Consider the following 54,235-nt stretch of genomic DNA (forward strand, 5'->3'; position numbering starts at 1 on the left):
CCCGCTCCGCCCGCTCTTCCCTCGCCGACCCCGGGCCGCCTTCCGCCCCCTCGAGGGTGGAGCGCCAGAGCCCTCGGCGCGCTCTGGACGCCACTGCAGCGCTGCCGCCTCCGCGCCCTACTCCGCCGACTTGGCGCTTCCCCGACGGGGTTTCTCCAGCGCAGCCCTCCGTCGCCCCCTCACGCCCTCTCTCTCTCTCTCTCTCTCTCTCCGGAGGCGGACGGACGGACAGCAGCTGTGGGAAGCCCGGCGGCTGCCCCGTCTACCTGGCAAGGTCATAGCGGGCTCGCCATGGAGGAGGCCGGGCGCCTTTGGCTGCGGGGAAGCGGCTGGCCGGCAGGTGGGCTCGCCCTGGGCGCGCGGTGCGCGGCGCTGCCGGTGGGCTGGACCTGCGCGTCTTCGCGGGGCGAGTAGACGGACGGACGGCCGAGTTGCGCCGAGTTGCGCGTCGTCGCTGCTGCTGCTGCTCGGAAGCGGCGGGGAAGTTTCCTTGCGGGCGCTGCTGCGCACTCCGGAGCGCGCTGCGTCTTCTTCTTCTTCTCCGTGAGAAATTCTGGTCCTGCAGGCGCGCGGGGGACGGAGCAAGGGTGAGAGTGTGTCGCTTTCTTTGGGGGGGGGGTCTCTGCTTTTACCTGGGGGTGTCTTGTGAGGGGGGCATTTGGGGGGCTTCTTCTTACCACACACACACACCGACCGACGGGCAAGTTTGCGCCCGGTTTTGAGGCAGCTGTGCGCTGCGCTCGTGAAGGAGCCTTTCGGGTTTGTGTGCTTTTTTATTTAACAAAAAACCTCGTTGTCGGAACACGTCTCAGTTTAGAAGTGGATTTGGAAGTGCGCTCCAGAGTGGGAACTTGGGTTGCGAGCCTATAGCGCATTTCCTTCAGAGCAAACGCCGTCGAAACGAAGCGGGTCTCGCTGCCGAGCCAACAAGCTTAGGATTTCGTTGCGCAGCCCCTTCCAGGGGTGCCAAATTGAATAAAATATTGGGGGGGGGGCGAGTAAGCCCCGCCCCGCATAATTGATCACATGACACTGTTTGAATGGCAATGGATGGGCCCAGCCTCCCTCAAATATTTTATTGGGGGGGTCAAGGAGTTGGTTCCTATGGGCCCTTTATATTCATAGGAGAGCCCCACCCTGGGAAGCAAGGCCCTCTGGGTCCAGCAGTGGCAACCTCAGGTTCCTAAAAATCGATGGGTCACAGAATCATAGAATCGTAGGGTTGGAGAGGGACCCGCGAGGGTCATCTAGTCCAACCCACAGGAATCTCGGTAATACAGTGGTACCTCGGGTTAAGAACTTAATTCGTTCTGGAGGTCTGTTCTTAACCTGAAACTGTTCTTAACCTGAAGCACTACTTTAGCTAATGGGGCCTCCTGCTGCCGCTGCGCCGTCTGAGCACGATTTCTGTTCTCATCCTGAAACAAAGTTCTTAACCCAAGGTAATATTTCTGGGTTAGCAGAGTCCGTAACCTGAAGTATATGTAACCTGAAGCGTATGTAACCCGAGGTACCACTGTACATGACAGATGGCCACCCAACTCAGTTGGTAAAGCATGAGACTCGGGTTCGAGTCCCATGTTGGGCAAACGATTCCTGCATTGCAGCGGGTCAGACTAGATGACTCCCGTGCTCCCTTCCAGTTCTATGATTCAGCCTCTGCTTACAAAACCTGCAGGGAAGGAGAGTCCATCGCCTTCCAAGGAGGTCCGTTCCACTGTTGAGCAGCTCTTACTGCAAGCGTGTTGGGGATTGGGCTGCCGACCTAACAGCTGTGACGTGGGTCCTTGCAGTCCTCCCTGGCTGTGTTTTGTGTCCTGTAAATCACGTGTGGCTCAAAGTGAGAAAAGGTAACTGTGGATTAGAATGATTAACTCAGGGCCAGTTTCCAGCGAGGTTGCAGCAAGGATGAGATTGGCACAACTTGTGAAATCAAGTGTTCTGGCGAGGGAACTGTAAATGAGAGCGTGTGAAATACATTTCAGGCTCCGGGTTGCTGCCATTTTTTTGTTTTAAAACAAATTAGAGTGTTCGGTGGGCACAATGCAGCGGGAAGGTCTCCTGCAGGAGCTGCATTGAAATAAAAAGGATCTGCTCAGGACAGAGTTCGTTTCAAGGGAGCATGCTTGGGAGCAATTCTTTGCGAATTGGGCTCCGCAGCTACAATCACGTGCACATGCGGGGGAAAGTCCCATTGAACTTGGTTTCCTGTAGTGAGCAAGAATTGTTTTTCAGACACTCAGGCAGAGAAGTGGGTTCTTTGGGTTTTTTTGTTGTATAATGAACATAACATTAAAAAAACAACAGTCTTAACTTTTGCATTGATATTTGTCCAGCATCACTTCTACATAGTTCATGCCTGCAGAGCCCAGATGGGCAGTTACCTTTTTCAGTCTGACGGCCAAGATTGTCAATAATTTAGAGACACCCCCCCACACACACAATTGAAGAAACTTGGGCCCCCAGCTGCTGTTGAACTACAGCTCCCATCATCCCTAGCTGGCAGGACCAGTGGTCGGGGATGATGGGAGATGTAGTCCAACAACAGCTGGGAACCCAACTTTGAGAAACACTGACCCTACATAAAGGAAAAGCAGGACTATGAAGTGATGCTACACAGTAATCTAAATTACCCACCACAACTCCCCTTGGCTGAGCAAATGATGTGTGTCAATTTTTCAGCAGTTGCTCTTAAGTCACTATTAAACCTGTGTGGCTGAGGTAAGCCAGTAAATATTCTTTGGGGCTAGTGATTTTTATGGAGTTGTTGATTTAGCTAGCTTGTAAGGTAAAGGTAAAGGGACCCCTGACCATTAGGTCCAGTCATGGCCGACTCTGGGGTTGCGGCGCTCATCTCACTTTATTGGCCGAGGGAGCCGGCGTACAGCTTCCGGGTCATGTGGCCAGCATGACTAAGCCGCTTCTGGCGAACCAGAGCAGCGCACGGAAACGCCGTTTACCTTCCCGCCGGAGCGGTACCTATTTATCTACTTGCACTTTGACGTGCTTTTGAACTGCTAGGTTGGCAGGAGCAGGGACCGAGCAACAGGAGCTCACCCTGTCACGGGGATTCAAACCGCCGACCTTCTGATCGGCAAGTCCTAGGCTCTGTGGTTTAACCCACAGCGCCACCCACGTCCCTTAGCTAGCTTGTAAATATGTTTAAATAACTAAATGGGAGATAATAACATAGGTATCCAGCCCCCCCAAAGTATGTAGTGAGACAATGTTCCTTCTAAATTGCCTCAAGAAGTGCACCCAACAGAGGCATAAATCTCTCCTTAAACAAAATATTTTCTCGCAAATCAGATTCTTTCCCCCTCTCATTTTAAGCAAGGTGCTCTTACTGTCCATGTGTCCTTCTCTCCCCTTCCTGCCCTGCATAGAGGCATCCACATTATTGTTTTTTTCTCAAGTGCACACAAACATATGTGCCCCTCTTCACCATCCACACTTGCTTTGCAAAGCAATTTTGGGGAACAAGTGGTTTCACCGCCTGCAGGATTTTTTATTTAAAAAGGATTCTTCCTTTGAGACCTCACCCCTGACTAGCTTGGCCCATGGCCAGCAGAAGCCATTGTTGGGCCACAGTAGGGATAGACTCTGTGATGTCAGGTTCTACGTGTTAGGAAGTGGGCTGTCCATTCAAGCAGGTCAGAAATAAATATGTAATCCAAGGTACGTAGAGGTCACATTCCATCCAGAACATCAAATAAGGATCAGAGGGGTCAGAAGCCGGTGCAGAGTCAGAGCCAGGAAGCGGGCAAGAGAAGCAATGTCACCAGCACACTCTGCCACCTTGCGGCTCATCTTTAATTCTAGATCAGTTACAAAGAAATCAAAAAGCACAGGTCCCAAAACCCATCCTTGGGTGAACCCACTTCTTACATTCATCCACTGAGAGAACTTACCATCTATTCCTATTTGTTGCTTCCTGTTCTTTTACCAGTTACTAATCCATAAGAGGGTCTCTACCCATGATAACTAAGCTTACACAGGAGCCTTTGAGGAGGGACTTGGTCAAAAGCTTTATGAAAGCCAAAGGATAAAGTGTCTTCTGGATCATCCCATTCATATGTTCACTGACACTCTAAAAAAGCCCCACCCACCTCTAAAATATTTGCTAGACAAGACTTATTGTTGAGGAAGCCATGCTTCTGGTTCTTCAACAAGACTTGTTCTTCTTTATCTATATTGAAGATCATTTGGGGTTATTACTTGTTGTCATGTGAAGTGTTGTGTTTTTATACTGTAAACCACCTTGTGATCTTTGAAGGGTGGTATATTATTATTATTATTATTATTATTATTATTATTATTATTATCGAGATCAGAATGATTTAAACATTGTATTTAACAGGGAAATTAAATTTGGAACTAAAGTTATAATGGCACAATTGGTGAAATCAGGTGTTCTAGCACTGAAATTTTAACTTCACATATGCAAAATATAGTTTTGGTCATTTTAAAAACAATGAGAGGATTTAGTAAGCACAATCCACCTGGAAATGATTGTGCATGAGCTGCATTGAATAAAGGGGATCTGCTTAAGAACATCACATTCCTAATCATTTAAGTGGAGCAGATGAGTAATCCTTAGTGAATTGGGATCTGGGCATCACTGCAATTCATACACAGAATCTGTGTGCTGCCTGGTGTCCTGCTTTGTCAAAAGCCCAGAGGTACTTATTCCAGTTTAGTTGATGGATGAATTTGTGTAGGTCTGCTAAAGCAGTTAAAGAAATAATTTCATGGGAAGAATGAATGAGCAGTTAGAATGGATAAGTAGAAATAAGCCAACTATTTGTGTCAATATATGTTTTTCTCCAAATGGGCTAGGCAAGTGTGACTACGAATCATTCAAAGGATTTCTGCCATATAGACAAGAGATCTTCAGCAGCCCTTACAATAGTCTAAGCATGACATGAGGATGGCCAAAAGCTTATACTTACAATAGATTACCATCTGCTACATCCTGACAAAAGCCATTTTGGACTGTGGTAACACAGTGTGCTTGATGTGGGAAGAGATTCCAGAATACTGTGTGCACTGCTGGCTGTCATATTTAAAGAATATTCAGAAGCAGGTACCCATGAGGCAAGGTGATAATTTATCAAATAATTAAATAATTAAGGGGTCAGCTGACAGTGACAGGAAAGGAAGACAACTATTAATCTGTATTAAAAGCAATCTGGTTTAGAACAATCTGGTTTTGATACTTTCCAGATCCAAATAATGCTTCATTTCCTCTAAATTCAATATTTCACATACATGTGAGAGAGGGACAAGAAGTTATGTGTTTGTTGATAAAAAAAAATAATGCCTTTTAAGAGATGGTAAGAAGGCACACAGGGACACGGGTGGCGCTGTGGGTTAAACCACAGAGCCTAGGACTTGCCGATCAGAAGGTCGGTGGTTCAAATCCCCGTGATGGGGTGAGCTCCCGTTGCTCTGTCCCTGCTCCTGCCAACCTAGCAATTCAAAAGCATGTCAAAGTGCAAGTATCTGAATAGGTACCGCTCCGGCGGGAAGGTAAACGGCGTTTCCGTGCGCTGCTCTGGTTCGCCAGAAGCGGCTTAGTCATGCTGGCCACATGACCCAGAAGCTGTACGCCGGCTCCCTCGGCCAATAAAGCGAGATGAGCGCCGCAACCCCAGAGTTGGTCACGACTGGACCTAATGGTCAGGGGCCCCTTTACCTTTACCTTTAAGAAGGCACACAACAGCCAGAATTCTCCCCTGCTGGATTTCCTGTGGACGCATTTTGTAGCCAATACAGCCAGAGAGTTAGAAGGGAGCCTGGAGGTATTATGGCCCAGTCCTCTGCTCAGCGCAGTGCAGGATCCACAGCTGCATCATCCCTAACAGATGGTCATTGAGCCTCGGCTTAAATAACTCCAGTGAAGGAGAGCCCACCTACCTCCTAAGGCAGCTTGGTGAACAGATTTTCCTGTTAGGAAATGTCTCCTAATCTTTAGCCTCATCTATTCCTCCTACAACTCCTACACATTGTTCTCGTTCTAATCTCTGGGGCAAGAGAGAGCAGGTCTGCTCCATCTTCTGCATGATGGAGCCCTTCAGATATCTGAAGACTTCTATCATGCCTCCCCTTAAATCTCCAGCTTCCCAAATTAAACATACTAGGGCTTGCCGATCAGAAGGTTGGCAGTTCGAATCCCCTGGACGGAGTGAGCTCCCGCTGCTCTGTCCCTGCTCCTGCCAACCTAGCAGTTCAAAAGCACGTCAAAGTGCAAGTAGATAAATAGGTACCGCTCTGGCAGGAAGGTAAACGGCGTTTCCGTGCGCTGCTCTGGTTTGCCAGAAGTGACTTAGTCATGCTGGCCACATGACCCGGAAGCTGTACGCCGGCTCCCTCGGCCAGTACAATCATACCTCGGGTTGAATGTGCTTCGGGTTGAGCGTGTTCGAGTTGCGCTCCGTGGCAACCCGGAAGTAACAGAGTGCATTGCTTCCTGGTTTCGCTGCTCGCACATGCGCAGACGCTCAAAATGACATCACGCACATGCGCAGAATCGGCAAAACGCGACCTGCGCACACGCAGACGTGCCGTCGCTTGTTACGTACGCTTCAGGATGTGAACGGATCCCGTTCGCATCCTGAGGTGCCACTGTAAAGCGAGATGAGCTCCGCAACCCCAGAGTCGCCTGTAACTGGACCTAACGGTCAGGGGTCCCTTTACCTTTACCTTTCCTCTTCCAGCCATTCCTCATAAGACTTTGTTCCTAGACCCCTTGCTGTCCTGGCTTCCTTCTGCAGGGCAAGCTCAATGGGCAGATTCACACCTTACCTTTGAAACACAACAAATGCATAGTGAAAAACACATGACAAAGAATTTGGGAACTATAGCTTGTAAAGGATTCTGGGAATTGTAGGTCTGTGAGGTGGAAGTTACAGGCTTCTTTGTGGGAAGTCGTGTGCTTTAACTGTGCTTCAAATAAATTTTTTTTTCCTTCCAGTAGCACCTTAAAGACCAACTAAGTTAGTTCTTGGTATGAGCTTTCGTGTGCATGCACACTTCTTCAGATACACTAGAAACAGAAGTTGCCAGATCCCTCTATATAGTGAGAAGGTGGGGAGGGGTATTACTCAGAAGGGTGGTGGGAATGGGTGATTGGCAGATAGCTGTGATGAGCCTGTTGACGACTCTTAACGACTGCAATAGGTCTTACAGGAAAAAGCAAGGGGTGAGAAGGTGAAAAATGGCTTTGTCATGTATAATGAGATAAGAATCCAATGTCTTTGTTCAGACCAGGTCTCTCCATGGTTTTAAGTTTGGTAATGAGTTGCAATTCAGCAGCAACACGGCTACCTATCTGTAACTGTGCTTCAAATGTATAATACAGAATGTGGCACTAAGAACTGTTGAGAATCAAGCAACCACACTTGCAATAAGCTATCTGACTCAGAGGGGCAGCAGTGGGGGCAACAGACAGAAAAGGGAAACCTTTCCCTCCTCCTCACCAATTCCTTTTCCTCTAGTAACTATTTGTTGGTAATTTTCAAACCCTATGAAAAGCAGGCTCCTTTCTGTGCCCTAATTCAATTCCAATGCATTATGTCTTTATTTCACTTAGCTTTTGAGTCAAAACAGGATTTTCTGTTTGCTGACAGTGCAGCCTCAAGCCTATTATCCAAAAATCAACCTGGGCTTGTTCTGCTTCAGTGCAGCATCTCCCACAGGATAACAGTGTTAGCATTTGAGCTCATCTGGGCCTCATGGCACAAACGCAGGTGCAACTCTCATAGTGCTGACATAAGGGGAAAAACTTGCTTTAGTGAAATTAAGTTTAAAAAAACACACAGGGGAACAGATATGGGCAGGAATCTATATTTTAAAACAAATGCTCTATTGGAACTTACAGAAGAAGCCAAATGGAGAGCTAGTTACTAAGATGAACTGCGTGTTGATGGTGTGCAAAAATATTTTAACTTAATACCAGTCTTAATCAAAACTTACTAAGTAAAGCTTTATGAGTACAATAAAAAAATAATTAATTTTGACACAATTTAATTAATTTACAAATAAAAATATTTATACCCCCTTCTCATTAAATACCAGAGTGGTATACATCAGTTGCTCATTTTTATTACATTGAGCACCTGTTATCTACTTTACTCCTACTATTTTCAGTAATTTTAAAAAAACTTTTTACCTTTTGGGGTGGGGAAGGCATCTGTCATAGAATATTTTTAAAGTTCCTGTACATAGAAGTGTCTCCGGACAGCGCTGGCCCCTGGCCTCTTAAGTGAGATGGGCGTACAACCCCAGAGTCTGTCAAGACTGGCCCGTACGGGCAGGGGTACCTTTACCTTTTCTACATAGAATCATAGAATTGTAGAATTTGTATAGTAGGCCTGCAATTTACACAGTTGTCACGTTCTGGGGATCATCCCTAAAGCCAAAATTGTGTATAGTCGAAACACACTGGGTTCGATTCCTTATTCATTCTGTATTATTGATCTCTGTACTGAAATTACTATGTCTTATAAGTCACTTCCTCCCCTGCAAGCATTTTCATAGCTGGTAACAGTTTTGATAACCTTGCAAAAACCAGTTTGTTCACGCTTCCTTAAGCTTAGCTGTTTCCAAAATGTAACACTAATAAATTATGTAAATGCTTCCCTAGAATCCCAAATTAATAGTAGAATTAATATATGATGGTTCATTTAATTGAGAAATGCCAGCAGTGGTTTTGAAAATACTGATTGTGCAACATTAACCTTATCTATCTATCACCCTGGTTTTCAGCCCAAAAGTCTCTCAGTGCTGCAGCAGCAACAACAATAAAAGCAACAACTGCAACAAAAGGCAGCCCTTCCACACTTACAGTATGATGGATGGGAGTGAAAATCAAAAGAAGCAAATTTAGGCACCAGTTCTTAAAGTTACATAGTTCCTTAAATACCAGCTTGAATGGAAACAGCTCAGATTGGGGAGTCAAAAGGCAGCTGGTCTATCTGATGGAGTCGGTCTTCATTCCCATCTCTCCCGCTGCTGGAATATTTATGGTGCAATCCTATACCTGTATGAGTTGGGGGCTGAGGCTAAAGTGGCTTAAAATGTTGTCTAATGTAAGTTTAGAAATGTCACATACTAGAGCTTTATTGTTGGTCTAAAGTAGCAATTGCCAAACTAGGCATGGGAAGAAAGCATACACAACTCTTATTTGTTTTATTTTATTTTATTTTATTGCTACTTCCAAATAATCGGACCAAAGAGCACACTTGTGGATGCTTCCTCAGAAATAAACCCTAAAATGTTATGTTTTTAAGATGTCAACCCTCGTCTTTTGTAACACTTGCATTTTCCAATGTGTACGTTAGGATATCTGTTTGTGCTTTTTAAAAAACAAAAGCTTCCTTTTAGCAGTAATTTTAAAAGCCTCAGAGCATTGATAAAATGTGACGTTTTAAAACATGCTGTGGGTTAAACCACAGAGCCTAGGACTTGCCAATCAGAAGGTCAGCGGTTCGAATCCCCGCGACGGGGTGAGCTCCCGTTGCTCAGTCCCTGCTCCTGCCAACCTAGCAGTTCGAAAGCACATCAAAAGTGCAAGTAGATAAATAGGTACCACTGCGGCGGGAAGGTAAATGGGGTTTCCATGCGCTGCTCTGGTTCACCAGAAGCGGCTTAGTCATGCTGGCCACATGACCCGGAAGCTGTACATCGGCTCCCTTGGCCAATAAAGCGAGATGAGCGCCACAACCCCAGAGTCGGTCATGACTGGACCTAATGGTCAGGGGTTGCTTTACATTTTAAAATATGGGAGAAATTATAGCAGGAATAAGCACTATTTGGGCAGTTAACCAGCGAAATGTTATCAAGGATCACATATTATAATGGATTCGTGTAGAAAAAGCATAGTGGAACTGCCCGAACTGATGTGTTTTGAATGAATGGCGGGGTTCGTCGCTCGAATTTCCCTGTGTCACTTTCATTCCTGCCAAGTAAAATCATCTATTAACTCTACAATACTGTAACTACAGTCTACTCAGAGAGCTGAAGGCAAAGCCTTTGGGTTTGAAAGGGGGTGGAGTAGGTTTTTTGTGATTGTGTCGAGAGTGAATCACGCACAGACCTTTACAGAGAGGATGTGCGTGTTTTCTACTGACCCTCTTCATACTTTCAGGGATAATGCCCGGTCTTGCAGGTCGCATCGGCCTTCATTAAAAGCAAAGATCTACTATTAAGCGCTGAGAGTAGAAAGCCTTTTGTCGAAGCTTGTTCTTCCTTGCTTCCTTCCCTTCCTTTCCAGCGGCTGAAATAGGCACCACAAAGCCGGTTTTTTAATCGCACTCCTGCCCCTGCATTTTTCCAACCCAATTAGGCCATTACCAGGGCTAAATGAGGCATAGAGCCTCCAAAAGTCACACCGTCGTCCCGGAGATGGAACGTGTGTTGCCGTGGACTTGGCAGGGAGGCGAGCTTGCTGATGCTCACTGAAGGGTGACCCGAGGTGTTTGCGCATTCCAGCTTGTGCAGAAAGATCACCTTCACAGAGAGAAAGTGTAACCAATATATTTTGGTTTTTGATTTAAAAAAAACACTTCCAAAAATTATTTTAAGGGACGTCGTGCGCTTAAGCAGGGCTGCCCTCATTACTGTCCATTAGTTAGGATCCCCGGTAGAGTCGGGTATTAACAAATTATTGGTACGGGCTGCAATTAGAAGAATTAAAGTTGCTATGCTGTACCATTTCTGCTTTCAGACCTGTGCTCTCTGCTACTCAGAGCTATTGTGGATTTGTCTGCTGCGGGGCGGAGCACGTGAGTCTAGGATCCTTTCAACCTATTCAACAACATTCTTAGTCCTTTCTTTGTAGGACTGTCTGGCTACAGAAGTGTAAAATGACGCATGTTGGGGCAAAAATACCTCAATTTCACATATATGCTCATGGGGTCTGAACTTGCAGTGACAGACCAGGAGTAAGAACTTAGGGTCATAGTCAGTGTTTGAAACTCGGACGTATAATTTGTTGTTGTTTAGTCGTGTCCGACTCTTCGTGACCCCCTGGACCAGAGCATGCCAGGCACTCCTGTCTTCCACTGCCTCCCGCAGTTTGGTCAGACTCATGCTGGTAGATTCGAGAACACTGTCCCACCATCTTGTCCTCTGTCACCCCCTTCTGCTTGTACCCTCCATCTTTTCCAGGGAGTCTTATCTTCTCATGAGGTGGCCAAAGTCTTGGAGCCTCAGCTTCAGGATCTGTCCTTCTAGTGAGCACTCAGGGCTGATTTCCTTCAGAATGGGGAGGTTTGATCTTCTTGCAGTCCATGGGACTCTCAAGAGTCTCCTCCAGCACCAGAATTCAAAAGCATCAATTCTTTGGCAATCAGCCTTCTTTATGGTCTAGCTCTCACTTCCATACATCACTACTGGGAAAACTTGAACTATACAGACCTTTGTTGGCAAGGTGATGTCTCTGCTTTTTAAGCTAGGCACCAAATGGCTCCTTAAACCAGGTTTGCAGTTGTGAAAACAGAATGCCTAGTTGCCATTTTGGGGCCGGATGGCTTGAAAGTTGTATTTTTCAGTACAGCTTTTTGGTTCCTGAAATTCATTCTGTGTGGATAAAATATGATGAATAGAATTCTAGAGGATGTGTTGCTAGTGTGTGGAAACAGTCAAGATCCAAGGATCTGGTGGCATGCACCTCCAGTTGGTGGAGACATCAGGTGCCATTCTGGCACCTGGGCTTCTTCACTTGGTTGCAAGTGGCCGATTGCAAGGTGCACAATGTGCCTGGCGAATTTCCAACGCTGGTCATAGTAGATAGCTTAATGAAGAGGCCAACCCAGTGTGCATTGGCCATGAAGAAGGCAGATTCCATACTAGGCATCCTTGGGAAATGAATTGAAAAGTATAACTGCCAATATCATAATGCCATTATACAAATCTGCCGCCCAGAGTGGCAGGGGAAGCCCAGCCAGATGGGTGGGGTATAAATAAATAATGATAATAATAATAATAATAATAATAATAATAATAATAATATTGCAAAGTTGAGAAAGGTTCAGAAAAGGGCAACCAAAATGATCAAGCGGGTGACCTATTAAAGTAAGGTTGCTGGATTTGGGACTTGTTAGTTTGGATAAAAAGCAAGTAAGAAACAACATGGTAGTAGTTTATGAAATTATGCATGGAGAAAATGGATAGAGAAGAGGTGTTTTCTGTCTCTCATAACACGAGAGCTCATGGACCTGCAGTGAAACTGAACGTGTGAGGATTCAGGACAGATAGAAGAAAGGACTTCTTCATGCAGGAGATAGCTAAAGTATGCTTCTCCATACCAGTTGCTGGGAAGAGTGCAGAGGGAAGAGTGCTCTGGTGCTTTGAATCCTGCTTGCAGGTTTCAGAAAGACAGCTGGTTGGCCACTGTGAGAACAGTAAAAAGGTAAAGGGACCCCTGACCATTCAATCCAGCCGTGACCGAGTCTGGGGTTGCGGCGCTCATCTCGCTTTATTGGCCGAGGGAGCCGGTGTACAGCTTCCGGGTCATGTGGCCAGCATGACTAAGCCGCTTCTGGCAAACCAGAGCAGCGCATGGAAACGCCGTTTACATTCCCGCCGGAGCGGTACCTGTTTATCTACTTGCACTTTGACGTGCTTTCAAACTGCTAGGCTGGCAGGAGCAGGGACCGAGCAATGGGAGCTCACCCCGTCGCGGGGATTCGAACCGCCGACCTTCTGATTGGCAAGCCCTAGGCTCAAAAAAGGAAAAACAAAAAAAGTTAAAAACACATAAAGTTTACAATCCTTATTTTTCTATAACATATTTCCCTGACTTCCCCACACCTCCCCTTCTTATATTCCAATTCAAATTGTTAGTTCAACAAGTTCTTATCCCCAATTTTTAACCTTTTTCTGTTTAGTTCATTTTTAAAAAGCCAATTTTACCTTATAAACATCAATATTTATACATCAATTCTCATTCTTAAAACTTTTTTCTAAAGTCGACTCAAATTCCCTTCCACGACTTCCCCAATTTTCATACAAATAGCAAAACAAAATAAAAGCAAAAACAGATTCTAATTATGCACCCTTTGGATCACCAAACTCCACCCCCCCTTCCCGGTTTCAATCCCCAACAAATGTCCATCAGTTGGAACATTTGTAGCCAAATGTCCAGAGTTGCAACATTTGTAGCCTAAACATCAATTTGGCCTTGTAACTTTCCCAAGAGAACAAAAACTCTGTCCAATTTAGCTTGTATTTTCCCTCCTTCAGCCATTCTTGTAATGTCCCAAAACCCCCTCTAGAGGGATTTTGGTTACTTAATATTCCTTCCAGTTCAAATCCAAAAGTCAAGTTAGTTTGTATCAGTTCTTCCTTATTTTCAACAAATTATAACCAAATTGTAACAAACATAACCAGCAGAGACAACAGAAACAAAGTTCTCTTTTTCAGCTTTGACAGCTAATTTGACAGCTGTCAAACTCTTCAATACCTCTTCAACAGGCTCTCTCGCGGATCACTCCCGGGTCCGGGGGGGTGGCACTTCAGCTCCCAAAATTAGCTCTTATCCTCCAGTAAAATTACTTATACTGCCAAATCGTGAAATTAATGTCTTTTATCCAATAAACAAGAAAAAATTCTCTCGACCTTAGTTAGCTGATCCTTGCTTAAGATTATTTACAAGACGGGGAGACGGACTTCCTGTTTGCGCCTTCCCCGATTGTGCCTAATTAAAAAAAAAAAATTCTTTGTAAATCCAATTTCCGTACTACTCACGGGTTGTTGCTTTTAAAGTCCAATTGTTCACAAGAAGAAGTCAGCGCTCTCCGACCATGGCATGCGGCTTCACTCCGCAGGAGAAGCAGTCAACTCTCAGCACCGCGCCGCTCACCCCGTCCCCCGTTCCAAAGCCTTTAAAAAGGCTCCTTCGCGGGTCGGGGGGGGCGCAAATGGTGCCCGCCGAGTCACCAAGTTCACAGGCTTCACCGCCTGTGATTTCTGACGGTCCCCACTCCGCCGCTGCGGCCGGACCCAACTCCTGCGGAGCCGATTCCCTCCGGAGCTCGGAGGGAATCCGCCATTAGCCGATGGCGCTAACCCGGAAGTCCAAATGACCTAAGTTTTAAAGCCCTGAACCCGAAAAGCCACCTTTTACCACACAAACCTGTCCAAACACTACATTTATCTACAACTACCTGCTCCAATCAACGTCCCCACTCTCCCAAACTTGACAAGGGCTGACTGGGGAGAGTGCTATGGTGGTTGTGGCACCACTTATGCGAAATGCCCCTCCTAGCCTGTCCCCAAATGTTGCGTCTTTTCTGCGCCAGGCAGAGACCCTCCTCTTTGTCCAGGCTTTCCAATAGGGTTGTGTACAGGTTTTAGTGCCTGTGTTGTTCTGTTGAATTTTATTTATTTGTCTTGCCTTGCTGTTTATGCGATTTTAAAAAATTCATTTCATTGCATTTGCTCCTTGTCACTTGTAACATGTGGGCTGCCTGAGGTGTTTTGCACTGTAGGTAGCCTATAAATATGTTTAACAGCAAAATAATGAAGGACTTTGAGATCAGAGATGTGAGCTGTGGACATCATGATTTGTAACCTGACTTCGGGGGTGATTCTGTTGACAGGCATAAGGCGACCTTTTATTGTGAGTGATGCATTGCTTTCCCCCACCGCAAAGTAATTTATGGAAACAAACTTTAAAACCATGTACTGTATATTATCAAAAGACTCAGGAGAAAGGAAACTGAATGAATCTGTAAGCTGAAAGTGCAGTGTTTCCAATCCCAAACTTTTTCTCCCTCATGGACCCCTTTAAAATTGCTGGTGGTCTTGACAGATCACTTGCGGATCTTTCTGCCTGTTATAGAAGTTGCAATATGCTGTGCTTGGTGCTGTGTGATTTTTAACTGTGTTTTCATTGCTTCTTGTCTTATTCAGTGGTACCTCAGGTTATGAACTTAATTGGTTCCGGAGGTCCGTTCTTCACCTGAAACCGTTCTTAACCTGAGGTACCACTTTAGCTAATGGGGCCTCCTGCTGCTGCTGTGCCGCCGCATGATTTATGTTCTCATCCTGAGGTAAAAGTCTTAACCCAAGGTACTACTTCTGGGTTAGCAGAGTCTGTAACCCAAGGTGTTTGTAACCCAAGGTACCGCTGTATTGAATTCAAACCGCAATACAATAAAATGCAACAGAAGTAAACGAAGCAAGAAAAAATACAGTGAAAATCAATATGAATGTTGAGTGCTGACATGCCACAGACCACCCAACTGATGCTCACAAACCACTGGTGGGTCATGGACCACAATTTGGGAAGCTCTGGCATAGTGCATCCCTTATTTTTAAGGCGATGGTATTGGGGAAGAGGCACAGTCTATGGACAGCTCAGAGTGCACCTGAGATAACTTCTTTACATCTCCATTTTCTTTTTAGGGGGTCTTGAAGATGGGCTCCGTCTAACAAGCGACGAGGAAGCAAGAAACTGCTGGATTGGGTCAATTGCGATGGAGAAGACCACTGAGGAGATGGTGGAATTATGGCTGCTATCCTGTGGCTTACCGTACACCAAGCATCCCCACCAGATCCGCAGTGCGCAGTGTTCAGAAGTGAAAAGGCTTGTTGAAGGTTATTAGGCCTGCTCCTCTTGTGTAGCCATTTTGAAGTTTGCAACCTCTGTCCCTCGTGAAAAGGAGGAACGATGACTTTTTATAGTTTCTGTTTGCTTCTCTTTGCGTTTACTTGGAATACCTCTGCCTATGCCTATGGACCGAATCAAAGGGCACAGAAGAAAGGAGACATTATTCTTGGGGGGCTGTTCCCCATTCATTTTGGAGTGGCTGCTAAACACCAGGATCTGAAATCTAGACCAGAATCCGTTGAATGCATAAGGTGAGCCCAAGCGAAAATGTGTTAACAGTCGCTCACTCCCAAAGCCTGCTACCCACCAAGTTCAAACTAAGTGCTGTATTGCTAAGTAGTAAAGCCTTGTTCTGTTGTTATTTAAGTGGCCCAGCTTTCCAAGGCTGCAATCCTAATATACATTTAATAAATGAATGCTTTTTAGTTTCTGCCCAGGAACTGTTGGAATCGACCCTTAGAGGGAGCCTCCATAAAAATAACAACTTGGTAGCCAGTGGCTACGATTAGGGTGTTGGATTCTGCTGAGGCTCTCCAGCAAGACTCCAGCAAGACTGATGTGAAAAAAAGGAAAGATTGCAGCCTACGAAAGAGGCATGGGGGACATAAGACTATAAATAGAATTATTATTTCCCTGCTTCCCATCCCCACCAGGCTTTGTGAACAACCAGAACGGTGTCTGGTAAGTTTGCATGCCCTGAAATGAAGTTTTACAGTTGATCTGTAGCTCTTAGGGGAAAAAGTGAATGTACATTTCAGTAGCTAGAGCAGGCTCCCAAACTCTGTTGCAATTCTTGTCCCTGCAAATGTGTAGGCTGAAAGTTTCTTTACCATAGCCGTCAAGCATCCCTTATTTGGCGGGACAGTCCCTTATCCCAGCGCCGTGTCCCGCTGCTGTCCCTTATTGATGATGTCCCTTAAATTTCCTGGGTTTCAAAGGAAGCAGCTCCTCTCCCTCCCTCCCTGCCGGCCAGGGAGGAGGGAGGCTCCAACTGTGTTGCTTGGCTGTGTTGCTCACCCAATAAGGAGTCTAAGAACGACTGGGGGGGGTGGAGCTTGCATGCCTTGTGCCGATCAAATCGGCTGCGTTGCCTGGGGACTCGCCTTTGCTCAGCGCTTCCCAGCGGAGAGGTGATGGTGGTTTTCCTTGAGGCTTCGTTTGGCTGCTGGCTGAGCTTTCTGCCTTTGGCTCGGAGGGGCTCAGAAGTTGAACATACCTGTACTCGGAAAATCCCTTATTTTGGCTGCTGATCCCTTATTTTTGAGGCTGCTGGTCCCTTATTTTCAAATCTGTAAGTTGACAGCTATGTTCTTTACCCAGCACTGATATAGCACAGTGGTGGGCAAAGAAACTACAGATCAGCTGTGAAACTTCATTTCAGGGCATGCAAACTTATCAGACAAATACATAACCACCTCCTCCTTTGCTCCCACAGTAGGCAAAATTGGAGCAAAGTGCATTGGGAGCACTGAGGGAGGGTGGAGGAGGTTAAAACTACCTTGCTATTACTGGCCTGACTCTGAGAGCTCTCCACAGATGTGGGTGCTATTGCCCTGCATTCTGTTAGTCACTCGTGGAGGTCAGCAATTGGAGTGCTTGAAGCCGATTGGTTTTAGCACCATCACAAAAGTTCCTCTTTATGCAAATAATTGTTCGGATTGACTAGGGGTCCAGGTGGCTAGGATAACTCCTAATGGGAAGAATAATAGTTTTCCAGCCTGCCTTTTGGAACCTACTTCCCCCAAATGACAGTGCCTGCATGTGCTATCCCTAAGAACAGGCATCCCCAAACTTGGCCCTCCAGCTGTTTCGGGACTACAACTCCCATCATCCCTAGCTAACAGGACCAGTGGTCAAGGATGATGGGAATTGTAATCCCAAAACAGCTGGAGGGCCGAGTTTGGGGATGTCTGCCTAAGAAGCAGTTCCAGAAGGATACCTTGGTCAATAGGTATTTTTAAAAAATTGAGAGGTCCAGAAGAATCAACAACGTTACACATATCGCCTGTCAGAATTAATCTTGGTCGGTTTCAGCATGTATGAAATGGCCAGTTGTTCTGCAGTTTTGAGTTTACTTCTTTGAAATGAATAGAATCATAGCTCTTTGATGGAAAGATAGACTTTGGCCATGCTCCTTAGTTTACTCAGACACTTGTTCTTCACTCTTTCCCCCGCCTTCAAGCTAGTTGTCATTATTTTAATTTCCCCCCTCTTTTTCGTAGGTATAATTTTCGTGGTTTTCGTTGGCTTCAGGCCATGATCTTTGCCATTGAGGAAATTAATAACAGCCCAACGCTTCTTCCCAACATGACTCTTGGATACAGCATATTTGATACCTGCAACACGGTCTCCAAAGCCCTGGAAGCCACGCTGAGTTTTGTGGCCCAAAACAAGATAGACTCTCTGAATCTGGATGAGTTCTGCAATTGCTCAGAGCACATTCCCTCCACAATCGCAGTGGTGGGAGCAACTGGTTCTGGGATCTCTACTGCCGTGGCCAATCTTCTGGGTCTCTTTTACATACCTCAGGTACTGAATATATGCTACTCTTTTCCCGAATGTGGAATGTGTGTGTGTAGCATGGGGGCTTTTCAGCTCATTGACACCAAAGAGCATTCAAAATCCAAACTAAAAGCAGATAAAACAAATCACAGCCAGCAAGACTAAAGTACACAAAAGACTGGCAGACTAAAACTTGAACGTAATTTGTCGGCTACCTAAGTCCTGTCTCCATGTTGGCCATTTGTAATTGGGTTCTGCAGAGTTCTGTCTTTTCATGCTGGTTAGCATCTACTTGAAGCTGCTGGAGGCTATTGGCTGAATTCTGCTGTCAACAGTATGCAGATGACAAGAAGTTGTACCTCTCCTTTCCATCTTAAAACAGGGAAGCAATCTTATTTATTCACTTAAGATATTTCTTAACCATCCTTCATTAGAAGTTTCCAGGGTGGTGTATAACAAACCAGGGAAACAATTTGCACAATATATATATAGTCTGTCTCTCTCTCTCTTTCTCTCTCTCTATGTGTGTGTGCATGTGTATGTGTGTGCGTCCCTAAAGGAGTCACAAATTAAAAGGAAGTCTAAAACACAAGGGAAATGAAGAATCAATTCTGACTAAAATTCCATCTAAAAGGATTTAATCTGGCACTGGAGAGACTGGATAATTGGCAGAATATATACAGTGGTACCTCAGGTTACAGACGCTTCAGGTTACAGACTCCGCTAACCCAGAAACAGTACCTTGGGTTAAGAACTTTGCTTCAGGATGAGAACAGAAATTGCGCAATGGCGGCGCAGCGGTAGCGGGAGGCCCCATTAGCTAAAGTGGTGCTTCAGGTTAAGAACAGTTTCAGGTTAAGAACAGACCTCTGGAACAAATTAAGTACGTAACCAGAGGTACCACTGTACAGGTACCACTTGGGAATTATGGGATCAGAACTACCTAAACAGTATAGAAATTTATTTATGTAAATTTATTTACATAATTATTATTACATAATAAAAATAAATTTATTTATTTATTTATGTATGCGACCACAGCTGCAAGAATGTTATTTGCCCAAAATGAAAGGAAGAGGACAAGAGAAGAATGGTTACAGAAACTAATAGAGTATGCAGAAATGGCAAAACTTACCAGAAGAATAAGAAATCAAGATAACAAACTTTTTAGAAAGGAATGGAAATAGTCTATTGAATATTTACAAACAAACTGTAAACAGATCAAGATATTGGCAGGATTATTGTAAAAACCTGCAGTTTCAAAAATATATATGAGAATAGATAAAGGAATAAGTTAAGATAATTTGGACTATGCAGGAAAGGTCGAAAATAAATGTAAAGAATTGCAGAAAGGGGGAAGAGAGTCGAAGTCAGAAATGTTAAAATTATGGTTGAATCATTATTGTAATGTATATAAATGAAAACTATAAATAGAATTATATGTAAAAAAGGAGAAACTTTAATCCAGAGAACGCAGAAAATGCTTTGGTCAGTGGAAGTGCAGGCCTAGTGATAGGGATAGTTTGTTTTGGGTTAGGTAGCACTCTACATTTAAAAAATCAGGTTTGTAGATTGGGGGGTCTGATGTTGCTTATATAATGTCAGGCTGGGTATACACCAGACGTTTAAAGGACATGAATTCCCCCAGAGAATTCTGGGAGCTGTAGTTTGTTAAGGGTGCTGGAAACTGTAGTGCTCTGAGGGGTGAGCTACAGTTCCTAGGATTCTTTGTGCAAAGCCATGTGCTTTAAATCTATGGTATAGATTTGCTTTCAGATGGTAGTGGTGACCAGAAGTATCTTAAACTGGTGTGCCAACTAGTGTCTGTTTCTAGTCATGGTTGCACGTGGCTTCAGAAACTGGATTACTGTGAAGCACTCTGAGGGGGGCTGCCTTCGAAGAGTATTTGGACATCTGGTTCAAACTGCAGCTATCAGAATTGTAATGAGATTTCCAATTCCTTTATACCAACCTCACTGGCTGCTTGTTTCATTTATGGGCCTAATTCAAGAGGCTGGTCATCATCTTTAAAGCAGTGGCGTAGCGTCAATTGCCGGCGCTTGGGGTGGGCAGACATGCCCTGGGCGGGGGACCGCCAGCCCAGCCCTTGCCACTGACACTGCCAGAGCAATCCCACCCCAACCGAAGCAAAGCAGGGCTGTGCTGAGTCACCTGCTTTAAAGCATATATAAAGGTAAAGGGATCCCTGACCATTAGGTCCAGTCATGGCCGACTATGGGGTTGTGCACTCATCTCACTCTATAGGCCGAGGGAGCCGGTGTTTGTCCGCAGACAGCTTCTGGGCCATGTGGCCAGCATGACTAAGCCGCTTCTGGTGAACCAGAGCAGCGCACGGAAACGCCGTTTACCTTCCCGCCGGAGTGGTACCTATTTATCTACTTGCAGTTCGTGCTTTCAAACTGCTAGGTTGGCAGGAGCAGGGACCGAGCAACGGGAGCTCACTCCGTCATGGGGATTCGAACCGCCAACCTTCTGATCGGCAAGTCCTAGGCTCTGTGGTTTAACCCACAGCGTCAACCACGTCCCTTACTTAAAGCATATATACATATTCATGCACACACACACTTAGACATACACGTACATACACAAACATATACTGTATATATAAACACATATACATATATATAGATATATATTGTGCTGGGGTTGCAGCTGGGGTGTTGTGATTGGCTGGTGCATCTGTTAATAGCTTGTATTTGCTTGTTTTAATCGGCTTCGTTATATGGAAGTTTCAGTATGAGGCAACCAACAAATATGAGGATTATCTCCCACCACGTATTCTGCTCCATCCACTGTGATCAGCAGGAGTATCTTCTGTATATATCCTCCCACCATCTGGGCACAGTTGGTAGAAAAAAGGAACAAGGTCTTCTCTCTTGTTCCTCATAAGCTGTAGCATTCCATACCGTGCAGTTTTTATCTCCCGCCCCCGGCCTATTTGAAGAATTTTGTTTGTCCTTAGGCAAGCCTCTGCTTGATTCCCTGCCTTCACCTTTATCTTGCATTTTAGTCTCATTCGTGTTCATGATATTTTTTCTGTGTGTTTTCTTCTGTATGCTGCAAATCTCTTGGGTGCTCCACTGGAGTAGAAAAATATAAAGCTTTAAAGTTAATTGGTCTGTTTATAAAATGTTTACAGTCCTAGTGTCACATATGCTATAATTTATTGGAGCATAAAATGAACGTAGTTGGTTCAAGGACAGCCCCGCATAGACTCTGTTGCAGTAATCAAGCCTGAAGGTTATGAGAGTGTGGATTACTATTGCAAGGTTTCTCTGTTCCAAAGACGAGACACAGTGTTCAGAGCAGACATAGCATTCAGATGTTTAGTAATTTAGAAGTATAGAGAGTTTGTGATGTTGAAGTTGCGTGTCGAGGTCCCCAGGGCCACCCCAATAACTCACACATCACACAGATTTTTTGTTTAAGATTTTTGGCATAATTTTGGCCACAACTTTATTAAAATACAAATTTGTGAGTGGTTGCTTAGGCATTGGTTGCGACTATCTGCCCCCACCATGGGGGACAGACTGACATTCCGCACGATGCGAAAGTCAGAATAGGGGAATACACTTGGGGGTAGCGTCGGAGCAGGGAACCTGCCCTCAGCCCTCCCCAAATGCAACCATGAGCTCATTGCTATGGCCCGAGCCCCCTTGACAGAGTGTACAAGCAATAGTTAGCCCCCAATTCCTTTAAGGGAATCCCTTGCAGCAGCAGCATTAGAGGGGCAGGCACAGCCAATCCATGCCCCTCAACCAACCAAACCATAAACCAATGCCTAACCGCAACCTTACAAGTTGTGATGATTTGCTACGCAGTAGGCAAAAACCAAATGGCCCCAGCCAATCAGCCAGATGGACAAAATTCCTACCGGGCCCCTGCCCCAAGAGCAGACGACCCCATGACAGGCATAGCAAGGTCAAAGAGAACAACCCTATTCTAGGGAGGGAGGGACGGGCAATCCGATGCACGGGCGAAAAGAGGAAGCCCTAGCCTCGTGCAAGGAGTTTTAGCATTTCTGGCTGTCAATCAACAAATGGCAACATTAACTTCTTCCCAACAACAAGGGAAGCCCAATCGCATCAGTGGCCAACGATCAATTAGCCCGCCCCCAACTTTGGAGTGTCCTGGCGGCCCCCACCGCAACACGTGCTCTCCATGAAGGAGAACATGCTTTAGCAGTAGAAACTACGTCTCATTTGGAATCAGAGGGTTGCTTTGAACACCAGCACCCCAAAGCCCTCTTTTGTGCATTCACAAAAGGACTCTGTCCCACTGGTCCTGTCCCACCGGTATATGTGTGCATATGCAGGGATATATGCAAGAAGGAAACCTAAGTGTGAGCTTCCACGTGATGGGAAACCTCTGCCATCAGGAATGCCTCCCCATTTACTGAAAGCATTTGATCCGTATTTAGAAGCTCAATTTGGAATTTATGGGTCTTCTAGCTTTGTCTTTGTTTGTAATGCTGGGTCTCTTGGATGTGGCTTCCTGTCTGTGGGAGATACTAGTGCCAGCTTCTGCTGCTAGGAGAAAGATTAAAAATAATATATGTATAAGACCCAGCATAGGGTTCTTTTCTATTTACTCATCCCCCAGCTAACTCATTAGCAGTGGAGGCCGTGAAGGGCATATAATTTACTTGGCTCGCATAGATAAGGAGGGCAGAGAACTGGACATGATTAGGAGGAAAGTTTATTCTCCATCAGCTTTGGCTTTCCAAATTGCCAATTATCAAGCCATTATGGGAAGATACCAGTTGTTTTTATGGAAGCATATCTCATCTTTTTTCATGGAAGCGTATGTCACTCCCAGATGAGAAGCAGTTGGATAAGGTTCCGCAGACGGAAGCATTTAGACTGACCAAGCAGCAAATGAATACCGCTTGCCATCTAGCAGATTGCACGGGGAGGGAATATTGCTTCGTTTGCCTTTCTGAGAAAGCATGCATGACTTCTATCAAATGAGACAGAGAAGGCATGGGTGGAAGGTCATTCTCTCTCTTTCTCTTCCCCCTTACCCACTCCATTTTGAGGGTTGCAAGTTGTTTAGTACTCCAAATGTCAGCCCTCTGGAGAAAGTCTTGAAGGAAACTTTCAGCACTGGATTTCTAGGAACCCTTGCGCCTCTCGTTCTTTGAGAGGCAGTGTCAAGCAGGTTTTAGGTCAAGTAGATTGTTTAAGTCACCAAAGGGGAACCAGCAGCATTTGTTCCCAGTTCCAGAAGTTGAAGGCAAGTTTCATGAACAGATCAGTACAGACAGTGGACTCAAGAAGTGATTCTCAATATTGATTAAAAAGCGGGAGGGAGTCTTTGCCCCCACCCCGTGAATTCTAATGTGTGCTAAAGGCTGGTAAAGGTAAAGAGACCCCTGACCGTTAAGTCCAGTCGTGAACGACTCTGGGGTTGTGCACTCATCTCGCTCTATAGGCCGAGGGAGCCGGCATTTGTCCGCAGACAGCTTCCGAGTCATGTGGCCAGCATGACTAAGCCGCTTCTGGTGAACCAGAGCAGTGCACGGAAACACCGTTTACCTTCTTGCCAGAGCGGTACCTATTTATCTACTTGCACTTTGATGTGCTTTCAAACTGCTAGGTTGGCAGGAGCAGGGACCGAGCAACGGGAGCTCACCCCGTCACGGGGATTCAAACCGCCAACCGTCTGATCGGCAAGCCCAAGGCTCTGTGGTTTAGACCACAGCGCCATCCACGTCCCATGCTAAAGGCTGGTAGCTGCATCAAATTTTAAGGCATCCTTCATTAACCAGTTGATGAGCTGTCCAGCTGCATTAGCAAGGTGCGCTCTTGCATTTTAGAACCTCGTGGCTGGAGTTGTCTTTTAAGGAACAGCTAGTTTGTATTTCCCAGTTTTCAGATTTCCCCCCAAAATTCTAATGTAAGTGTATATATTTCGAAAGAAAGAAAATGATAGCTGATATTACTGATAGCGTCTTCTCAGTGTAATCTATCAGAGAAAAATAAATCCAAGGATGGATTCTTGCTTCCAAGCCATAATAATAGGATGTTCTAAATTCAAACCCAGAATGGTCAGATTACTTCATTTTGTTTGTGGATTTGTTGTTGTTGAGGTTATTGAGAACTACAGTGGTACCTCGCAAGACGAATGCCTCGCAAGACGGAAAACTCGCAAGACGAAAGGGTTTTTGGTTTTTTGAGTTGCTTTGCAAGACGATTTTCCCTATGGGCTTGCTTCGCAAGACGGAAACATCTTGCAAGTTTGTTTCCTTTTTCTTAAAACCGTTAATACAGTTGCGACTTGACTTCAAGGAGCAACTCATAGCACGTGGTGTGGTAGCCTTTTTTGAGGTTTTTAAAGACTTTGGTGATTTTTGAAGCTTTTCCAAAACTTTCCCGAAACCGTGCTTCGCAAGACGAAAAAATCGCAAGACGAAAAAACTCGCGGAACGAATTAATTTCGTCTTGCGAGGCACCACTGTATAGCCATATTTCTAAAGTGTGTGATGAGGGGGCTGAGTGTGTTTCACACATAAATGTGAATGATTTGAGACATCAGAAGATCAGCAGTTTAATATCTGTGTTATGTAAAACTCTCAGGTAGGTGCCACCTGGACATGGTAATTGGTTACTGTTTTACTGTTAGTAAGGCCATGTTGTCTTCTGTCATTACTATTTGTCTTTGGACTCCATGCAAAAAGTCAATTCAGGAATGATGTGCTTTGCATTTTCACAGTGAAGACATGCACATATAATTTCTTCAGGGTTCCCCCCCCTTTCCCTTTAGTTGTCCTGCTTTTGTACACCTTTAATTCCCTTTATAATCCTGGGTGTAATTATGTAGGACAACTTTCACACAATTAACATATGAACGGGGTTAATGAGGGGAGGGGAGCCAGACTGAGTGAGGGAAGAGGGGTTAATCAGAGTAGGATGAGAGAGAGTATAGAACTAGGCCCCATCTGCACCATTCATTTAAAGCAGTATCATACCACTTTAAATAGACATGGCTTCCCTCAAAGAATTCTGGGAAATGCAGTTTGTTAAGGGTCCTGAGAGTTGCTAGGAGACTCCTATTCCCTCACAGAGCTGCAATTCCCAGAGTTCTCTGGGAACAGGAATTAAGAATTAAACTACACTCAGAACTGACCCATTTGTGGTTCCTGTGTGCTACACAATCTTGTTTAGCAACGTACTTAAAACCTGCCCCTGTCAACTTCACATCTGCTAGTTGTATGTGCTCCACTTCGCAGTCATTGTGCACCCCAATTTTTATGCTGTCTTCCACCTATAACCAGTGATCACATTCATTTCTGTCCATTGCAGCACCTCTGCATGTGCAACTACATTGATAATACATTTAAAGCCTATGCAATGCACAATTTATAGCACATGACTTCCCCCAAGAGAATCCTGGGAACTGTAGTTTGTTGAGGGTATTGGGGGTTTTGAGTCTGGGGAAAAACTACAGTTCCCATGATTATCTGGGGAAAGCATGAGCTTTAAATTTCTGTTGGATGCACTTCAGACATATGGTGTGGACCTGCCTAGTAGCCTAGATTTATTTATTTTATTTCTTTATTGAATTTATAGAGCGCCCTATAACTGGAGATCTCAGGGTGGTATCCTGATCAGTCCTTGGTTTCCTCCCTTTCGTTTCTGTCAAGAGTAAAGGAGGAGAGGAGGCAAAGTGTAACTTTTTCCCCCATGAGGAAAGGAGAAGGATTCTATGTGATTCATTTCTGTCCATTTTTCCATCTTATTGTCAGACTTCTTAATTATACAATCTCAACTGCCTATAAACTCTAATTCCAGCTTCCCACTGAGAATTCAATTTCAAGCATACGTTGGGGGGAATAAATAGTTACGCCCAACCTTTTTGTCTATGTAATTCTGGGTATTTTGCACCTTAGTAGATGGAGCATGAGACAAAGTTTGAGGTAACCAGGTGGAGAGACAGGCTATAACACCTTCAGAACGTTCTAAATGTTTGTGTTTAGGGCATCGCTTTCTTCATACACCATAAGAATTCCAAGATGACAAGAGCAAAGGAAACCTTTGCTGACTTGCTGCTTTTACTCGGTTTGCTTAACTGCTTTTTCGCTGTCCCCTCTCGCAGGTTAGCTATGCTTCATCCAGCCGTCTGCTGAGCAACAGGAATGAGTACAAATCTTTCCTGCGTACCATACCCAACGACGAACACCAGGCCACCGCCATGGCAGACATTGTCGAATACTTCCGCTGGAACTGGGTGGGCACCATTGCGGCAGATGACAATTATGGACGGCCAGGAATCGAAAAGTTCAGGGAAGAGACCGAGGAGAGAAACATCTGCATTGACTTCAGTGAGCTCATCGCGCAGTACTTGCCTGAGGACCAGATCCAGCAGGTGGTGAAAGTCATTGAGAATTCCACAGCGAAGGTGATAGTCGTTTTCTCAAGTGGGCCAGATCTGGAACCCTTGATCAAAGAGATTGTCACGCGTAACATCACTGGCAGGATTTGGCTGGCCAGTGAAGCCTGGGCCAGCTCTTCGCTGATAGCTATGCCAGAGTTCTTTCATGTCATGGGTGGTACCATCGGATTTGCTCTGAAGGCAGGGCAGATCCCCGGCTTCCGCAACTTTCTGCGGAAGGTGAATCCGAGGAAATCTGTTAACAATGGATTTATCAAAGAGTTTTGGGAGGAGACTTTTAACTGCTACCTGGCAGATAGCAACAAAAATTATCCAGGTTCTGCATCTTTCCAGAAGAGCCGTGAAGAAGGTGCTGGAGTTGGGAATGGCACAAGTGCCTTCCGCGCCCCCTGTACTGGGCACGAAAATATCACCAGTGTGGAGACTCCCTACATGGATTATACTCACCTGCGGATATCTTACAATGTATACTTGGCCGTATACTCCATTGCCCATGCTTTGCAGGATATATACACTTGCACCCCTGGGAAAGGACTGTTCACCAATGGGTCATGTGCTGACATCAAGAAAGTGGAAGCATGGCAGGTAAATTTTTTCGCCGCAGTTACAGAATTGCTGAACGTTGTGTTTACAAGACACAAAATTGAACACCATATATGCATTGTTAAAGGTCTTCTTCAGTGCTTTTAGCAAGAGCCTAACCATGAGAGGTGTGGAGTGTTGCGTGATACATTCCCCTCTGGTTTCACAGACCCTACCAATAAGCCAGTGTATCTCAAACCTGGGTCTCCAGGTTGTTGGGCTACAAGCCCCATCATCCATGACACTGGTTCTGATAGCTAGGGATGATTGGAGTTGTAGTCGAACAACAGCTGGACACCCGAGTTTGAGAAACACTGATAGGCTATGCTTGACAACACCCCACCCCTGTTTTTGTTGTCAAAGGACACATAGGAGCCATCATGGAATATATCGGCATGCAGGAAGAGGAGACACTCTTGAGGGGTTAGGGCAGAGGAGGACATGGCAGGGAGCCAAATCATTTAGCTCACTGGTTTTCAATGGTTGAGTCACAGCTTGAACCAAGGTAGATTGCAACAGGAGCACCACTACCATGCAAATATATGGTAAAAGATAAAGAAAGGGGTCCCGAAATGCATGTTTGGGTTAAAAGTGGGTCCTGGGTCTGGAAGGGCTGAAGATACTTGCTCTCGCTCACATTTTGAGTCAGTTCTACTATCTTTCTCCCTCTCTGCTACATTGGTTTGTTTAGTGATCCATCCATCCACTTTCACCCACCCAACTTCTTCATTCTGTTATTCCTCTCCACTTACTCTTTCAGGTTTCATGCACTCCTCCTTTTTATGTCCTTCAAAAAGCTTTTCTATTCCTTCTGTTCTCTTCTCTCTGTTTCTTCAGCGTCTCAGAAGCTCCCTAAATCTCTGGTTCAGCACGTTAGGGCTAAACCTTCGCAGGAAGGATTCACCCAAGAAGATCCGGTATAGTGTGGCAGATGAGCGCTGCCTCTCCAGTGTTGCCATGTGGATTATTCATTCTGCCATGCCTCCATCTCTTCTGCTCTCTCCCACCCACTGAAAAAGGAGGTGGGGTGGTAGCTCAGCAAGTTGAATGTGGGGGTCCTCTAGGGCTTGGTAGATATCAGATGAGCTCAAGAATCATATACAGTGGTACCTTGGTTTGCATACGTCTTGGTTTGCATACGTTTTGAATTACAAACACGTCAAACCCAGATGTGCGTGTCCCGGTTTGCAACCTTTTTTTGGATTACGAACAATATTTTTTTGGAGGCCCCATTGGCGAAAGCGCGCCTTGGGTTACAACCTGTTTTGGTTTACAAACGGACCTCCGGAACGGATTATGGTTGTAAACCAAAGTACCACTGTATATTTCTTTAAAAATTCCCCATGTGTGTGGGACACATACACTTTCATTCAATAATATGCCTCTTTCATTTTTGTTCTTCCTCTCTGCTATCTCTAAGGGTAGGTTTTTATGTCTGTGCATCATAATGAGTACTGCATCCCACCCCCCCTTGATATGGTGAGCTGCACCTGAATTTTAGAGGCATGGTCTTGTTATAGGATTGAGGGGCTTGGTTTGGACGCCTGTTTGGTCGCTGTGGGTTAAACCACAGAGCCTAGGACTTGCCGATCAGAAGGTCGGCAGTTTGAATCCCCGTGACGGGGTGAGCTCCTGTTGCTCGGTCCCTGCTCCTGCCAACCTAGCAGTTCCAAAGCACGTCAAAGTGCAAGTAGATAAATAGGTACCGCTCCGGCGGGAAGGTAAACGGCATTTCCGTGCGCTGCTCTGGTTCGCCAGAAGTGGCTTAGTCATGCTGGCTACATGACCCGGAAGCTGAACGCCGGCTCCCTCAGCCACTAAAGCGAGATGAGCGCCACAACCCCAGAGTCGGCCACGACTGGACCTAATGGTCAGGGGTCCCTTTACCTTTACTTTACCTGAATTTTAGAGGCATGGTATTGTTATAGGATTGAGGGGCTTGGTTTGGACGCCTGTTTGGTCCCCTCCAGGCCTGTGGTATTTTATCTGTAGGCTGGGATTTTGTAGTAGAAGGAACTGCTCAAGTGGTCAAACCAGTCTCTTAGTTAAGTTAATGGCTGTTTTCAAGGCTGTTAAGCATCTTATTTACATGACTAAAGAGTTGGCCTGTTGGCTATTAAGCAACTAGCTTGTGATTTCTTTTTTACTCATATTCAGATTTTATACCGCCTTTTATCTGAAGATTCCAGGGCACAGTACAACATTAAAAGCATAATTTACATAGCATAATAATAATAATAATAATAATAATAATAATAATAAATAAAACAATCACAGAAAAAGAAATAATAATAACAGTCCCCCGCCCCACTTTTAAAAGGCCATACATTGTTTAATGGCCAAAGGTCTGGATAAAGAGGAATGTTTTCACCTGGCACCTAAAGATGGCACCAGGCAAGCCTCTCTGGGGAGAGCATTCTACAACCAGGGAGCCACCACCAAAAGGCCCCGTTTTCATGTTGTCAACCTCTAAACCTCTCAGGGACCAGGGACACAGAGAAAGGCCTCAGATGACAAGCCCTGGGTTCGGGTCGGTTCATATGGGGAGAGGGGGTCTTTAATATATTGAGGTCCTGAGCAGTGAATGCTTTCAGAAGTAGAGTGCTTTCAGAAGTAGAGTACTTGAAAATAAAACCCCAAGGTGGTTGTCACCGATGGAGGCTAAGGCTCAGAAAAAACTCAATATGGAGGCCAAATGGCCGAAATATTGGGAAATTTTGGAGCAAGAAGGAGACAAATTGAAATTGCAGAGTTTTGAGAAATTGAAAGATAAAGTGCGAGACTGGCTTCATTATTATCAAATAAGAGAGGTATATAATTTGGACAAAAAAACTGGCTTCCAGGTGGAAAAATCAAAGTTGGAAACAGAACTGTTAGAACCCAAAACTAAGATACTGTCAAGAATGTATAACTTGCTGTTAAAATGGAACACTCAGGATGAAACGGTTAAATCTGCTATGATTAAATGGGCACAGGACTTTGGATATAACAGATGACAAGCCCTGGGTTCGGGTCGGTTCCTATGGGGAGAGGGGGTCTTTAATATATTGAGGTCCTGAGCAGTGAATGCTTTCAGAAGTAGAGTGCAGGCCTCCCCCGCCCCTCTCCTGGCTTAAGGCCATGTCATACAAGGTGTTGAATAATGACAGACCAGAGTCCAGTTTTTGACTAGTCTTGTCTAAAGCTGGGAAGACACAGAGGCTTGATTTGCTCCCTGTTCTGAAACTCACTGGTGGAACAAGATCTGCTGGAGGGGCCGATGGCATTAACACCCCATCTTATGCTCAGCTTGTATAGATGTGTCAATAAAACCATATGTCACAAAGACACCACAGTCTCCAGAGACTTTCATTCAAAGGAAACGGAATCCCTGAAGTCTCTCACTGCTGTGGGATTGGTGATGAAAGCTTAGGGCCTGGGTCTCTCCATCCTGGGGTTGCTAATTGAGGGCATTCGTGAGCACTGGGTTGGTAACCTCCAGAGTACATTGTACTATAAAGGAGAGGATTTTTTTCACATCAGGTAGCAAGATGTGTGCAGCAAGTCCAGTGTTTGTAGCTATCCCCATCTAAAGTTCACCCTGAAGTTCTCCATCTGCGCTTGTACCAGAGTAGATGGCCGTGTGCAGAAAGCAAGTGGCACTCTTGTTGGTGGGAACTGGCTGCTTTGTTCTGGTGTTGTTTAAATTATGAGGAGTTGTAGCAGATGACTTAGCAAGTCATCCATAAAATATTCGCAGAGGGAGGCTGGTAGTTTGACTCTGTGTCACTGGGTTCATCTAATGGGAAACTCCTGAGCGTCAACGAAACACTTATTTCAACAGATTAATCTCTGTAAAACACTGGTGCGCTTCACGTAGTGACATTTGCCTTTCCATTAATCAATAGACGGACTTTACCAGGGATTTTTTTATATAGATATAAAATAATTCAAAGTCCATATTGTTTTCAGTCTTAGGAAAACAGTAGGTGGATCTGATAGATTAGTTGTAGAGCGCGTGGTTTGCATGTGTGTTCAGTATTATTATTATTATTATTATTATTATTATTATTATTATTATTTATCAGTTGCTTTCCTCAAAAAAGCATCTCAAAGCGACTTTACAAACAGTAAAACAAAATTACAAAAAACGCAACTAATTAAAAACCTAAAACACCCCCACACACCCCCGTACAATTAAAAGGCAGGTCTTACAGTTGCTGCCTCACTTCAAATTAAGCGCTGAAACCTGAAGAAAAGGGAAAGCTTTTGTCTGGTGCTTAAAATTGGATAAAGATGGCACCACTGAACATCATTATGTGTCATGGTTTTATTGTCACTAGCACAATATATACTATTTTGTACTTGAAGGAGGGAAGTAGGAGTGTATGGTTGAAATTATGGTTGACAGCAAGATAGGAAATGCTGTTAATATAGGAGATGATTTGGGAAAAAGCACACCATGAATGCCGTGACAGGAACTGCTATAACAGAAATGGAAAGGGAGTTAGGAGTTCACAATTTAAGGTGATGTATTGACTGGAAATAGGGACGCGGGTGGCGCTGTGGGTTAAACCACAGAGCCTAGGACCTTCTGATCGGCGGTTCGAATCCCTGTGACGGGGTGAGCTCCCGTTGCTCGGTCCCAGCTCCTGCCAACCTAGCAGTTCGAAAGCACGTCAAAGTGCAAGTAGATAAACAGGTACCACTCTGGCGGGAAGGTAAACGGCATTTCCATGCGCTGCTCTGGTTCGCCAGAAGCGGCTTAGTCATGCTAGCCACGTGACCCAGAAGCTGTACGCAGGCTCCCTTGGCCAATAAAGCGAGATGAGCGCCGCAACCCCAGAGTCGCTCACGACTGGACCTAATGGTCAGGGGTCCCTTTACCTTTACTATTGACTGGAAATCACAGAACAGGATATGGATCTTAAGGTATGGGTTAATCCATAAATGACTATAGTTTCAGAGAGTAGCATCAGCCCCGTGACATTTTTGCTGTGGGGTCCCAAAGGGTATTATTTGGTCCCCAATTTTAACATCTATATGAAGTCGTGGGGAATGGTCACTGGAAAATTTGGAGAGAGGCTTCACTGGCATGTTGATGATACACAGCTCTGTTTCTCGGTTGTGTCTGAGTCAGGACAGTACCCAGACCATTACAGTGGCACAGATGGGGGACTTAGGTTGAGAGAATAGCAGCTTGCCTTTAGCCACATTGAACATTCATTCACAAAATAAGCTGCCATTCAGCATTTAGTCTCTTCGCCTATTTGATGGTGGCTTTTTGGTGGCATGCTGAACTGCAGTTTGCCCATTATCATGACTGATAGCTTAGTAATGTCCTTCACACATGTTTGCCCAGCAGTAAGTCTCACTGAACTAAATGGAGTGTACTCCCAAATAAATGTGCGTAGACTTGCCTTCTTAGCACCTTATGAACTACAGTACATTAAAAAAAAAAATCAAGCCCACTAGACGGTCTTCTAAGGCTGTAAACCATCTTGAGATTGGTGTGGAAGATTATATATAAATATGTTTTTTAAAAATGCTATGGGTTTTATCCAACAATTAATCTTCCCCACAGTAGACCCAGTACAGTTTATGTACCCAAGTTAGTCATGTCTACTAATTTTAACAGAACAGGTCTACTCTGAATAGGATTAAAGTAAAGGTAAAGGTACCCCTGCCCGTACGGGCCAGTCTTGACAGACTCTAGGGTTGTGCGCTCATCTCACTCTATAGGCCGGGAGCCAGTGCTGTCCACAGACACTTCCGGGTCACGTGGCCAGCGTGACAAGCTGCATCTGGTGAGCCAGCGCAGCACACGGAACGCCGTTTACCTTCCCGCTAGTAAGCGGTCCCTATTTATCTACTTGCACCCGGGGGTGCTTTCGAACTGCTAGGTTGGCAGGCGCTGGGACCGAGCGACAGGAGCGCACCCCGCTGCGGGGATTCGAACCGCCGACCTTTGGATCGGCAAGTCCTAGGCGCTGAGGCTTTTACCCACAGCGCCACCCGCATCCCTTCTGAATAGGATTAATATTGCATATATTGTCGTAGAATTGTATCCAAGTGAGACCTGCATCAGCATGCTTTAATGGTATAGCCTGTATGTATGCAGCCTACAGAATGTTTGAAGATGGTTTTGCAGTGGGGAATGACAACTGTGCCGTATGGATGGCTGGAACAGAAGGACTGAGACGATGCTCTCCAGGAAACCCACACATACCCAGACGTATTGGTGCTTCCACATAGCATTTTATTATGGACTTGTGCTGCTCGTGCATGCTAGTTTTGTGTAGCATCTACATGATGCCATCCTCAGATTTTCCCATTTAATCCAGATTTACTGTCAACTAAAAAGGTGGGGCCTTTTTAGTTGACAGATTTTCTGCAGAAATGGTAAATCTGGATCAATGGGGGGCAGGGGAGAGAGAGAGAGAGAAAGGCAATTTGATTGGAGTTACGTTGCGTGGATGCTGCAAAAACAAGAAAACTTGAATGAGCAGCTTGTGAGTCCTCAATGAACTGCCACGAAGAAGCACCCTTTGTGCCCCTGTCCTCCTGTTCCAACCACTGCCCTAGTCATTGTCATTCCTCCTGCAAAGTCATCTTCAAACATTCTGATGGGCTACAAAGGGCTGCCGTACATCCAGAAAATCCTGGACATCGCTGGGATTTTGATTCCGAAAATGGTGTCTGGGTGAGCGTTTAAATGTATGGCATCCCATGTTGTAAGTGGGGTTTTTTTTTTGGCTGATTTTATTAAAACTAGCTGGAAAAAAAAGCTCAACAACTTTGACACCCCCCCCCCAAAAAAGGCAACAACGTTTTTGTCTGGATTTACATTTCCTGAAATATGGCAACCCTAGCATACATACATGCCTCCTCCACAGGAGAGTCAGTGGTACCCCCACTCTAGTGGTACCCCATTTACATCTCTTTATTCCCCTCTCCCCCCATTATTCATTTTTATGAGGAAAAATAAAATGCAGTGTTTGCACCAAGGCGTACTCTAGGTCTCAACCAGTGGAATGTATAGATTCTCCTTCCTGCATGCTTTGTATTTCCCAACGGATGGGGCATTTTTCATAATAATATATCATCATTGCCTTCCTCTTGAACAAATGCTTTATTTCCCCCCAAAGCATTTTTGAAAAATCCACATCCTCTGCCCTCATCACTGTGTGACTTTTGCAGCTTTTTATAGGTTACAGACTGTCAATGATTAGCCAAAACAATTCACTGTTAAGGACTTGTCATGTATGTTTTGTAACTAAAGATAGAAACATAAATGCCAAAGAATCAATTCAGCGGCGTTTAAAAAGAAGCCCAGTTCATTCAGGGCAACTCTGTGCAAGGGCTAAAGGGGTAAAATTAGTATATTAGGCTAGTAATATGAAACAAAAGGTCTTGTTTTAAGAAGACCATGGGGCAAATGACTGGGGGCTGCTGGTTTGAAATGATGCTCACGGAGAAGGACACCTAATCTTCCAGCTCTCCTGTTGATGCATCTGCTTCCGACTGACAAGAACAGAAACTCTTCTTCAACTTTCCTCTGTGGAGTTCCTGCTTTTAAAACCATGATAGCGGGAAGGGTAATTATCATTTATCACACACAGAGGAAAGGATTTATGAGGGTGTTAATGCAAAGGAAAGAGCGTGCTGTTTACTATTACATTAAATAATGAAGGACATTCTACTTCATTGCTTCCCCCCCCCCATTGGTTTTCCTCTCTTCAATGAAAGAGGAAGAGAGGGGAGGGGGTGGCATTTTCAGTAGCCCTCAGTGGGTGGGTTCAGCTAAGGACAGAGATAGAGGTACAATCCTAGTCCTCTTTCCTCAGAAAAAAAGTCCCATCCATTTCAATGGGATTTATTTTGAAATAAGCACTCTTAACTTGGAAGTGAAAGAGTGACGCGGTGGTTTAAACCACTGAGCCTCTTGGGCTTGCTGATCAGAAGGTCAGCGGTTCAAATCCCTGTGATGGGGTGAGCTCCTGTTTCTCGGTCCAGCTCCTGCCAACCTAGCAGTTCGAAAGCACGTCAAAGTGCAAGTAGAGAAATAGGTACCGCTCCGGCGGGAAGGTAAATGGCGTTTCCATGCACTGCTCTGGTTTCGCCAGAAGCGGCTTAGTCATGCTGGCCACATGACCCAGAAAAACTCTGCGGACAAACACCGGCTCCCTCGGCCAGTAAAACGAGATGAGCGCCGCAACCCCAGAGTCATCTGCGAATGGACTTAACTGTCAGGGGTCCTTTACCTTTTTAACACAGTGGGACTTACATCTGCATAGACATGCATAGAATTGCAAGTGATTGCAGGTGTGGGCTTGGATTAGAGGACTGTGATTGGGTTCATAAATGACAGTATTTTAAGAAGTAAAGATGCAAAGTTATTTTGCAGAGAATATAGCAGTGGCGGATGCACTCAGTGCACAGCTAAGGTGCGCTGTTCATGCTCTTTTTGCACAGCCATGCCACACCCTCTGTACAATGAGTCGAAGTCTGTAACTTCCCATGTGAGAGATTTCTGTTCTGTTTGCAGCAGTGGTGCTATCAGTGCGCACTCCCGCAGCACATCATTCCTGAGCTGCTTCCACAATGGTCATGTATTATGGAATAGCCACACTTCATTCACTCACTGTTTTTGAGGCATCTGCATGATATTGTGAGTAAAACGTCCTGCTCTTGAGCTTTCCCCCTCAATCTTCTGACACAAAGCACAAAGGAACAAGTGCACAGCCTCCATAGGTAAAGATGACCCATTGTGCAGCTGTTCCAGTACTTTGCGGAGGGCAGGGATGTTGCTGGTTATGGTCTGTATGGATCCCTCTTACCATTTTGTTCTCTGTGGTCTATCTCTCCTCTCTTGGAGTCAACTCTGTCACTTTAACCTTTCCAGATAGCATTGTCTTTACATCAGTGTCACCCCAGTTGCAGCCACAAGCTGATCACAGTGAGGATTGAACCTGGTGTGTGTGTGCATTTAACCCTTTCCCCATGCCATGCTTCAGATGCAAATCACCCTGCCCAATATTTGGGCTAGGGACTGCTTTCTTAGCTGCCGAATATCATTTGAATTCCAGTCATCTGGAAGCAATCCTCCTATACCACTTCTTGTTTGAAGCAAAACAGCAATGAATAGGTGCACTAAGACCACCCATGTCTAGAAGTATCCCTGGTGTGTGGGAGCAATTCCTTCCATTTCCTTTTGCGTGTTCAGACCCAGAGACCTCCCCCCTAAATAAAGACACATTTGACTCAAATTTTAGTTTTGTTTTTTGGCAGAATTCAGGCCACAACTTTATTGATTACAGAAAATGAGTGGTTGCATAGGCTCTGGTTCAACTAGCTCCCTGCACCCTTGCAGGTAGCGCTGACCCAGAGGTCTGTCATAGGTCAGCCAAGGGTGAACACCTGAGGTAGGTGGAAAGCCGAGGAATGGACTATGTCCACTCCCCAGATGCTCCCCTGGACTCTGGCACGGGCACAACCCCCTCTCGGGGGTTGACCAAACCAAGTTGAGTCCCTGGATTCCTTTAACGGAATGCCCTTCACATAGGGATGGCGAGAGCCTTCTCCCATCCCTATCACCTGAACCAGTGCCTATCCGCAACCTTACAAGTTGTGATGATTTGCTACACGGCAGGCGAAACCCAAATGGCAACAGCCAATCAGCCAAGTGGGGGAAATTCCTGCTGTGCCCCTGTCCCAATGACAGATGACACACGACGGCATAGCAAGGTCAATTACAAAATACCCTAAATGTAGGGAGAGGTGGGCAGGTGTTCCGATGCACGAGCCAAAAGAGGAAGCTCTGGGTCACATGCATAGGCATATATAGGTCCCTTGATCCATCTAGACTGCACCCCATTGGCCAGATTAAACCCAGCAACGAGGGACCTACCAATTGGGTGTTGTGGCTTGCCCAATATTCGCACCCACAACACAGGAGGTCAGTCTCCAGGTCTCACCGCAACACATGCCCTCTTTGAGACAGGACGCACTTTCCCTTTGATAAATTGGACTCTGATCCAAATATTTTGTTGTGTTACACAGTTCCTACTCTGCCCCCCCCGGGGGGGGGTTAGATGTGCCCAGGTAACACTTGGACAGGGCTTTTTTCCAGGTTGAACTCAGTTCCAGCACCTCTCAGGTGGGCACCATTGCCATTATAAGAGAACAAGGGAGGTGTTCATGGTGAGTTCTGGCACCTCTTTTTTAGAAAAATAGAACTGCCCTTGGAGATTCCTTTGGATGGGAAAGCACAAGAGAATTATGTTGTCTTAGTAATAGTTTGCTTACAGATATATAAGCAGAGGCTATAGGAAGCAAACCATAACTCTTACTAGAGTTGGCAGTAGATCACCTAACCCTGTAGCAAATTTACAGAGAGAGACTTTATGTCTCAAGGTGCATCATCCGTCACCTCACAGCTACAAATTTTCAACCTAAATTAAAAATGTCAGATTTGGCTTCAGATGGTTTCTCTATCTCGTCCGGTCTAGTTTTGTGGGGTGTAAACTTCTCAAACGCTTGATGATTTTATATTCCAAAAGCAGAAGAGAGGGGGCCACCTTTCAGGAGATTAACAACATCATTTTGGCAATTCGCTGGCCACTCACCGAGATCATTAAGGCAGACAAATATGCAGAAATAGTAAACTGGAAAATTAGTTTTGGCTTATCGCCACTTCACATTGAGGAAAAGTGTAATATTCATTACAGACGCTGTCTAATGTCAGTTTCGTTATTTGCATTAGGTACATATTTATTCAGCTAAGCCCTACTCAGCGTAGACCCATAGAAACTAATGAACCTTAAAGGTAAAGGTAAAGGTACCTCTGCCCGTACGGGCCAGTCTTGACAGACTCTAGGGTTGTGCGCTCATCTCACTCTAGAGGCCGGGAGCCAGTGCTGTCCGCAGACACTTCCGGGTCACGTGGCCAGCGTGACAAAGCTGCTCCGCGAACTGGCACCAGAGCAGCACACAGAAACGCCGTTTACCTTCCCGCTATAAAGCGGTACCTATTTATCTACTTGCACTTAATTGTGCTTTCGAACTGCTAGGTGGGCAGGAGCTGGGACCGAACCACCGGAGCGCACCCCGCCGCGGGGATTCGAACCGCCGACCATGCGATCGGCAAGTCCTAGGCTCTGTGGTTTAACCCACAGCGCCACCCGTGTCCCCCACAGCGCCACCCGTATGAACCTTAATGAACCTTAATCACGTATATTTACTGGTACTTTAATAGGTCTGCTCTGAGTAGGACTAGCGCTGAATGCCACCCTTTGATACATACATATGTAGGTATATGTTGCATTTATATCCTACCTTTTTCTCTAAGGAGCTCAAAGCAGTGCACATGGTCCTCCTCTCTTCCTCACAGCAACCCTGTGAGGTAGGTTAGGCTGAGAGGCAGTTGAGTGGGGATTTGAACCCTGGTCTCCCAGGCCTGACACTCTAACCACTATGTCACACTGGTATAGCATTACTCAAATAATAATACTCAAATCACTCAAATACATAAACCAGTCTCACAGTTTTGCACAGGGAAGATAAAGCAGGGCTCTATTCAGTGGGAGGCAACGTATTTTTGCACATGGTATATCCTGGCTCAGTCATTGGCATCCCCAGTTCAAAGGATGCACAGAAGCCTTTCAGAGAAGAGGACAAGCCAAGCTGTCTCCAGCTTAACTAATGTGAGAATATTTGTTTGGAAACAAATGCGTCAGGTGTGTTTCAGGTTGGTCATTAGCTGAGCGTGAGCTGAAGGACTGAGCAGATGGCCCAGATGTTGCTGCTTCTCCTGATTTTGATAACATTTGCCATCTCCCCCTTCCCCATCTTGCTCCTGCCACACTTCCATTTTCATCACAAGTTAAAATAATAATAATAATAATAATAATAATAATAATAATAATAATAATAATAATTTATTATTTATACCCCGCCCATCTGGCTGGGCCTCCCCAGCCACTCTGGGCGGCTTCCATAAAAACCAAAAATACAGTAAAATATCACACGTTAAAAACTTCCCTGAATATTAGACAAATGCCATTGCAGCACTAGCAAAACAAGAATGAGGGTAATAGAATACAGTGGTACCTCGGGTTAAGTACTTAATTCGTTCCAGAGGTCCATTCTTAACCTGAAACTGTTCTTAACCTGAAGCACCACTTTAGCTAATGGGGCCTCCCGCTGCCGCTGCGCAATTTCTGTTTTCATCCTGAAGCAAAGTTCTTAACCCAAGGTAATATTTCTGGGTTAGCAGAGTCTGTAACCTGAAGCGTATGTAACCTGAAGCGTATGTAACCCGAGGTACCACTGTAGTAGAAACTAGTATCTTTAATAAGAGAATCCTTTTTTTAAAAAGTCACAAGGTTTTCGGCTCTCACACAGCTCTTCATCAGGTATTGGGGTTCAGAGCCATATCTCTGTTGCTTTTTCAGTTTATTTGCTTTGTGTGCACTGGGTGCAAGTAGAAGTTGAATTAGAACTGTAACAGCCGATAATAGTTAGGTTTGCTATACCCAAAAGGCCGAGCAAATGTCTTGTCATCTTGTCCCATCACATTTGTTGGCACCCGTCTGCTTTGAGAGACAAAGTTGTGCACCTATTATTAATTATTATATTTATATTTATATTTATATTTATATTTATATTTATATTTATATTTATATTTATATTTATATTTATATTTATATTTATTTATACCCTGCCTTTTTCACTGACAAGGATTCAAGGTGGCTTACAGATAAAAATTACCTGCGCTTACCTACATGAACATATCCAATATACTGCATAAGAGACCAGTTCCACAAAACACTTTTTAAAAACTTTCATGGTAATCTCATCAGTAAACCACAGCAATTTCTAGAACGCTCATCATGCTAGTTTCAGGCTGTGAACACATTAGCCCTTACTCAGGTTCCAGTGCGTTCCCACCTTGCTATTTGAAGCCAAGTGCATATGAAGAAGAAAAAGTAGAAGAATCTTTATTTGCATCAGCCACTAGCCATAGCAATAAAACAAAACACAATGTACTGAAGATAGAGGTAAAAACTGGAGGTTTACATCAATAATCAAAGAGTAGATCTTACTCTAATTGCCCCTGCTAATTTTTTTGCAGTTTTTGCTGTCACCTGGTTATCTTGATCTGCTAGAGGGAAGAGCACAGTAGCAATGGTTGAGCAACCAGGAGTGGACAATAATAGAGGGGTAATAACCTCAAATCTTTACAAAGAGTGCAAGCTAGAAGCACATGAGCTGTTGATTCAATACTGCCTTCTCCACGTGGACATAAGCAGATTTTTTTGAAATCGACCCTCAAGTACAGCTGAAGGCAGTATATGTAATCTTGCATAAGTGAAAGCACATCTGTGTACTGGAATTGTTAAATTTTGCAAATAGGGTGCCGATGTATCAAAATGACTAGGTGGAAAATAATCATACCATGGACAAAATGTCCTTATTGTGGCCAAATTATTCTGACACTCAATATCATATAGGCTCTGTCTAATTAAATCATTTGCTGAAGCCCAGCGTCAATAACTGCTGTGGTGATAAACCAGAAAAGTAAAGCTTTTGGATGACCGTCTAAGAAGAAGGGCAATTTAGATCTCAAGTGCACATGAACGTTAGTCACAATCCATCTACTGTATTTTTTGCACCATAACACTCACTTTTTTCCTCCTAAAAAGTAAGGGGAAATGTCTGTGCGTGTTATGGAGGGAATGTCTACGGGTGGCATGCCTACTGATTTTCCTCCTCTAAAAACTACGTGCGTGTTATGGTCGGGTGCGTGTTATAGAGCGAAAAATACGGTATATCCTATAGTTTCTTGAGAAATACTGCTGTTTGATGCCTTTTCTCTCAAACCAGCTTCCATCCAATTTGAAAAATGTAAGCCGCAATTACAGTGGTACCCCGCTAGACGAATGCCCCGCTAAACGAAAAATGCGCAAGACGAAAGGGCTTTCCGACATTTTTTCTGCTTCGCAAGACGTTTTTTTCTATGGGGCTTACTCGCAAAACAAATTTTTTCCCGTGGTCTCCCTTTTTTTTTTTTGCCTTTTCTGAAAGGCGCTAAGCTCCTTATCTCTAAATTGCCGCTTATCCGCTAAGCGCTAAAAGCCGCTAAGCTGCTTATCAGCTGTTTTACCGCTTATCAGCTGATCGGCTGATAGCGGAGCTCCGCAAGATGAAAATCCCTGCAAGACGAAGGCTCCCGCAGAACGGATTATTTTCGTTTTGCGGGGCACCACTGTAAGCTGAGTGGGTGGACATTTGAGGCATCCCCTGCGCACGTGTCGATGGCCGCATCACTGAATACGATTTGGGGTGGAGGGTTGCAAGTGCAGAGAAGCAAGTCAGGTAAAGCACATTGGGTGAAGACTTCCGTGTCCCCTCTGTGGCTTGGAATACATCAGGGAAAACCAGCACCACTGTGTTTAAAGTCACTATAGTATGGTTAGTTTTTCACCTTTCTCTTTGAAAACTGTTCTCTGAATAGCTACCATGACGTTTAAGAAAACGGTATTTTTGTTTGTTAAATTCTTAACTTTTTTTGGACTAAGTTATTACAGGCCTTGTATCTAACATTACCCTGTTTCACAGAAATTAAGCAACCGATCTAAAGGACTGCCTTTTTGCACAAGTCTGTCTGGATACAGTAATCATTAAGGTTAGATGGGTCAGTCCTGAGGCAGACTGTGTCCCTTTTACATGTGTTCATATGTCCTGTTCAATTTCCATGCGGATTTACCCACACACACACCCAAAACCTGCACACATATGGCGTGCTTATTTTTAACTACTAAGAATACAAGCTGGTCTGAGATCTAAAACAAAACAAAAACCACAGGCACTAACTTTACCACATGGAGCAGCTAAAAAGTGCAACTCCGGTCATGTCACATGTGTGTTGAAAATGTGACTGGAGAATAATGGCACATGAAGGTGTTCTGCCCCAACCAGGAACCTTGTACTGGAAAAATCATGGCTGCCCCCATCCCACACCTGCCATGTTTCTAGAAGGCTCTCAGGGACATTGTTTGCAGGAACAGATAGTCGTCCCTTTTGGCCCATGTCAATAGCCACTACAATATTTCTAGTTGGGACAGCACATCAACACATCATATAACTCTTTTGCAACTGAATTTTCAATGTGAATGATAAGAGTAGCATTTTAAGCCACTTTGAGCAGCTGGTACTTGTTTTTATAAGTGTGTGTGTGTGTGTGAAGTCAGCCCTCAGACCACATGAAACAAATTTGTTGTGGTGCTTTTTCAATTGTGGTACCCTGTGTGTACTATTTTTCTTCTCAACGTTCTTTTAACACCAGACAAAGACTTTTTCATTTAACCAGGCTCACCAATTTGCCATTTTAAGCTGGTTTTAATCTACTAGTTTTTGACAAGTACTGTTGTTTTGTTTTGTTCTGCTCAGGTTTTACTGTTCTGCTACTGTTTTTATCTTGATACTACATTTTAATGGTGTGAGACATCTTGGAAGTTCTTAAAACTGAAAGCTGGCATAAGCACATTTTGGGTTTTTTTAATTAAAAAAAATCAGCACACAACTTAGCTCACTTAAAAAAAAAAGTATGTGTTTGCGTTCATTTTCAAGCATTCCATGAAAATACTTGAAAAGACTTGAGAGGTGTTTTTTTTAAGGCATTTAGAACCATAGAGTTGAAAGGGAAGGGACTACAAGAGTCATCTAGTCGAACCCTCTGCAATGCAGGAATCTTTTGCCCAACATGAGGCTCAGACTCACAGCTCTGGGATTAAGAGTCTCATGTGCTACCAACTGAACTCTCTCAACCAAACACATTCTTTTATCTCACACCCTTCCACTACCAGCCCTTTCCCCACCCCAAATACCTCTGAGAAGATTAAAGTGAAAAGAAAAAAATTGGGAGGCAGAGAAAACTACAAATCCTATGCTTCCTGGCAGAACTGAATATCCCTGGTCCCTGAAAACTCCCTGACAAAGGTGTCATTTCCAGTTCAAGAGAGGCTAGTCAAGTGTATCTAATAAGTCTTCCCCCAGCATCTATAGCCCCCTCTCCCTTCTCAAAAATAAGAGGTTTATTTTAATTGGGGGGGGGATCATAGAATTGGAAAGGGTCACAAGGGTCATCTAGTCAAGAGTTTCTAAAACATGAGTCTCCAGCTGTTTTTGACTACAGTTCCCATCATCCATGACCACTGGTTCTGCTAGCTAGGGATGGTGGGAGTTGTAGTCCAAAACATCTGGAGACTCAAGTTTGGGAAACCCCAGTCTAGTCCAACCCCTTTGCAATGCAGGAATATCATCTCACACCCATTTGCAAAAGGATGTATAAAACAACCCAAGCATTTGACAAGTAAACGTTTCAGCAGCACCAGCTGCCATTTCTGTTTCTACCTAACTTCAGGCATTTTAATGGCTCTTGATTTTGGCACAGCAGGGTTGGTCCGTCAAAAGATGCCAGTATCAGTGATGGCCTGATTCAGCCTATATCTGTATCCTTCTCCATAGGTACTGAAGCACCTGCGGCACTTGAACTTCACAAACAACATGGGAGAGCAAGTGGATTTTGATGAATCTGGGGGCCTGATAGGGAATTACTCCATCATCAATTGGCACCTGTCACCAGAGGACGGCTCCATTGTCTTTGAGGAAGTTGGACACTATAATGTTTATGCCAAGAAAGGAGAGAGGCTGTTTATCAATGAGAACAAGATTCTGTGGAGTGGGTTCTCCAAGGAGGTAAGAGACACCAGCCACCCCAAACTAACATTAATATTTATCAACCTTTCCCACAAGGTCCACAGATCTTTTGGGGCTGAAATTCTTTCCCATAGCCAATGGCAAGGTTCTGTTTTCTTGGGTCCTGCTGCACAGAAGGGGGGGGAAATGCATCGTTTTTGTTACCGCTGCCTGGTTTTATGTGGGTGAGCAGCAGGCAAAGTGTGCCTGGTATCAGTTCCTGTCCTCCGAATCATAGTGCAGGTGTTGCCATTTTGAATGCTGTATAGCAGCATTTCCCAAAGTGTGGTATATGTACCCTTGAGGGTTCCATAGGTAGATGGCAGAACTCTTTATTTTACTTTATCATAGTCTTTCTAGCTGCAGAAAACAATCCAAAGATAAAATAGCATTATTAAAACTGTGCCTGTAAGACTAAATTCTCAAAAGGGGTATGCGATTATTGGGGAACACTGCCATTAAACAACATGAGGCATCTGCCTCAGGTGGCAGCTGCTGAGGGGCGGCAGTGAGGAGTTAGCGGACGGAGCTGGCTGTGCCCTGCGCTTGCCTCCCTGAGATCCCTCCTGTTGCTATAAGCCCTTTTTGTCCCGCTCCTTTCCATTGATCTCCCAGCCCTGTGCCTGGTGCTAGAATCACAAATGCATTGAGCTTTTTGGAGGGCCCTTCCTACCTCTGAGCGCCAGCAATGCTTTCAAAGGAAGGCATACAGATTTAAAAGGTAAAGGTAAAGGTACCCCTGCCCGTACGGGCCAGTCTTGACAGACTCTGGGGTTGTGCGCCCATCTCACTCAAGAGGCCGGGGGCCAGCGCTGTCCGCAGACACTTCCGGGTCACGTGGCCAGCGTGACAAAGCTGCATCTGGCGAGCCAGCGCAGCACACGGAAACGCCGTTTACCTTCCCGCTGGTAAGCGGTCCCTATTTATCTACTTGCACCCGGGGGTGCTTTCGAACTGCTAGGTTGGCAGGCGCTGGGACCGAGCAGTGGGAGCGCACCCCACCGCGGGGATTCGAACCGCCGACCTTTCGATCGGCAAGCCCTAGGCGCTGAGGCTTTTACCCACAGCGCCACCACACAGCCTAAAGCTGCTGTTGCCTCGTCATTTAGTAGTTGATTAAATTGCTCCTAAGTTGTTATACATAGGGCTCATCCAGACTTGCCCTTTCTCTGTTGCTTTGCCCTGGCGAAACCCGATCTTTACCACTGAGTTGGAGCAAATGTCTATCAAGTGGATTGAAGTTTGTTCCGATTGATCGCTAAAGAGCAGGTTTTCCAGGAGAAAGCAGGTCATTGGGTTGTTGTTTTTACCGTATTTTTATTTTGGGTTTTGTGGTTTTATATTTTGATTTTATTCTGCAAACCACCCTGAGACCTGGGGGTATAGGGCGGTTGAAGAAGAAGAAGACAAGGGCATAACTGCTTGGACAGACCTGTCCCTAGAAAGTGTGGGACAAGCAGGAAACTGTTTGGACTCGTGCTTTCTAGGCACAAGACAAGTGCAGGTCTGGATGAGACCACAGCTGGCAAATTGTTGTGGTTCCTGAGGGGGAAAGGCCACTCCATGAAATTGTTCAAATGCTAAGCAACATTCAGCCCCAGACCACTGTTTTGAAAGTCAGTTTTGATTTCTGCTTCCACCTTGTGGCTGTTTGGTATACGTGCAGAAATCTGCCATTAGATCGTGTGTGGCAGTTCCCTGCAATGCCGGGCAGCAAGGATTGCTGGGGTGATGCACTGCATGGATTCTTGTTCGCTTGTTCGCTCTCTGACGCAAAGGTAAGTTGGGGCAACAGCTGTTGTGCATATCAGCACAATGCTGCCTTTGAGATCTACACCACCATGGAAATTTCTTGCCGCTGGCAATGAGAAACAACCCATTACCGTGTTAGATACTGACAGATAAAGCAGATTCTAAGCCCTCAGCGGCACAAAGATCACCCTTGCATTTTATCATTTTTCAAGTCAATTTGGGACTCTTAATGCCTGGCTCACACCCCAGCCCACAATATGGTTATACCTCTCTAGAGTCCCCCATGACAATCTTTCTGTCACCAACCCATCCTTTGAAGCAGCTGCAAGGACCACAGTGTCCCAGGAGAAGCAGCAGCAGACACTGTCTCCTGCCTCCTCTCTCCAGTTAGTGGTAAGGACTAGGGGGGCCCTCCTTGGTGCTGCCACCTGCAAAAGCAGCAGCATCAACCTCACATCGTCCGCACGGAGGGACGGAGCTGGTGACATGGGCAGCTGCCACTCCTTTCTTAGAGCCTTTGCCACTTAACCAATATTCTATATTGTATTTCTTGCACACTGCTTAGAGATGATTGCAGTTAAGCAGTACATAAATCGCTTTAATAGAATGGAATAAAAGAATAAAAATAAAAGAGCGGTAGCTACTTGCTTGCCTGGTGAAGCAAGGGGCAATAAATGCAAAGAGCAGCCGCCACGGATTCTCCTTTTTTCTGAACGTAAATTTTTATTGGTTTTCAAACAGTTTAACAAATTCAATCCAATTTCAATGCAGTGTTCCCTTAAGATTTTGGCTTCCTGCCCTTCCTCCCATGATGTTTCTATTCAGATAATTAATCTACTGCCCTAAAGGTAATATTTCTCTAAAACATCTGTCCTACATTACATTCCTTTATCAATCTCATTCCTTTGCTTCAAGTCCTGCCTTCCATTTCATTTGACTATACAGTGGTGCCTCGCAAGACGAAATTAATTCGTTCCGCGAGCTTTGTCGTCTTGCGATTTTTTCGTCTTGCGAAGCACGGTGTCGGGAAAGTTTTGGAAAAGCTTCAAAAATCACCAAAGTCTTCAAAAACCTCATAAAGGCTACCACACCGCGTGCTATGTGTTGCTCCTCGAAGTCAAGTCGCAACTGTATTAACGGTGTTAAGAAAAAGGAAACAAACTTGCAAGACGTTTCCATCTTGCGAAGCAAGCCCATAGGGAAAATCGTCTTGCGAAGCAGCTCAAAAAACGAAAAACCCTTTCGTCTTGCGAGTTTTCCGTCTTGCGAGGCATTCGTCTTGCGAGGTACCACTGTAATATTTTCTCTGATAATCAGAAAAGGGTCTCCGTTCAAGCATTTCTTCTTTTTGCTCTCTTATTTCTGATGCCAATTTCGCCATCTCCTATCTCTCCCCTTTCTGCTGCTGCTCGGGGTCAGCGTTGCTGCTCCCTTGCCAATTTGCTCAGGTGAATGGTTGGCAGTGGAAGAGAAGTGGCTGTACAGCCTCCAACTGTCCTCTCCCTCAGTGGAAAAGAGGAGGCGCCGCCACCACAGACAGTGGCATCTAGTAGCTGGCAGGCCTGCTATCAACCCCCTGTGTGTAAGAGCCTTCACCAGGAAGGCTTTGTCTCATACCTGTTCCTGCTTGGTGAAGTTCAGTTTCTCACCTCAGTCCCTGGAATGAATTGGAGCAGAGCATCTTTGTTAAGTTGTGGGTGAACATATCAGACGACACAGCGATTCTTCAAACAGCTCTTCTTTATTCTGAGGCCAGAACTGAACTGAACTGAAGGGCTCAGTCAGCCTGCTTATATAGAGCTCCAGTACCTTGTTAATGTAACAACTTTCTAAAACTATCCAATCACTGAACGTCACTTTCGATCCTTCATTTGCATAACTATCTACAGTATCCCCCTGCTGGCCCAGGATGAGAACTTCAGTACATAACAATCTTTATCTAGGTTTTCACCCTCTTCCTGACTGTGCCTCTTTCTGCTCATGGTTGCTTTGTTTTTAATTCCTTCAGGTGCCATTCTCCAACTGCAGCAAAGACTGCCCGCCTGGCAGAAGAAAAGGCATTCTCGAGGGGACAGCTACTTGTTGTTTTGAATGTGTGGAATGCACTGACGGGGAGATCAGTGATGAGACAGGTATGGTCTGATGCGGAGAAATTGATGCTTTGCTCTCTTCTGCTTGGAGACATGTCCCAAGGCGGAGTTGAAACTGGAGCCCACAGTCAAAAGGTTTTGGCAAATTGAGGATGTAGCAGTGTTGTCGCAGAACCTCTGGAAGAATTTCATGGCTTCGTTGAGGGAAGTCAGTTGTCACAGCAACAAAATAGGAAGGTGTTTGTTTTGAGTGGTAGAATCAATAGTAGATCACAGCTCTTAGAAACTTTGTTTGCAGTGCCTTCACCCCTTGGTAATATGTCCTGAGCAAGGACAAAATTTGGCTTTTTTATTGATCTTCTCAGTAGGTACTCCTCCTCCTCCTCTTCTTCGTCTTCTTCGTCTTCTTCTCCTTCTTCTCCTCCTCCTCCTCCTCCTCCTCCTCCTCCTCCTTCTTCTTCTTCTTCTTCTTCTTCTTCTTCTTCTTCTTCTTCTTCTTCTTCTTCTTCCTCTTCTTCTTCTTCTTCCTCCTCCTCTTCTTCTTCTTCTTCTTCTTCTTCTTCTTCTTCTTCTTCTTCTTCTCCTCCTCCTCCTCCTCCTCCTCCTCCTCCTCCTCCTCCTCCTCCTCCTCCTCCTCCTTCTCCTTCTTCTTCTTCTTCTTCTTCTTCTTCTTCTTCTTCTTCTTCTTCTTCTTCTTCCCCTCCTCTGCTTGCTAACCTGTGTGGAGAAACTGCCCACATTGCGCTAAACTGGGCGCTCCCTGGAACTGTCTGTATCTCAGCCAGGTACCATTTCCGGCCTAGTTCTAAGGTGGCAAACCTGCATTCTAGGGCATCATGATGGAAGCACATGACAGAAAACTAGTGCGTCAGAGAGAAGCCTAGTTACAATCCCTAGCATGCTAGTTTTCTGTATGGAGGAAATTTATTTGTAGATGCTGATTTACTGTGTTGTAAACAAAATTTTGCCCTTTTCCCTTATGGGGTATCCAAGAGCCCATATAGAGTCCTTACATAGGTTCCCTATTGGTAGGAGAAAATAACAGAGGCCAACCAGAGAATATTGAGAAGCAAAGCAGCTAGTAAGCCTGATCTTTATTGATCTGTTGCAACAGGGTGCTCCCCTCACACGCAGGAGAGGACGAGGACCCAGAAAAATGGCGTGCAAGGCCTTATAAAGACTTTTGAAATTGCCACCCTGTAGATCAAGACCACCCCCAGAAACATCATGCATACATCACAGAAGGGGTGTAACCTAAGACCACCCCTCAGAACATTTGAATGTTGTTTTTCTCTTGTTGTTTATCTCCTGTCTGGCAGGATACTTGATTGGATTACCTGGGAAGCCTGGCCATTCTTTTGTAGTGATAAATACTTAGTTCCTGGGCCAGGTCACAGGCTCACACCCTATTCAAACAGAGATACGCCCTTAAGACAGGATTTGTGAAGGAAAAGACAATGGGGAGGCTCTTCCAGTTTGACCTTGCAGAGAAAACATTTGCTCAGCCTAGGAATCAAAATGGTTCCAGGTCGGCCTTTCTGTGCTGATCTATGTACATGCGGTTATGAACATTGCCATATATCTTAGACCATAAAATTCCTATCACAACTGCTATAGTGCCATCTAGGCCTGGAACTGCCTTCCAACTGTTTTGGAATTTCTGCCTTCATATTTTTAAGGAAGGGGAATAACTTGTAAAAGAATGAGCTTTCCTCTTATCATCTACTGCCTGTCCCTTTGGCCTTTTTCTGTATATCTGTGGCCTTTTAGAAGTGGATGGAATGTTTGTAATGTATTGGGTCATCATCTTAATTCCCCCCCCTCCCCGTTTTAATGTGGGCTTTTGTTTATTTTTGTTTGGTTGCTTGTTTGGTCACAAGTCACTTCAGGTTGCATTGGGCAAGATAAAGTATCTAACAAATTTAATAAAATGATGATGATGATGATGATGATGATGATGATGATAAGGTTAGCTGATACAGGTGTTGTGGCCCTCTGTGCATAGAGCCTGCAGGGGCAACTACAACCCTGACACCCCTCAAGGGCTCATGTTTTAGGGGTCTTGCACCAGACCCCCATCTACCTCTCAACATTACACAAACAAAGAAAAAAGACGAATGAGACCTTGCAGGTCACCTCAGCCTAATGCAAGGACTTAGCCAGGCCCTATATTGTAATTTTGACAGATGTTTAATGTTCTTAAGCTTGTAAAATTGCATGTGTGTTTTAATATTTATTCATTGCTTCATGTAATTTGTTGATGTAACCTGCCCTGGGGCCCTAGATCACTTTAATAAGTAAATAAAATGAGCCAGAGTTGCTCAACTCTCAGGCAGCGGATAAGACAATACGCAACATACATGCTGTTCAGGTTCAGAAATCTTTCTTTCTTTCTTTCTCTCTCAAGAGTGTCTTGTCTTTTCCAGATGCTAGTGCCTGTGAGAGGTGTGATGAAGACTTCTGGTCCAACGAAAACCACACGTTCTGCATTCCCAAGCAAATAGAATTTTTGTCTTGGACAGAGCCGTTTGGGATCGCGCTCACCCTCTTCGCTATACTAGGCATCTTCCTCACATCGTTTGTCCTAGGGGTCTTTACCAGATTTCGCAACACACCCATCGTCAAGGCCACCAACCGCGAACTCTCTTACCTCCTCCTCTTCTCCTTGCTTTGCTGCTTCTCCAGCTCCCTTTTCTTCATCGGGGAGCCCCAGGACTGGAACTGCCGCTTACGGCAGCCAGCCTTTGGCATCAGCTTTGTCCTCTGCATCTCCTGCATCCTGGTGAAGACCAACCGCGTCCTCCTGGTCTTTGAGGCCAAGATACCCACAAGCCTCCATCGCAAGTGGTGGGGCCTTAACCTCCAGTTCCTCCTGGTCTTCCTGTGCACTTTTGTGCAGATAGTCATCTGTGTCATCTGGCTCTATACGGCTCCCCCTTCCAGCTATCGGAATCATGAACTGGAGGACGAGATCATCTTCATCACCTGCAACGAGGGCTCCTTGATGGCACTGGGCTTCTTGATCGGCTACACATGCCTCCTGGCCGCTATCTGCTTCTTCTTCGCTTTCAAGTCCCGCAAGCTGCCCGAGAACTTCAACGAGGCCAAATTCATCACCTTCAGCATGCTGATCTTCTTCATTGTTTGGATCTCTTTTATCCCAGCTTACGCCAGCACCTACGGCAAATTTGTCTCGGCGGTGGAGGTGATCGCTATACTGGCTGCCAGCTTTGGGCAGCTGGCTTGCATCTTCTTCAACAAGGTCTACATCATCCTCTTCAAGCCCTCGCGCAACACCATTGAGGAGGTGCGCTCCAGCACTGCTGCCCATGCCTTCAAGGTGGCTGCCAAGGCTACGCTGCGGCGCAGCAATGTGTCCCGCAAGAGGTCCAACAGTCTTGGAGGCTCCACAGCCTCGACCCCATCCTCGTCCATCAGCAGTAAAAGCAACCATGAAAATCCCTTTTCATTGCCAAGTCCAGTGGACCAGCAGCAGCCACATGGGTGCAAGCAAAAGGTGAGTTTTGGCGGTGGGACTGTTACTTTCTCGCTGAGCTTCGAGGAGCACCAGACAAATGCAGTAGCCAACCGGAACGCAAAGCACAGGAACTCGCTGGAAGCCCAAAACAGTGACGACAGCCTCATGCGCCACAAGGCCCTGCTTCCTCTGCAACCCAGCGAACCACGAGGCAACGAGCCCAACTTCCAGATGCCCTCAATTCAAGACTCCAACACGCAGGAACCAGTAATGGCAGAAGCAAAGCAAGAAGTGCAAAACTCGGAAGAAGAGCAACCTTCTTTGTCAGATGCATACTTGCGGGATTTTGTAGGCAATGACTCCATCCTAGAGAACGCCATTCATTCATAATCAAAGAAAAAGGAGTCTGTTTCCCCCGCTCTTCTCTAAAACGGGGGGAAAAGACTGGATACATCTGCAACACAGCCAGCCACTTCTTACGGTTAGAATCAACAGGATAAACTCACCTCCAAAGGGCTGTTGAGGGTGGGAGGGGGAAGAAAATGCCTAGTGATAATTTTAGTGAACACCTGTGCTGGTTGTGGAAGATATGAGGAGAAGAAACCCATTGGAAGGACTAGTACCCCCCCCCCCCCAGCTGGGTTTTAGCAGATTTTTGTGTGGAGTTTATCATCGTTCTACCCTAGTGGTCCAAGGCCACCATCTTGCTGTTTAGTGAACATCTCTGAACAGTTCTAGTAACGTGCTCTGCTTTTACATTGATGTATATTATCCCTTTTCTTCGTGGTGTGTAATAGCCCCTCTTTATATGTAAATCTGCTTAGCCATATTGCAACGAGGAAAACCTTTCTGCTTTACACAAAACAGGACATGTGGTTTGACTTAGGGGAACGTCATCCTCCAGGCCCTAGGCAAACGTGCTAAATGAATTTCAGCTCTTGCCCTCCACGTGTAAAGTATTTAAAAATAAGAAGACATCGCTCCTTGTATTTACAATCAAAAGATTAGCCACTTTATGCTGTTCCCAATGTCTCATAAAAGAGGAATAACGTCCCGAGAAACATCGCTGCTTTATGCAGAGCTGCTGCCCTCCCAGAGATGCGTGCCCAGGGTCGACTCACTTGGTAGGCAAAAAGGAAGGGCAACCTGTGCTCCTGGGGAATTTACAGAGATCTCAGTAACATGTGCCCATAACTTAATTTAGGCTACTGTTGTTATGGTTTCTGTGCTGCAAATGGCTGGCATTTTATTACAGCAGGGGTCACCCATCCTCTTGGGCACATTTGCAAACCAGATACCGTATTTTTCGCTCCATAAGACGCACCTAGTTTTTAAAGGAGGAAAACGGGGGGGGGGGATATTCTGAATCAAATGTTGTACTAAACTATTTAATAAACTACCGGTATATCAGAGTGAGAGGGACAGGAGCTGTATGTTTCTTTAGCGTGCGTGCTCAAGGAGCGACGAGCGGGGAGGCAGCACGCCCCCAGACGGACCCAACACAGGAACCCCAGCAGCCTCCTCTCGTGTAAGCGGCTCCTCTCCCGCTTTGCTGCTTTAAAGCGAGCCACGGAGGAGGGAAGGAAGGGGAGCCATGGATCCTTCGCTCGTGACTGCAGCGGGATCCCACTGCCATCCATAGGCATTCACTCCATAAGACGCACAGACATTTCCCCTTAATTTTTAGGAGGAAAAAAGTGTGTCTTATGGAGCGAAAAATACGGTAAATCATTGTGGATGCCCCCCACAGCCACACACAGAGCAGCCTTTTCAGTTGGCTACAACAGAACGCTTCTTTCAAGTCTAATTTGAACAGGTGTCCAGGATCCTTTTTGGGTGCTTGTGCACCCATAACTGCCTCATTGGTCAGCTCTGCTCTGCCATTTGTACTGTTCTGCGTTAACTTCTGTCAAACCCATGGCTCTTTTGGGGAGTAACCCAATACATTTGCAGGCATAATTGGGCTAACAATGAAGCATGAAAGGAAGGAGACAGTCTAAAAGAAAAGGCTCTGAAAAGTGAGGAGTCGCATCCCCAAGGAGGCCTCATTGAACTTTTCATGGCTGCAGAAGCATATGGTCATTAATTACCTGAGGTTTCCCAAGTCATGTGTCTAGCAAGTTAAAACAATATTTATAGCAAACAGTTCAGGGAATAATAACCAGGCCCCAGGGCACTGAGGATCATTTTGGAGATTAAATACCTGGAAAGCTAGGCTCTATTGCAGAAAGCAGCTGACAGCCCAGGGTCCTTCAAAAAGCTTCTTCAAGGAAATGTATGAATGGGAGCCTTAAATAATGGCAAACTAGCACAAAGTAGGCATGTCCCCAGTTTTGTTCGTTAGGAAGAATTAAAAGCGGCTAGCCAGTGGTAGGTGTGGCTAATGCTTTTGCTAAGGGTAGAATGAAACACCAAGATCTCTGTCACCCCAACTTCTGCAACTGCTGGAGTTCCAAAATGTATCTTACAGATAGCAGAGGTTGTTGTGACAGTCAAGACCTAACAGCTGACTCCTGTAAGTAGAGAATGCATCCATAAGTAATATTGGGCCTGTCCCTGAGAGAGAAAACTAAGGAATTTATGACTGAATAATAATAATAATAATAATAATAATAATAATAATAATAATAATAATGAGTTTCCCCAGCCACTCTGGGCGGCTCCCAATCAAGTATTAAAAACAATGCAGCGTTAAATATTAAAAACTTCCCTGAACAGGGCTGCCTTCAGATGTCTTGGAATACTTTCCAAATGTTTGCAGCTTATCGAACAGCTCTTCTCCCCCAAGTACTTGCAGTTGAACCACGTCATATAATCCTGCACAGCGAGCACAAAACTTGAGAAATGCACCATGTCATCACCAACTTAGAAAGTGTAGCATATGTAAGAAGTGAAATGAAAGGGCAGGTGTTGAATGTCCATTGAGCGATACGAAGGAAAGTGCGTAGCTCTACCTACCTATATTTTGTGCTCTACTATTTGTGAGTTCAGAGAACACAACATCATCCTGCGCATTGTGAAAACATCAGACCAAGTAGTCATACTCAAGAATGTGAC

At 45.1% G+C, this 54,235-nt stretch overlaps 1 protein-coding gene across 1 annotated transcript; it reads left to right on the plus strand.

Moving 5' to 3' along the window:
• Window positions 1–202: 202 nt before the first annotated feature.
• CASR (calcium sensing receptor) lies at window positions 203–53,802 on the plus strand. The gene is made up of 7 exons (XM_053370274.1): window positions 203–587; window positions 15,415–15,870; window positions 17,842–18,148; window positions 26,240–27,121; window positions 43,628–43,858; window positions 47,619–47,742; window positions 50,127–53,802. The coding sequence occupies exons 2-7, from the start codon at window positions 15,680–15,682 to the stop codon at window positions 51,566–51,568; spliced, it is 3,177 nt and encodes a 1,058-aa protein (XP_053226249.1). The 5' UTR covers window positions 203–587; window positions 15,415–15,679; the 3' UTR covers window positions 51,569–53,802.
• The last annotated feature ends 433 nt before the right edge of the window (window positions 53,803–54,235 follow it).

The sequence above is a fragment of the Podarcis raffonei genome, chromosome 17 (assembly GCF_027172205.1).
Source record: "Podarcis raffonei isolate rPodRaf1 chromosome 17, rPodRaf1.pri, whole genome shotgun sequence".
In the NCBI taxonomy this organism is placed as follows: Eukaryota; Metazoa; Chordata; class Lepidosauria; order Squamata; family Lacertidae; genus Podarcis; species Podarcis raffonei.

Coding starts and splice junctions, on each gene's coding strand:
- CASR (XM_053370274.1), top strand. CDS start 15,680: ATGACTTTTTATAGTTTCTGTTTGCTTCTCTTTGCGTTTACTTGGAAT. Junction 18,149..26,239: donor GTCTCTTTTACATACCTCAG/GTACTGAATATA, acceptor CCCCTCTCGCAG/GTTAGCTATGCTTCATCCAG. Junction 27,122..43,627: donor AGAAAGTGGAAGCATGGCAG/GTAAATTTTTTC, acceptor CCTTCTCCATAG/GTACTGAAGCACCTGCGGCA.